Source organism: Schistocerca americana, unplaced genomic scaffold (genome assembly GCF_021461395.2).
Source record: "Schistocerca americana isolate TAMUIC-IGC-003095 unplaced genomic scaffold, iqSchAmer2.1 HiC_scaffold_36, whole genome shotgun sequence".
Taxonomy (NCBI): domain Eukaryota; kingdom Metazoa; phylum Arthropoda; class Insecta; order Orthoptera; family Acrididae; genus Schistocerca; species Schistocerca americana.
Window position 1 is genome coordinate 496,525 of NW_025726082.1, and position 72,089 is coordinate 568,613.

The following is a 72,089-nucleotide window of genomic DNA, read 5'->3' on the forward strand; positions in this document are numbered from 1 at the left end:
ATGTTTTTTCACAACCTCAACATTGAGATAATAGCCTATTAGGTACATAAGCCACACAAATATTTGTAATTTTTAATTGTATTGTCACAAAGAATAATTATTTCCACATCAGGTAAGTATGTGAAATATATGATATCCTATAAATATGGTTAACAACAATGAAAAGAAACTTCTGAGCATTCGAGTTTTGTTTACGCCCTTAAAAATTACACTAGAGGCACACTCATGGCTGGTAACTTTGTACACAGAGACGGAGGTGGAAACTCTGTAGGAGACAGAGGTGTGGTTGAGCTGACCTTACTTCTAGGTTGTAGCAACCTGCAAGTCAGTATGACTTGAGCTTTCTGACTGAAAGCAACATCATTACAAAATGAAACCACAATCAAGAATCAGCCTGACTGATTTTCCTTCGTTTGTGGTAGAGTCATCATGCCACATTTTAAGTTAAAAATAGCTCCTTTTGAGAGAAATATTATCCTGCATATTTTAGAGTTAAATCTGGTGATGAGGACAAGTCCTATGCACCACATTTATGCTACAAAATGAATATTGAAAGTCTTTGGAGATGGAGTAAAAGACAGCTGAAGAAGAGATCATACTCCCTAGTGTTTTTCTGCATGACAGATTTAAAGGGTAAGTTAATGTCTTTCTTTCTCATGAACTTCATACATCTCTTTATTAGTGGTTTTAAATTTATTAGACTAAGTACTTGAATTAATTCAACTGAATAAGTGTATCTGCTTTTACTTTTAGGATAAACCAAAAAAAACTAAATCAAAAAACAAAGAGTGCAAAATCTCCAGACATGCCATCTGCCTTGAGACCAGTGCCTCATGGTCCGGGATTTCCAGTTCCATTACCATGTGGCAAGCAGAGTGACTTTTCAGGTGGATCAATGTAATCACCATAATTATAAATGCAGAGCTCATGTGGAGTTTAAGCAACAATGGATCACCCCATGTACCATTCAAAAATGCAACAGGGATGGCAGGAAATGACAGTGGTTTGACTGATTGACTGACTAATTGATTGACTGGATCATCAATGGAACGATATTAACTGTATGGTTGCCATCAAATTTTTGTGCAATCTGTCTTATTAAAATAAAAGTGCCTCTTACAGTAGTTATAGCTCAAATACTAACTCGTACTTTTCTAAGCATGTTATAAATTATTAGACAGTACAATGTCAATGAACATTTAGTTATTTTAAATAATTATTTAGAGTCTAATTATTACCATTTGTTAAATATTTTTTAGCCATTGGCTAAAGGTGTGGAAACTGCTCATGTCTTTTATTTCTTGTGGCAGTCTATCATAAATTTTTTTTTCCATGGTATAGTCCACTATTTTGAGACTTTGACTTGTTTCTTCAGTTTAGATGTAACAGTGACTGGATTTGTTTCCATAGTTATGTATTGTGTTGTTTTTGCTGTTCAAATTAAAATATTTTGTTATATAAATTATGTTGTGAGAGATGTATTCACTTGGAACAGTCAGAATTTCTAGCTTTTTGAATAAATCTTTACAGTGTGCCCTGTTACTACTATTAATTACTATTTGTTTAGCACTTTTCTGTATATTGAAACTAGTGTGTTAGTATGTATGTTGCCAACACTTACTGTATTCCGCAAAACATTACCCAAAATAGGTCATTTTGAGCCTTGAGATATGCACAATGGTGCAAAGATTTGCAAGGTATAACATGCTGATGGTAGCCTCTTTGCCAAAATTCTCATATGTTCTTTTCATTTCAACTAACAGTCTACATTCATCCCCAAGAATTATTATTTACTTTCAGTTTAATATCACTGGGTTTTTCTTTTAGTCAGAAGTTTATACAGTTTGTCTTTTTCACTTTTAAAATAACAGTTGCCCTAGTGTCAGTGCTAGTTGAGGGAAAGGAAAATTTTATCAAAATTAAATGAAGGCGTGGTTGGGCAATGAAATCTGGGGCTGCTGGCAGAGTGTGGTAACAGTCAACAGCCAGCAGTCCAGGCAACATAAAAATGGCACTCGTGGGCACAGAGCTGTGACAGTGGTGTTGCATGCATTATTTTTTTGTGTGGAACAACAACAAGGCAGGAAACTTCGATGTATGAGGCAGGCCACTGTGCCAGAGCCAGGTGGCCAATTTGTAAGTGGCGGGTGTGTGGGAATTCATCCCTGCCATAGTTTCTGTCTCTCTCTGCAACTACGACAGAAGCAAGGAGAAAACCAGCATAAATAGACACGCAATTTTAGCTAGAGAGAGTGTGGCAGGTCAGTAGAGTGTCAGGACGGACCTATGCTAATCTACACTTATAGGGACAACTCTGGCAGCAATGTTATATGTAATCTACATAAACGTGTACTTTTTTTTCTACGTACTTGTTCAGGCTGTATTCCGCCTCCGGGGACACAACACAAGGGTGGGACGGAAAGGCAGTGTGGAACTTGGAGATCGCATTGTGTGCCTGAAAGAGGGCAGTGACAGCGGTCTGCAGCATCCAGGAGGGGCTCAGTTCCACTCCCATCTACGGGCCACGTTCACTTCCCACCTGGCATACCAGGGTCCGGGAGAGGCGTGCACTGTTGGAAGTGCAACAGCGCTAGGGACGGCGGGGGTGTTGCCATCTGGCAAGCACAACTAGTGGCAAGTTGCAGCACCGCATCCAGGGGGGGAGTGGTTTCGAGACCGCTCCTGTTCTGGGAGCAGTGGTTGCCCGAGGGCCATGGGTGACCAGTACATCCACCTTGGTCCCATGGTCGGACAGAGTAGGCCAAATGGGGCGGAGGGTGGTGAGGACCAGGGACTGTAGCAGTATCCGGAATAGTGGGCAGCTACACGGCACACGACACGACGCCTCAGTGAACAGCGACCAGGCATACCAGGAATTACTGAGCCGGCTTGACTCGTGGAACAGAGCTGTGGGCAGCACACCAACATTACGCTGCACCCATGGAATACTGTAAATTAGCTGAATAAAGAAATTATTCCAAATACTGCTGTATCACTTTGCACTGCCCCTCAATGTTCTTGAACTTGCTCGGTCTCCTGACAAAATATGGCGCAGTGGGTCCCGGCTTCAGCTTGGCCATCTGGAGTCCTGGGTTCAACCCCCAAACTCGCAACATAACTCTATTTTTTAATGACCAGTTGTGAATGTCTCTGAGAGCTTCATTCGATTTTTATGTTAACTGTGTTGAATTTCTGTCAGTGATCACTATGACGCTGTCATTAACAAACAGTCTTTTTTCTCTTACCTGACACCTTGTGGGAATCATTTAGATTTATAAGGAGGAGGATTGGGTCCAGTGCAACTCCCTGGGTGATACTTACACAGATCAACCAGCAAAATATGATCACCTACATAACAGCTGATATGTCCCCTTTGGCACAGATAACAGTAGCGATGAATTGTGACGTGGAAGTAATGAGGTGTCAGTAGGACACTGGAGGGGGTTGGCACCACATCTGACACACAATTCTACATCTACATCTACATATATACTCTGTTAACCACCAAGTGGTGTGTGGCAGCGGGTACTATTCCTGCCAAAGACATTCCCCCCCTCCCCTCCCCTCCTCACTGTTCCACTCACAGATCGTGCAAAGGAAAAACTACTGTCTGAACACCTCAGTACCCTAATTCCAATAAATTCCAGGAGGGAAGTGATTAGCACTGACGCTACATTCAATCACATACCAGATATGTTTGATTGGGTTCATATCTGGCGAGTTGGGGGCCAGCACATTAACTGGAAGTCGCTGCTGTTTCCCTTGAACCACTCCATCACACTACAGGCCTTCTGACATAGTGCATTATCTTGTTGAAAAATGTCACTGTTATCAGGAAACATGACCTTCATGAATGAGTGGGTGTGAACTGCAACCAGTGTATGACACTTGTTGGCTATATTGGTGCTTTAGATATGCTCCACTGGACCCTTGGAGGTCCACATGAATGTTTCCCAGAGCATAACAGAGCTGCTGCCAGCTTGTCTACATCCCACATCACATGTGCTGTTCCCCTACAAGATAATGAATTCGCACCCACCCATTGGTATGATGAAGAAGGTATCAGGAATCATCAGACCACACAATTCACCTAAGTCCAGTGCTGATGGTCACTTGCCCATTTCAGAAGTAGCTGCCAATGTCATGGTATCAACACAGGCACATGCATAGGTCATCAGATGTTGAGGCCAATTATTAGGAGTGTTTGGTTCACTGCATGTTCAGACACACTTGTACCCTGCCCAGCCAACTGTGTGCTTAACCAGTTTGCCCAGCCTATGACATTCAACATTTGTAATGAGGGGTGGCCACCCAACGCTATGATGTCTAGACATGGTTTTACCTTGATTTCATCATGTGTCGAGGACACTCACAACACTCCTCGAATACTCAGCAAATCATGCAGTTTCCGAAATGCTTGTGCTAGTCTTCCAGGCCATCAGAATATGCCCTCACTCAGACTCAGATAGATTGCACGCCTTTTCCTTTCTACACACAGACAGCATACTCACTGTTCCTAAAAGCACAATGGGTGTGTCATATTACCAGTCATTGTTCACCAGGTGATGCTGCTATCATGTGGATGGATTTATATCGATAGTAGGTCAGTGGTCATCATATTCTGGGTGACCAGTGTACGTTAATATATTTTTTATCTGATAAATGTTTTACTGCTAGTCTTTTAGAAATATGTGAGATTTTAACATCTTGCACCCACTTTTCCAAGTATGACTTAAACCACTTCTTTGCCATACCCTTATTCCTAATAGGTCTAATTTGTGTAATAAAATTCTATGGCCAACTGTGTCAAATGCCTTCTATAGATAAAAAAAATTGCATGTTGCATACTTGCCTTTGTCTAGTGCTTCGGGTACTATTTTAGTAAACAGTGTTTTAGCTGACTATGTGCCTCTTCTGGGCCTGAAAGTGAATTTTTCATTGCAGAAACTGCTGTATTTATTTCGGTACTCCATTAGTCTGTTTTCCTATATGGTTTCTATTGTCATGGAAAAACAAGGTAACAAAAAAAATTTGTCTGCAGTTTTCTACTTTTTCTGCCTCACCATTTTCTTCTATTGGTGCTACTTTTGCTTTTTTCAGGTATACAGGAAAGCTGACAGGTCTGAAATAATAATTATTATTGTTAATGGGGTTTTTATATTGTTTAAACAGTTTATAGGGACACTGACTTGAATCTCATTGAACCCCTGCATTTTTTATTGTTTCATTGGTGTGTTACCTGTGCAACATCTTTCTCTGTAGTTGGAAAGAGCACCAATGAATGTGGTGGCTAGTTCTGGTGGTGTAGGACATATGTGTCTGGAAATTTCTCTTGCAATTTCATAGTAATGGCATTTGTATTCATTCGCAAAGAGTACTAGTTCCTTTGAGTTGCTGATTTGAATATATTTGCTTTTAATCTGTGTTTCCAAGTGTTTCTGTTCAACATTTGGTGTCTCCTGTTTATTTATGTACCACATTCCTTTGCTTTTGTTATTTGCTTTCAGTAATGTTTACTGCTTGTAAGTTGCAGATAGCAATAACTTTCTGTAGGTTCTCCTGTAATTTTTGTAAAATTCTGAAAAATCTGTATCAGTCTAGCTGTTTTTTTATGGATGTGAGAGACCTTAGAGTATCAGAGGACTTTTTGATATCTCTTGTCACACGCAAATTTTTTGAAGCTCCAGTGGAATTCTATGTTTTGGGGAATGATTCCTCAAATATTAGTTTAAAAGGTGTCTTGATCTTATTAAACATTTTGTTTACATTTGTTTCAGCATACACTTTCTCTTACCCTTTGAGTTGTAACTCGGATGATAACTGACATAGGTTTGCTTCTGAAAAGATCATTTCTTATTCAGTCAAGTTAGCAGACTTTCCTACACAAATATTTTCTTTCAGAATCTGGCATGAATGATCTGATATTCCTAGATTTTGAACAAGTAACTGACAGTGCTTGATTTCTATCTGTGTTGCTATATGGTCTGTTATTGATGAAGATTGTTTGGTCACAATCATTGGACACTTTATGAGTGTTGTTATGCCGGGGATGCAGAGAATATTCAACTATGTACTACTAACATCGTCTGATTTCATTGTGTTGATATTTAAAAATTCCACATGTGAGACTGTTCGTTTTTGGACTAGATACCTTGTCTAAGCTCAGAGTTTCGACAAAAAATTATCCGTATTACCACTGGGGCATTTATACAAACAAAATACAATAATTTTTTCTGGAATTCTGTTTTCTGTTATTTCAGTCATTGATAATTCAAAACATTTGTCTTTACTTAATGCTAGAAGGTCTTTTCTAATTTTAAATGTACAGCTTTCTTCAAATTAATACAGGAATCCCCACCTTTTATGGAAATTCTACTACAGCAACAGGCCAGGTCATACGACGTTAATGGAAAATATATAGTTTCATTTTCCTTACACCAGTGTTCAGTGATAAATACAATGGCACACCCTGGTGTTTGCAATTCTAATGCTAGTTGCTGCACTTTATTATTTATGGATTGTATACTTTCATGAAATACTTTTAAACATACAGGTGGGCGTGCAGTGACAGCATCTTCATCCTCAGCATCATCTGGTAAAGATGGATTTGGCAGCTCTGTGTTGGTCTTGACTGTGTACAATGATTTGCATGTCTTTCTTTCTGATGGCAGTGCAACAGTGTCACAGCTCTCATTTCTATAATGAAAACTTCCCGAAAACACTTTAATTCTGTGGCTGAGTAATGATCTGCCTTCTATTCAGATGCATGCCATATGCTGTAAAATAATTTCTTTCAAATCATCTATGCTGAGAAAAGAAGCATCTGGACTCGACTGGCAAATATGTCTTTAGATCATGTTGGCCTTTTAGATCTCCTCATTAATAACAGAAGATTTCACAAGGTCATACTTGCATGGCATATCTATCACAATTGCCCTATGAACATCTATTTTAGTTAAAATATATCCCAGAGCTGTGCTTACATTCATTTTTGTACACATCATTTGCACCACCTAGAATCATGAGACATTGATTTTGTAACACACAACTCTTATTTCTGAGGTCCTTCAAGGTTTCCTGAAGTTCAACTCCTAGTTTCATAACACTGATAATATTTACAGTCTGATGTTAGCTAAGCATTCATGCAGTCCCTCTGCCATGACTGTGAGCAAGCAGAACTGTCTTATTATTTTTTGTCTTTTTCATATCATTGTTAAATAGTTTGTTGACCTTTCTTTTACAACAGTCAGGTTCTACTAATGTGCGCTGACCTTGCTGTTAATTTGAGCTTATTGTTATTAGTGATCCAAATTGGTATGCATTATCCGTTTTGCAGGCCTAAGCAGTTTTATGTTTGTAGACTAAATGTAAATTCCAGACTCTGTTTCCTAAAGGAAGCCTCAGTGTTTCTGAAACAGGTTTAGATTTTGTATGTTTGGATTCAATGCATGTTTAGATATGTTTTCCAGCAGCATGACATGTACTTTGGATGTTTTTCAAGTATTCCTGCAATTCTTCTGGCACTTTTAACTTCACAGTTTGTGTCTTCTGGCACTTTAAGTTCACAGTTTGTGTTACACATTCTGGTTGAGGCAAAATGATCACACTGCAATATCACATTTATCCAACAATTTTAGGCTAGTGACTTTCAATTAAAATGTCTCCCCAGTGTGAGAATATACATAATGAATGTATGAATGCAGATCTTTAATAATCTTCAACTTTACATAATACATAAAAAGTATGTAAGAAAACCTCAAAGCCCATTGTTGATTTTAATTGATTCAATTACGGGTTTTTGGTGAAACATTGTATATTGTATTAAACTAACAAAATAATTTTTAGCCTTATGCCACAAACTTCTTTATTACATACAGCCATGGTTTCATGTTATAAGCCTATTTTCTAGTGTATAATTGACCCCAAAGATAAAAATCAGGCACACACAAACATAACTTTTCGATCTGTTGTTTCCTGTCTGAAACTGTAAATGTTATCTCTGTTGACAGTTTTGACAAAATTACATAAAGATTTACAAAATTCTTCAGGACAGGATTAACAATAAGTATGGCTAAACTTACAGAGGAGTAGAGCTACATACAGGATTGGAAATTTCTTTTATTCTTCTATGTAGGGGTTGCACTATTATCTAAAATGGGTGAACAGTTGCACTGAGTTTGTTCATAGAAAGATAAATATGGGGATACCCACATTTGTTTCTAAACTTCTAAGATTTCTATCTGAGTGAGATTTTCACCCTTCCTCTCTGTGTATAGACTTCTACATCTATTACGTATTCCTGATTTTCATTTTCCATAACAGAACACTGTCTCAGAATCTGGCAGAAAACCCAAAGGCATTCTGGTCATACATAAAGCACACCAGTGGCAAGACGCAATCAATACCTTCACTGTGCGATAACAATGGTGAAGTCACTGATGACAGTGCCACTAAAGAAGAATTATTAAACATGGTTTTCTGAAACTCCGTCACATATATCCCTGGTGTAGCAAAGCAGCTTAAATCACTTAATAAAGGCAAAGCCTCCAGTCCAGATTGTGTAGCAGTCAGGATCCTTACAAAGTATGCTGATGCAATAGCGCCACATTTAGCAATTATATACAACCATTCGCTCACAGAAAGTTCCGTACCTAAAGACTGGAAAATTACTCAAGTCACACCAATACCCAAAGAGGGAAACAGAAGTAGTCCACTGCATTATGGGCCCATATCACTAATGTCGATTTGCAGTAGGATTTTGGGACATATACTGTATTCGAACATTATGAATTACCTTGAGTAAAATGATTTATTGGCACATAGTCAGCACGGATTCAGGAAACATCATTCTTGTGAAACACAACTAGCTTGTTATACTCATGAAGGTGTGAGTGCTATGGACAGGGGATGTCAAATTGATTCAGTATATTTAGGTATCCAGAAGGCTTTCAACACCATTCCTCACAAGCGTCTTCTGACCAAACTGCATGCCTATGGAATATAGCCTCAGTTGTGCAATTGGATTCATGATTTCCTGTCAGAAAGGTCACAGTTCATAGTAACACAAGGAAAGTCGTTGAGTAAAACAGAAGTAATATCTGGCATTCCCCAAGGAAGCGTTATAGGTCCTCTATTGTTCCTGATCTATATTAATGACATAGGCGACAATCTGAGTGGCCCTCTTAAATTATTTGCAGATGATGCTGTCATTTATCATCTTGTAAAGTCATCATATGACCAAAGCAAATTGCAAAATGATTTAGATAAGATACCTGTGTGGTGCGAAAATTGGCAGTTGACCCCGAATAAAGAAAAGTGTGATGTTATTCACATGAGTACTAAAAGAAATCTGCTAAATTTTGATTATGTGATAAGTCACACAAATCTGAATGCTGTAAATTCAACTAAATACTTAGGGATTACAGTTACAAGTAACCTACATTGAAACGATCACATAGACAATTTGTGACGAGAGCAAATCAAAGACTCTGATTCATTGGCAGAACTGTTAGAAGGTATAACAGATCTACTAGAGAGATTGCTTACACCACACTTGTCCACCCTATTTTGGAGTACTACTGTGCATTGTGGGATCCGGATCAGGTTGGACTGATGGATGCCATCAGAAAAGTTCAAAGAAGTGTGGGTAATTTTGTATTATCACAAAATAGGGAAGATAGTGCCACAAACATGATACTTGAATTGGAGTGGATATCATTAAAACAAAGGCGTTTTTCGTTGTGATGGGGTCTTATAAAACTTCAATCACCAGTTTTCTCCTCCAATTGTGAAAACATTCTGTTGGCACCTACCTACATAGGGAGAAATGAACATCGTCATAAAATAAGAGAAATCAGTGCTTGCTCAGAAAAATTGAAGTGCTCATTTTTCCTGTGCACCATTCATGAGTGGGACAGTAGAGACAGCTTGAAGGTGGTTCACTGAACCCTCTGCTAGATACTTAATTGTAAATAGTGGAGTAATCACGTGGATGTAGAAGTATGCAGTCTTCACCGCATTATCAGTTTACTGTTCAGACTTAACTATCAAGATTCTGGGAGCATACATTCCGAATTTTTCAGGTAAACATTACTTCATACAAAATATTACTTCTAGAAGTGGTAAAGACAAGAATATCTGACAAATTACAACCCACGAGGAGGGTTGTCAACAATTTTTTTTGTATGTACCATTTGCAATTTTATCTGCAGTAAATGATGACAGTATTGAGACTAGATATATGGAAAGCAATGGGCAAAGGGAGGTTGGGGAGGGGGTAAGAACATTTTTCATGTCTCTCAAAGAGGATGTGGACTGCTAATGCAGCGCAGTGTGTAGCACTGTTTTAAAAATGGCCGTGGGTTTTCTTTAGCACCTCTCAACTTTTTAGTTTTTGGTGACGTACGACATTTTTGAACAACTAATTCCTTATTTCACTGTTTAATAACATGCGTGCGAAAACGTTAAAGTTGAGTGTGACAAGTTTTCTAATATCTCCTTCTCACATGAGAGCAGTACTTTCAATTTGAGAAACTGTCCCACACCTTGTTTATAGACTTCAGGAATGATCCAACAAAATGTAAAAGTTTATTATTTGGGTCAGTTTCGTCTCTGAAAGAACATTAAATCATTAAACAACGAGTAGTGTCTGTGCAACACTTTGGGTGTTTCTGAAACGCGCCATTATGTTTACAGACATGCACATCAATGTCTTTAATCGAGAAACAAATCGAACATCTAGCCTGTGGTTGTTTTCGGTATTCAAGTTTGTTTCTGTTGTGGCCTCACCAGCATTTATCTCGCAGGCGGCTTGAGTGGAATTTTATCATGATGTTCGAGGACACACCTTTCCGCTACAGGTACGACTTCACATCCCCTAACGTTGTTTGCAAAATTTGTTCTCATATTTGTGGAGTTCTTCATGGGTGACGAACTGTAAGTAACTCGTTTGAATTCTGTTGGTGTAAGAAATGTATGTTACTCATACTGGGCCGGCGTGATGAGGGTAGTGACACATCCTCTCAAAGGGATAACAAGCTCTATGACCCTTTAGCTGCCATTCAAGAGGAGCAGGCCATATGTTGGCCCAAGATACGACCGTCTTATTTCCTTGTAATCCGCTAATCATCCACAACAATACAAATGTAATCTTGCGCTGCACATGCACACATGCCTAGCACTATATAAAAATGTTAAACAATAGAAATGTTACGCTGAGAGAAAAGTGATTTGGTTTTAGTGATTCTGTGTTTCGTGCTGAGACCTGACTAGGTGTATTGCGCAACACCAAAATGTGGCAGTCTCACCAAATCTGCTGTTTATCGAAATCATCTCAGGCAACCTTCCTGAATAATCAGAATTTTCAGTAACCACTCAGTTGGTGTTGATTCCTTCAGAGAGAGGGAACTTTTTATTTTCTATTACATCTTCAAATCATGAAGACAATCAAGCTCTTTTAGGAACAACACAGTTCTAATAATTCTAATCATCATACCCCCATCTAGACTTAGACTAAATGCGAATTTCCTAATACGGTTCAGCTGAATACGGAATTAATTGATGGCGAGATGGAGTTCAAAGCCATACTTTAGCCTACCTGTCCTATTGCTCCCTCTATAATGACTTCAGTGTCGAATGCCACTCTAACCGCAACGCAAATTAATTCTTATACGGAAGGTCCCGAAAGAATTCAGGCTTCTCAGTAACTAAAATCAGTTAATCAGGTTATTCCTTTATTTTACCTTCTCCTTCCTTTATTAATTCAAGGCTGAACACGACAATGACAGCTGAATCATATCGTCTTCCTCCGTGCTACTGCAGACAACTAACGTACGTAAGGTGCAGCACCTATTCGCAGCTGTATGTTCTATATTTCGAAGGCGGCTCTCAGTTAGGAGCAGATATTGGGTTTAGTACTTCTCTGATGGTGACAAGTCGTCAAAAAATTATAGCAGCGGACCTGAGCACATGTAACACTTTCGTAATCTCACTGACATAATGTCAGGACACGTGGACCACACACTTGTACACGGCTGATACTTAACACTCTCTCTGTAGCCTCATTGCAACAGGAAACACGTCTGTAATTGTGAGGTGTAGTACCTACAATTAACTAAGTAGACACAAATAAAATGAAACTGCTCATATTATTATTTGTGGTGGTATGATAGTATGCCACAACTTTTCGAAACTAAACCATATCCTTACGCAGTTTCATCACCGATCATAGCAGGTACTGTGCGGCAGCCGTGTTCCCGCTCGATGCTAGACGGTGTAGTGCTCGAGATCTGTCATGACAGGAATGAGACTACTGCAGCGAATTTGCATATTCGTCAGATATGCTCATTTTGGTAGCCTTATTCAAAGCAAATCCCATTTGAGTCCAGTAAAACTCATTTTATCACTGGTTAACAGGCTGCAAGAACACACATGTAGCAAAGTCCTCATCTTAGCCATCGTGTAGCTAAATTATTATGTAAACTGTAACAGCGAAAGCACGCAGATCGAGATCGAAAAACTGTGGTACACCAACACGGCATGACAAAGAGTTCCTTAGTAATGCGAGCAGTCTCAGTTCTTTTGTGTAGAGATCGTTTACACTCGGATACATTGCCTGGCTGGACACAAAGGGCGTTTATTTGCATGTCTGGTAACATCTTGTGACCCAGTGAACGTCATCATAGCAGTCCACACAGCTGTATGTGACTGGTGAAGTCTGAAACGTTTCTAGGCACCCATATGGCTTTTATTATAAAAATATGGTATTACATTTTGGACGATATATACTAATACAGAAAATAGTACTCAGTTTCGTTATTAAGCCCATGTAGAGTGAATAAGTGAATCGGAGCTTCATCGATTAGTCTTCTTCCAGTGGCAATTCTCCTTTTTCTTCGGCCAATAATCTGGAATGAAAAAGAAATACAGAGGTAGATAGTTTTATGATTTTTTTTTACATGTTACTATATGGCAAGTTGGATAGCCTCCAACTACCCCTACTGATATTAATGTCACATCTGTTATTCGACATTGTCAGTCAATAATATGCCAGAAATCACAAAACCAACACCAAATGCTGACATCAGTTTCATCAGGCATCCAAAACGTTAGCCAGCACTGAATTTATACCCTGTAGTGACTCCAAATTACTAGCAATTATAATTTCAAGCTTTATTCCCTTATTTAAAATTCTAGTTTTTGATATATAGAAAATATCTGTGTAATGTCAGTTTCTCAATGTGTTTCCAAAATGTAATAATAACATATATGCATATCAGTAACTTCTGGAGTTTTGGCAACTTTACATAAGTAATCAGTATTGTTGAATAGCTATTAGGAATCATGGAAATAACTGACTATTGTTCCTGTATAGCTTCTATTGACTACTTTGCTGACGATCATAAAGATTCTTCACACTTTCTGAATTTGATTTTCAAGACCAGTCATTCCACTCTGTTAACTGACCTACTCTGAAAGCAAATATACAAATAAAAACAAAGTCATTAACATAGATTTTAATGAAGTTCAAAAACTGGAAGTGCAGTTACTGGTAACAGTGAAAACATATTTACAGTTTTTAAACAGGAGTGATACAAGAACTATAGGTACATTTACACACCAGATATAATATGGTATATTGTAAAATTAAGTAACAGAATTTAGAACCAAAATAAATTATGGGAATACGGAAATGTGGTTTTGCATCATATTTACAAAAAGAAGACCATTAGTTCAAAAAATAGTCTACTGCCTTATCATAAATGCAGTGCTGATAGGCATAAATTGAAGAATTTAATCAGTACACAAATGAGGGAAGATGTCTAGAACTTAAATTTAGACTAAATTGTAATATTTGTGGAGTCTATTACCTTATGACTTCCAGTTTATATTTTACCATTTCTTAATTTACTAAGTATTTTTTGTGAATATATATTTCTTTAAAGGTTTTTAAAGGTGACAGCCATTGATAATATTTGTAAACTGTCCACAATATTCAGCCTTCAAACTCCTTGTTATATGTGTTGTTGGTTACACAAAAACATATAGAAATAATAACAAATGTTTGGGTCTGGATTTAAAGTTGTATGGTGAAAATAATAATAAACAATGTAGCTCTGTTTTTTAGAACATTTTCTGTTAATTATATGCAAACTTATCTTCGTAGGTATCCTTGTAGTATGTCAGCATACCGATATATAAATGAAAAAAGTATGTTTATTTCAAGATTTTGTCTTACAACTGGGAAATTTTGTGCACATCCACAGGGATGGATTATATATTTTGTTATCTCAGTGAACGTTCCATCAGATTCTCATTTATTACAATGTGAATAAGACACAGCTGAGAGCCACCATGTAGCAGGTATTTTCTTCATAGTAACTGAAGTTCTATGCAACCAATTCTCCTGCTGTCCACAACAGTGGTAACTTGTGGACTATGTGTTGGTTTTCTTTATACTGAATGTCTGATACTTACTGGAGTGCTCAGGTTCACAATGTAAGACCAACTGCTGTTCATCTGTGTAAGGCAGACTTTACTACTGAAACTCTTAGCAATTTAACTATGTCAGCTGAAAAGCATTCTATACTATGGTGTGTTTTGGATTATGGGAGATTTTTCAAGTGCTGAATCATGACATCAGTTTGTGTAAAGTTGCTGGTACCAATAGACCACAGAAGCCAATTATTACAAGCCCAAAATACTACCATTGATGCTGAGGTGAGACAGATCAAGAACTTATAAAATTACTTAAAATATCTTCACCATAATTTGAACACAATTCCTCCTGAACCTAAAGTTATTGCCAGTGAAATTAATATCGGTTCAGAATTTTCAGAGGTGCAAACTAAGAATAGGAAATAATTTCATGTTGCAACCCAGAATGAAGTGGCAGATGTCAATTCAGAAGATTTATTAAAGTTTTTTTTTTCCATTGGCAACTTCAAAGCCTGATATGAAACTGTGTAGATTTTAGATGAAACATTTGGGTATTTATGGAAACACACAAAGATGACACATGATAGGTCACTGAGATATGCATGTAGTTTATCAATGAATACCATAATAATGTGAGAACAGATTTAATAAATATTTGAAAGTGGTTAATGGTTCAGCTGTTGAAGACAATACTCTTGATCCATTATTCCTCTTGAATAAGATGTATGGCTTAAAATTTCACCTTAATTCAGACTATAGGTGTAGTTATGCACATCGTTTATTCTCTCCCAGGGACTGTAGCTGAAACAAATAAGTTATTCAGCATTGTGGCTCATGATAAGGTGTGTCTTACATGTAGAAGGCATGAGCAACATTTCATAGATTTAGGACCTTGCATCTGAATGTAATTTGGCAAGACAACCAGTCTCTGGTGCAGTGAATCAGAAATTTGCTGAACAAAAGGCTTGCAATCTGCCACTGGCAATGTTACAGACAAGTATGTTGTAATATAGAGAAAACTACATGACTCATTGTGGTTTGCATGTGAGTGCACTATCGACTGTTTACTGAAATGTGTGGCACAGCACACATTTCATCACTGCGCAGATAGTATAATATTGGTCTCTTGTCTTAAAGGGAAATGAAAATAAATAAATTCAATTAAGAAAATAGAATGAAATGAAGTGTATACTCATTGTACAATAATTCATTAATGAGGAGCATCTGAAGATGCACTTTTAAGTTATAAATTCAAGTTTTCTAAGCTGGAATGTAGGTCTCGGCCAGGCTATCAGTCAGTTCCCTAGCTGTGGAAGTCTTGAGTTGTGAATAAATATCTGCATCACTACTTTTCAAACTAATATTTGTTCCTAGTCTTTCAGTCTCCTACATCTCGAAAGGATCATGGTGTTGGTATCATTTATGATATATTTAACCTTGCATGCTTCATCCACATGGTGTGTTAGTTCTTTCAAAGCTGCAATGGGAAACTGGATTCATATTTTATGACTGTTTTCTATTTTACTACATTCCAAGTGATTTTCATTGCACTAAAGCATTACATAAAGTGTATCATATTAACTATTTCTAGTTTCCTGACATAATAGAGAGAATGCAATTAAACAGTTTTCTTAAAAAGGCAGTGTACAGTAATGCAGCATTTTGAACTTGTACTGGGGTGAAGGAAGCCATTTGTTGCAATAAAAGCATTGGAAGGACTTCATCCCAAAATGAGTGTGGCATTTAGAGCGTGATCTTGGCTGTGGAACATCATGCACATATGATACAAACTGTTTTCTTTCTAAAAAATTATTATGATTAAATATGATGAACATTGCAGCTGTATTTGTGAATGTTATTTATATGTGTAGCTACCACAGTTTATCCTAATTCTGACTGAAAATGTGTGTAGAAATCAGAAATGTGAATGCAAACAATGTGCTTGGAAAAAATTAAGCCAGAAAATGTAACTTTCATTGTCAATTCCGTCTTTCTGCACCCACATAGAAATCAGTGTTACATATTTTAATACCTGACACTAAGGAAACAAATTTTCCAGAAGATGTTCTGCATCTTATAATAACAAACTAACTTCAGTAGTTCATTGTTTCCGTGGTAAGAATAAGAGCTGCAGAAAAAGCATCTAAAATCTAATTGATGTGCACTTGCTTTTGTACAGAGAAGAAGCATCCGCAGACACTGTATTATTCATAAGTAATTTTAATGTTCATGTCCACTACGACATCAGAAAGGAAAACTTACTTGGTACACCTTTGTATAAACATTCTGCTCTGCTTCAGAAAACTTGATGAGATTACTTCAAGCCAGCTGCTTTCAAAATACAAAGCAATGACGTGTCACAGTCTGCATAAGTGCCTAATCCACAAAGAGTCTGTAATGCAGGATAACACCACATCAAACGTGCAGTCAAACATAGTACTGTAAATAGTGGCTCGATGGTACACATGTGTATACTACCATGCACTCTAATTCAGCCTACTGCATAATGAATCACTGTTACCTCACCCTAACTACATTGGCAGTATCTCATGCAATATATTTTTAGTCTTTAATAAGAAATTATATTTATTCTATATTTCATCCCAATAAGTATTTTTGTGAATCACCATTAAGTGAATCATGTCAAAACTTCTTTCAAATAGTATTGAAATTGGACTGGTATATTTGGAGATGGGGTCCAACCACACGTCCTGTGCCAGGCCACAACCAAGCTCTCAGCAGCTCTGTATAAGGGTCCATGAAATTACCACGATGAAAAAAGTCTGAGCTTATAAAACATTTCTTCTCACACACCATTCCCAAATGCAACAGGGAAAGGTAGAAATGACAGTGGTGCCATAAGTGCACTTTAATACACACTGTAAGGTGGTTTTCTCTGTACTTATGTTCCTCTTTAAAGTTAATTATTATTATTACCATCAAACAAGTAAATCTGAAAACCACAAAAACCATTGTTATTGGAATGATAATTATGTCCTGTCAAAATTCTGAAAATGTAACTCCAAGAATGTTCAAGCACAGTTTTATTTTCTCCAACAAGTTTCCTTAATGTGATAAAGACAATGTGGTCTGAAAATTAGAGCTCATACTGAGAATAATCAACACTTGACACCATACTAAACGTTCAAGATTGTATATGGAACAAAATTAATTGGGGCTGGAATCAGGGATACTCTCAACCACAAGCCATTAAGCTTGTTTGTGGAGAATACGTACATGTTTTCAGTGTCCTTTAACAGCAGAAACCATAAACAAGACAATCAGATAGTCTAAATTTCAAGTATTTATTTGCCATACATAACTAGCTGTCCCAGTCGTGTGCACATAACTTCCAAGGAAGGGTGGAGTAATTTTAATGTCCTCCAAGTACTTGGTTGATAAAATGAGAGCTTAATTAACCATCATAATTTTCATGTGACATTTGCAAATGCAGCAAGGATGATTGCAGATGATAGTGGTACCAGAATTACTCTCTACTACACGCTGTAAGGTACTATCCTGAGTACTCATGCAGCTCTTTAATGTTAAGAAACATCATTAACAATGTAGGAAGTAGATCTGACAACCTCAAAGTTCATTACAAATTGAACAAATCTCATTTACTGGAAAACTTCTGACAATGTACTGTCCACTATTGGTCATGCAAAATAATACTTCCTCCTACATGTTGCTCATTAGAAGTGATGCAGACAAGATTATGTGAGTAATTAGACCCTATAAGGATGATTTTCAACTATTCTCCTCCCCAGTATTAGCTGTGATTTTATTTAAAATAAATGGAATTCATTGTAGAAGCAGAAAATATCACCACTGCATGCCATTAAGCTGGTATGCAGAATACAAACACATATCTATGATGTTCTTGAACAGAAGTAACCATAAACTAGACAATCTGACAAATTTTAAGTCAATTATCTATTTACTATATAGGGCTAACTGTCCAAATTTTGAGAACATACCTTCTAATGAAGCTTGGGAAGATTACTACATCCTTCAATATATCTCTCTACAAAAATTCCATGTAGAAGAAAACAGGGATGGGAGGTAAGGGAGTGGTACCAGAAGCATGCCCTACTACACAATGTAACGTGGTTTCCTCAGTATACACATATATTTGTAATGTGTGTTGACATTATTAACTATACATAAAGTAGATGCAACAACATCAGTAGTCCATTTTAATTAAATCAAAATGCTTCACAGACATTTCAAGACTCCTGGAGTTTAAATATTACTTCCCACTACAAGTTGCTATTAGAAGCCACAGAGACAAGAGAGGGCTCTTGGTTCATCAATCACTTACAGGGATGTTTTAGCAATTGTGAATGTTTTGTTGGAAGAACTACTGTTGACTAAACATCTCATGAGCACTGATTATTTTGTCATTGTAGCTTCATGGACCTAAATATTGGAGGATGCAATAATTCATTCAAATATTTTTATAATATATATTCTGATTATCTGGACAGTTGGAACTGTATGGAAAATATATACTTGATTTTGAGACAGTTTTAACTGCTTTACTTCTGGTAGAGAACATTGAAATCATACATCTACACTTCACATGCAAGTACAATGCTGTGATGATAACGGGCTTTGAGGTTATTACAGTTACTTGCAACATGATTAATAATGTTGATCAGCATGAAAGAGCTACATTGGTCATGTTCCAATGCCGTGTAACTAGGCACATTGTAACTATGGCCCTACATAGAGAGAACAGATATGGTGTAGTTCTGAAATTAACTGTCAGAAATATGCAATGACATGAAGAAACATGATATTTTTATAGAAAGCATTAATTATACCGATTTCATTATGATTCATTATATTTTCCTGGGCTCTACAAATTCTGGGATGTGGTTCTTAGTAGTGTGTGTGCAGCACTAATGAGATTGAGGGGAAGGATGGAAGGCAAATTCTATGATACCCAAGTCTCATGGGGGTCCTTATGTCTCAACAATTTGCGTCCCAGGATTCTCAGTTGGAAAATGTCAGAGTGCTACTATAAAATAAATTTTGTATCATGCAATAAATACACAAAATATGGAAATTTTATCAAGCACCAGTGTAGCCAATGTACCACTTGCTTTCCATTTTCGTTTTTCACTTTTATGTATCCTACAGACAAAACTCATGAAATTCTGTTTCAAGTTTAATATTGGATGCACAATATTTTCTTTAGCTGTCATGTACTAAGACTACATTGGAATACAGTAGAACCACTCTGAAACACAAGAACCCGTAAGGAGGAATGTCAACAAGTGTCTTCATACCATTCATGATTCTATCTCAAATAAATGGAGATAGCTGCAGAACCAAAAGTTCTCTCCAGTATCTAACATAAGCTGGCATGTGGTATATAGATAAAGTTTTCAATGTTCTTTAACTCATTAGGGGACACATATTTTGTAGCATCTCAGAGAAGATAATTTTTTCACTATGCTTTTAGAATTGTGATCAACTGCATATATTTATTTCTTGATAATTTTGTTATTGTGATCTAGGACCAAGAACTATGGTGGTACATATATCATCATGGCACATTTGTGAGGTATTAAAACTGTGGTGGTAAATTGATTTCACACTTCCCTTTGTGAGCTGTTATGTGTTGCCATTACACATAAAAAGTAATGAACATTGTATTCTGTTTTTATTTTATGTTTTCTTTTCCTCGATTTAAAAAATATTTGTTACTGGTATTAACGTTTACCTACTACAATGTGAAACAGTCCTTGAAACTTTATCACTCAGTAACGATATGAGCTGATACAGATCACAATAAAGTATATTGCAGAAGTGAAGCAATGTGTTCTGACAACAGTAGTGATCCCACAACAAACAGAAAGTGGTTGTTGCAGTAGTTTTCATACACCTGGTGCAGTGTGCTACCACATATATGCCAGGCATAGACAGAGATGCTGAGATACATTCCCAAAAACTTTGGGATACCCCAAGTTGGTGGTAAGTATGCAGCCCATGGACCATAAAAGTTGTTAAGAAATATGTTTAGTGTGAAGCACATCCACCATGGCCCATGAAAGGGTTAAAATACATGACTGTAAACAAGGAGATCAGACTGTCTTAAAGTCAAATAATTATGAGGGGTGTTCAGTAAGTAATGCAACATTTAAGTTTTCTAAAAGGCAGTTGATTTTATTGGCGATTCCATACTCTTCCCCACTCTTTTGGCTACAAAATCCTATTTTTCAACATCATCTCCATTCAATGTGATGGTCTTATGCCACTAACTGGAGAGCTTGTATGCTGGTATGGTACCACTTTGCTGGTCTTCATTGGAGCCAATGACATGCTGCATCAATATACTCCACATCACCCATGTACTGCTTCCTGCAGAATGCATCCTTCATTGAGCCAAAGGGAAGGGAGTAGGAAGGTGTGAGAACTGGGCTGCATGGTGGATGAGGGAGTTTTGTTGTTGTGGTCTTCAGTCCAGAGACTGGTTTGATGCAGTTCTCCATGCTACCCTATCCTGTGCAAGCTTCTTCATCTCCCAGTACCTACTGCAACATACATCCTTCTGAATCTATTTAGTGTATTCATCTCTTGGTCTCCCTCTATGATTTTTACCCTCCATGCTTCCCTCCATATACTAAATTGGTGATCACTTGATGTCTCAGAATATGACCTACCAACCAATTCCTTCTTCTAGTCAAGTTGTACCACAAATTTCTCTTCTCTCCAATTCTATTCAATACCTCCTCACTAGTTTTGTGATCTATCAATCTACTCTTCAGCATTTTTCTGTAGCACCACATTTCGAAAGCTTCTATTTTCTTCTTGTCTAAACTATTTATCATCCATGTTTCACTTCCATACATGGATGGCTACACTCCTTACAAATACTTTCTGCAAAGACTCCTGACACTTAAATCTATACTTGATGTCAACAAATTTCTCTTCTTCAGAAACGCTTTCCTTGCCATTGCCAGCCTACACTTTATATCTTCTCTCCTTCGACCATCATCAGTTATGTTGCTCCCCAAATATCAAAACTCCTTTACTACTTTAAGCATCTTATTTCCTAATATAATTCCCGTAGCATCACCCGATTTAATTCGACTACATTCCACTATCCTTGTTTTGCTTTTATTGATGTTCATCTTATATCCACCTTTCAAGACACTGCCCATTCCATTCAGCTGCTCTTCCAGGTCCTTTGCTGTCTCTGACAGAATTACAATGACATCGGCGAACGTCAAAGTTTTTATTTCTTCTCCATGGATTTTAATTCCTACTCTGAATTTTTCTTTTGTTTCCTTTACTGCTTGCTCAATATACAGCTTGAATAACATCAGGGAGAGGCTATAACCCTGTCTCACCCCCTTCCCAACCACTGCTTCCCTTTCATGCCCCTCGACTCTTATAACTGCCATCTGGTTTCTGTACAAATTGTAAATGGTCTTTCGCTTGCGGTATATTACCTCTGCTACCCTCAGAATTTGAAATAGAGTATTCCAGTCAACATTGTCAAAAGCTTTCTCTAAGTCTACCAATGCTAGAAACATAGGTTTGCCTTTCCTTAATCTATTTTCTAAGATAAGACATAGGGTCAGTATTGCCTCACGTGTTCCAACATTTCTACAGAATCCAAACTGATCTTCCCCAAGGCTTCTACCAGTTATTCCATTCATCTGTAAATAATTCATGTTAGTATTTTGCAGCCACGGCTTATTAAACTGATAGTTTGGTAATTTCACATCTCTCAACCCCTGCTTTCTTTGACATTGGAATTATTATATTCTTCTTGAAGTCTGAGGTATTTCGCCTGTCTCATACATCTTGCTCACCAGATGGTAGAGTTTTATCATGACTGGCTCTCCCAAGGCTGTTAGTAGTTCTTATGGAATGTTGTCTACTCCCAGGGCCTTGTTTCGACTTAGGTCTATCAGTGCTCTGTCAAACTCTTCACGCAGTATTGTATCTCCCATTTCATCTTCATCTACATTCTCTTACATTTCTATAATATTGTCCTCAAGGACATTACCCTTGTATGGACCCTCTATATACTCCATCTACCCTTCTGCCGTCCCTTATTTGCTTAGAACTGCATTTCTGTCTAAGCTCTTGATATTCATGCAAGTGGTTCTCTTTTCTCCAAAGGTCTCTTCAATTTTCCTGTAGGCAGTATCTATCTTACCCCTAGTGATTAACACCTCCATAGCCTTATATTTGTCCTCTAGCCATCCCTGATTAGCCATTTTGCACTTCCTGTCAGTCTCATTTCTGAGACGTTTGTATTCCTTTTTGCCTGCTTCATTTGCAACATTTTTGTATTTTCTCCTTTCATCAATTAAATTCAATATTTCTTCTGTTACCCAAGGATTTCTATTAGCCCTCGTCTTTTTACCTACTTGATCCTCTGCTGCCTTCACTATTTCTTCTCTCAAAGCTACGCATTCTTCTTAGCTACTGTATTTCTTTCCCCCATTTTTGTCAATTGTTCCCTGATGTTCTCCCTGAAATTTTCGACAACCTCTGGTTCTGTCAATTTACCCAGGTCCCATCTCCTTAAATTCCCACCTTTTTGCAGTTTCTTTAGTTTTAATCTAAAGTTAATAACCAATAGATTGTGGTCAGAGACCACAACTGCCCCTGGAAATGTCTTACAATTGAAAACCTGGTTCCTAAATCTCTGTCTTACCATTATATAATCTATCTGAAACCTGTCAGAATCTCCAGGCTTCTTCCATGTATACAACCTTCTTTTATGATTCTTGATCCAAGTGTTAGTTATGATTAAGTTATGCTCTGTGCAAAATTATACCAGGTGGCTTCCTCTTTCATTCCTTACCCCCATCCCATATTCACCTACTACTTTTTCTTCTCTTCCCTTTCCTACTATCAAGTTCCAGTCACCCATGACTATTAAATTTTCGTCCCCTTCACTATCTGAGTAATTTCTTTTATCTCATCATACATTTCATCAATCACTTCGTCACCTGTGGAGCTAGTCAGCATATAAACTTGTACTACTGTGGTAAGCATGGGCTTCATATATATCTTGGCCACAATGATGCGTTCACTATGCTGTTTGTAGTAGCTTACCCGCATTCCTATTTTCTTATGCATTATTAAGCCTACTCCTGCATTACCCCTATTTGATTTTGTATTTATAACCCTGTATTCACCTGACCAGAAGCCTTGTTCCTCCTGTCACCAAACTTCACTAATTCCCACTATATCTAACTTTAACCTATCCATTTCCTTTTTAAAATTTTCTAACCTACCTGCCCGATTTAGGGATCTGACATTCCACACTCCGGCTCGTAGAACACCAGTTTTCTTTCTCCTGGTAACAACCCAATAAAGGTTTATGACCTCCTCCAGGTGTGCAGACTTGTGTGAGGCTTTGTATTGTCACGTAGGTTCATTGGCATTTTAGTGGTGACAAACACACTGAAGTTGTTTCCTCATTTTCCAGAGGTTAGCACAATATACTTCAGAGTTGATCATTGTATCATAAGGGAGGATATCAAACAGAATAACCCCTTTAGAGCCCCAGAACACTGTCACCATGAGTTTACCAGCTGAGGGAGCTGCTTTGAACTTTTTCTTCTGAGGAGAGGTGGTGTGGTGCCACTCCTTGGATTTCAGTTTTGTTTCTGGTTTGAAGTGACAAACCCGTTTCCTCACCTGTCATGATGTTTGACAAAAAATTGTCATTATCCAGCCTCTACTGGATAACTACGTCAGCACTATCAACAGAGACTTACAGATGTGTAGCAAGATGTTTGATTGTAATCCATTGATCACCTCAAATAAGTGTGTCCAGTAGTTTCATTACTTCAGGAGTCAAAGCTGTGGACAGCCAGATGGCACATGCGACATCAGACAGGTTTGCACAGCCTTGTTATGATGGTGACAGATGCCTTGCCCAATGAATGACAATGCTTTTTACCATTGCCAGATCTCTCTAGACATTCTGCAAGTTCCTACAAATATCCATGATGCACTGTTTTTCAGCCAGAAGAAACTCAATTACACCTCTCCGCTTGGAATACACCTATGTCACAGATTCCAATTTAAAGGCTATGTCTGGTGCCACAACCTATCAGAAATTAATGAAACTATAATAGCAGAAACAACATTATTTTATTATGTCCCACAGCAAATTCTACAGTTTTTCAACTGAAATTGGTCAGCAAAAAAAGTGTTGCATTACTTATTGATTGCCCCTCAAATGTAGTACTGTACATGACCAACTGTTCAAACTATAAAAGACTATGTTCCTGAATAAATTTGCAAATTATAACATCCGCCAATACTTGGATCCAAAAAATTACCGTTAGAGCTCGTAGAGAGTCTAATCAAGACTGTTTCTTCACAAACATTCTTTGTAAAAGCAACAGGGATGGGAGGAAACTAGTGGTTTACAAAAGATCCCTCTATTACATGTTGTAGGTAGGTCTGCTGAGAGTTCACATTAATCTTTAAAATTTATAAATATTATTCCCCTTAACAAGTAAATCTGACAACTACAAAATGCTTCTCAATTCACTGATAATGATTCTCTGTTATAATTCTGAGTACATACATTCCAAGACTGGTCAGGCAAACTATTACTTTCTCCTACTAATTGCTCCTAAAAGAGATGAAATTAAAACCAAGTAAGAAATTAGTGCTCATAAGGAGAACTTTCAACATATCTCATCACATTGTATCTGGAACAAAAAGGAATGGGAATTGAATCAAAAGTGCTCTCCACTACATGGAATTATTCTTATATGAGGAGTAAAGACGTACGCTTTCAGTGTTGGTTTTTTTTTTTTTTTTTTAGCAGTGCTAAATGAAGAGTTCAGCCAACCTAAAGTCATTTGTCATTTATCAATAAACTGTACATGACTGACTGACCAAGTTATTAGAGCATTCCTTCCAAGAAAGACTGGGCAAATCATTATATCCTTCAGTACGTGGGTCCATAAAATTCCCATGATGTAAAAATCAGGGCTGATAAGCAGTTTAACTGGCAGTGTTACTTTCCACACACTATTCACAAATTTAACAGGGATGGGAGGAAAGGATAGTGGTACTTGAAGTACCCTATGTTACACATGTTAACATAGTTTCCTTATTATCCATGTTCATCTTTGATCTTTAGAAACATTATTATCATCAAATAAATAAATCAATGACCATAAAATACATTAACAACGTACTGGAAATGGAAACATCTCCCACACCATGGTACAACTCTGAAGCTGAGAAATAATTAGTCTTACACACAGGCATGCACAAAAAAGGATGTGCTCTAAAGAAAATAACATTATGTACCAATGGGGACACCTGTTCCACGTGTTTAAATAGAACATTCTTCCACAGTATGGCTGCTGAGGCAAACAGTGTTTCTCACACTGAAGTATGTCCAAAAGGCTACCCGTGGCTTAGAGTTTTATCTTTATAAAAAGATTTTTCACACATGTGAACAACTTCATTTCTTAGCAAATACCTGGTCCTGTCGACATCATGGAGAATGAGGGCAGGTAACGAGAATTAAGCTCACGCCTGTCTGTGCTGAAACTCAGCCTTTAGTTCTATCATGATTATGATGCTACTTCCTGTTCCTTTAAGTAAACTCTTGCAGCGAATACTGTCTGCAATTATGGTGCACCATAAGAATGAAACTACATTTAATGAAGGTATCAGCATATAATATCATGTACCAAGTTGCATGGTAGTCTTGGGGAAAACTGCCATGTAACACATAGTTGATGTCAGACAAATTTTAATGTAAGCCAGGGTGCTGAATGACAATTCTGCTTCAGCTATAGTCACTGGAAGATTGTAAAAGATGATCATAACTGCACATATATTGGAAAATAAACTTAAAATTTTAAGGTCATGCATATTATTCAAGCAATCGAAAGACTGTAAAGTAATGTATTCCCACTTTAAAATATGAATTGTTTTCAAATATTTAATTTTGTCTTCTAAATCAATTGTGACACCATTAAGGTATTCATTGATAAATAACTTCCATGCCTCAGGAACCTGATCATCAATCATCATTGAGTATATCCATAAAAACCCAAATGTTTCACAAAAAAATGTCACTCTTTCTCATCAGGTTTTCAATGATGTGAAAACATTTATCTTGAACAAGTCTTCTGAATTCACATCTGTCACTTCACTCCTGGTTTCACCATGAAATGATTTCCTCTTCTTAGTGGTCAGGTCTGGAAATTCTATATTCATTGCACTGGCAACAGTTTTCAATTCAGGGAGAATAGTTTTCCTGTTTTCATGTAGATATTTTAAGTAATTTAATAAGCACTCAGAGTGTCTTACCTCAACATCAATAGTAGTATTTTGAGCTTGTAATAGTTTGCTTCTGTAGTCAATTGGTACCTACTCATCTGACCAAACTGATGCTATGATTACACACTTGAAAGACCTCACATAATCCAAAACATACTTTAAAACAGAATATGTTTCAGCAGAAACATTAAATTTACCAAGAGTTTCAACAGCAATGACAATCTTATCCATGTGAAGCACAATTGGCCTTGCAGCATTAACCCATCACACCAAAAGGTATCAGACATGCATTCTAAAAGGTTTCAGACATGGAACAAAATGAATTTCCACCACACTGTTTCGGGATTTCCTACTGCTGTGGATTGCAACTGAGCAGGTTGTGAGGAAACTGAATTACCCAGAAAAAAGTTCCTGCCTCATGACTGGCATCTGTTGCATGTGTTCCACATAAGGCTATGAGAGGCACACACAAAAAAGTTTCAAAGAGGATTCAACTGAAGGAAATATGTCTGCACTCCTTTACAAGACCCTCTCTACATCTCTGCCTACATTCATACATTACAAGTTGCTGTATGGTGTGTGGCAGTGTGTACCTTGTACCACTACTAGTCATTTCCTTTCCTGTTCACTCACGAACAGAGTAAAAAAAACTGTCTTTATGCCTCCATAAGAGACTTAATTTCTCTTATCTTCATGGACCTTATGTGGAATGTTTTTAACTGGCAGTAGACTTGTTCCGCATTCAGTTTCAAATGCCAGTTATCCAAATTGCTCAGCTGTGTTTTGTGAAAAGAACATCATCTTCCTTCCAGAGATTTCCACTTCAGTTCACAAGGCATTCCATAATAGTTGCATTTTGATTGAAGCCACTTTTAACAAATCTAGTGGCTCCACACTGAACTGCTTTGATGTCTTCCTTTAACCCAATCTGGTGGGGATCGAAAGCACTCAAGTCATACTAAAGAATGGGTTGACTGGTGTTCTGTAGATGGTCTCCTGTACAGAAGAACCACACTTTCCTAAACTTCTTTTAATAAACCAAAGTCAACAATTTGCCTTCCCTGCTATCATGTTCATGCTGTTTTATGTTGCTTTACTATATCATGCATAGATATTTAATAGACATGACTGGGGAAAAAAAGTACACAACTAACACTGTATTCAAACATTGCAGGATCATTTTACCTGTTAACCTGCAATAACTTACATTTTTGTACATTTAGAGCAAGTTGTCATTCATCATGCCAACTACAAATTTTGAGTAAGCTCTATTACTTAAGAAATCTTCAGGCCAGTCACCAATCACGTATGTGAGAACCCATTCTCTATGATTTGTTAAAAGTCTGCAGTGGGACAACATGTCAAACACTGTCTGGAAATCTAGGAATGGGAAACCGCCTGTTGCCCTTCATCTATGCTTCACATAACCTTATCATAACCTTGCCCATGGTAGTCACTGATTGTAATTCAGTATTTTATGAGCCAAATTGTCAGTAGTGTCGAAATCATCAAAAACAGCTGAACCATTATCATCAGCAGCAGATGTACCGCCATCCCCAGCAGGTTCAAAATCAAGTCCAGAATCTGTGACTAGTTCATCAATCAGAAGAACAGAGGCAAGAACAGTGGTACAAAATGCCACTCAGATATCATCAACAGAAGAAAAATCAACACCATCGGAGCATCATTTATCAGCTTCATACGCAGCTTCAGCGTCCACAGTAACGTCAGTGCCAACTGTAGTTCAAGATTTAAACGAAAATACAGTTTCAGCAAAAGTTCCAGTATCAATTGGAACACCACTTACAAAACCAGACTCAGCATCAAATCTGGCAGCGTCTCCAACATCCACTGAATCATCAGCTTCAGAAACACCTCCAGCATCCACTGAAACAGCAGCTACAACTACAGATACAACAAGTATGGTGACACGTCCAGGGGTAAGAAATACAAGGAGCAGGAAACGTGTAATTCTTAAGGATTTTTGGTACCCAGCCTCAGCAAGGAACAGCCAGTAACATTGGGAAACATGAGTACAAACTCCTCTCAATCTAATGTCAATAATTTAAAAATAATGAGCCTTAACATACAATGCATTAAAAATAAAATATTAGAACTTGAGATTACAGCCAGTGAAGCTAGTATAGATTGTATTTGCATTCAAGAACATTGGTGCATGAGTTATGAACTAGAAAATATTTGCATTTCTCCATACAAATTAGTAAGCCATTTTTGCAGGAAGGAAACAAGACATGGTGGTGTTTGCATTTATGTAAAACCTGGAGTAAAGGTTAAAAATATGACTGTAACTGAATCCTTGAATGAAGAAAAACATTTTGAGGCTGCAGCAATACAGTTGAATATGCAAAAGAGTAAATTAATAATAATGTCCTGAAATTTTTAGAAATAAGTTAGAGGCATTGCTCAAAATATTACATCATAAAAAATGAAGATTTTAATGTCAACTTATTGACTGAAGGTGCATCCAAAGATCAGTTCCTGAATGTTTTACATAGCTTCAATTTGTATCCACATATAACTAACCCTACAAGAATAACAAACTCTTCAAAAAGTCTCATAGATAATATCTTCACAAATATAGATGCCACAGATATAGATGTAATAAATGTTGACCTAGGAATATCTGATCACAATGCACTTATCCTTAAATTTTCCATAGCCCCTGTGACCAAAAATAGTTCATACCAAATGTACAAAAGAACCTTCTCCACAAATAGTTGCAGTCACTTCATAAATACACTGACTAACCAATCATGGGCAGAAGTACTGTTACAAACTAGCACAAACACTGCATATAATGTTTTTTCTTCCCTGTTTATGTTGAATTTTGAAATGTGTTTTCCTAAGAAACTTGTCAAAACAAACACATTTGGGCATACGCATGCTAACTCCTGGATCACAACAGGTATTAGAAATTCCTCCAGGACCATGAAAATGCTTAACTATAGACTGAAAAGTTGGACTGACCCCAAGTTTAAAGAATATGTAACAAATTACAAAAAAATATATAGAAAAGTAATTACAAAAGCAAAATTACTAAGCAATGATAAATTAATAAGAAAATCAGGCAATAAATCAAAAACTATTTCGGAAATTGTGAAAAGGGAAACAGGTAAGGGCCTCAAGGATCAGGAAATAGTACTAAAAATAGTGAAAATATTGAATTAAAAGATGAAACTCTGGCAAATTACATTAATAATTACTTTTTAAGTGTACCAGTGTCATTAAGTAAAAACTTTACCAAACATGAGAAATTAACAGCCCCAAAAGTAGACAGTAGTATGTTGTTAACTCCCACAAATGATAATGAAATATTAAAGGTGATAAAGAGTCTAAAATCAAAAATGTCTGCAGGTGTGGATGAAGTGCCTGTGTCAATAATAAAAAAAGTTGCCAAACAAATTATAAAGCCCCTGGTACATATTGCCAATTTGTCTTTCAGTGAAGGTGTTTTTCCTGAGAGGTTGAAAATCTCTAAGGTTAGACCTCTGTTTAAAAAAGGAGATCCATACAAGGTAGAAAATTATAGACCAATATCCCTTCTCCAATCATTTTCAAAAATTCTAGAGAAATTAATGAAAACCAGACTCATAAATTACTTAGATGCTCACAAATTTCTAAACTGCAATCAACATGGCTTTCGCTCGGGCCACAGCACAGAATCAGCTATCCATGCCTATACCAAAGAGATTGTCAGGAGTCTCGACACTAAAAAATGTGTAGTAGGAATTAACTTAGATTCATCTAAAGCTTTTGATACAGTAAATCACAAAATTCTGTTAAACAAGATGGAGGCAATAGGTGTAAGGGGAGTTGTGAAGCAGTGGTTTGAATCTTACCTTCAAGATAGAACTCAGGTAGTAGAAATCATCGCAGAACATAAAAATCAGAAAATCAAGTGGGTCTCAGATGCAAAGAAATTGGAAATAGGTGTCCCACAGGGCAGTGTTCTTGGTCCCTTATTATTCTTGCTTTATATAAATGACATAAAAAATCCTAATATTTCTACCAAAATAATGTTGTTTGCAGATGACACTAGCATAATTATAAGTGATGATAAAAAATCATTAACTACCACATCTGATATAGTCCTGAAATATATTCAACATTGGTTTAATGCTAATGAGTTAACACTTAATCTAAGTAAAACAAATTATATACAGTATGGCAAAGCAACTCAAGATATGGACCTCCAGTTAAATCTAATGGATAAGAAGATAGGGAGTGTACAATCCATAAAGTTTTTGGGAATGTACATTGATCAAAACTTAAGCTGGAAAGACCATCTCAAGTACTTATCCCAAAGGCTCAATTCGGCATGTTTTGCATTGAGGATATTATCTAGAGTATGCAGCACAGACTGTACTAGACTAGTGTATTTTGCTTACTTTCAGTCCATCGTGTCTTACGGCATAGTGTTCTGGGGTAAAACTAAATCAAGCTTAACAGATATCTTCAAATTTCAGAAAAGAGCTATACGAATCATAACACATAACTCTCCAAGAACTCATTGTAGGCCCCTTTTCAAAGAACTGCAAATACTCACAATACCATCACTGTATATTTTTAAAAGCATTCTGTGTACAAGAGCACATATGAAAAATCTAGGTACAAATGAGGACTGCCATAATTATAATACTAGAACTTGTAAGAATTTGTATGTAGAAAGGGTAAGGACAACACAAACCCAAAAGCATGTAAGTTATTTTGGAATAAAAGTCTACAATGCTCTGCCAGTGTACATGAAGGCAATAATAGATGAAGTAAAATTTAAGATTGAGCTTAAAAATTACCGTTTAATCAAAACTTTCTATGACGTAGATGAGTACTTTGATTGTGTGTAAATTTATTGCCAAAAATTTTAATTTATATGTCTAAATTTGTACTTCTAAAAAATGCCTTGAAAGTTATATTTCATTATTATGTCTGTAGTACTTGTACTAGTATGATAACTTTGTTGTGACAATTCCTACATCATGTAAATCTACATCTACATCTACATTGATACTCCGCAAGCCACCCAACGGTGTGTGGCGGAGGGCACTTTACGTGCCACTGTCATTACCTCCCTTTCCTGTTCAGGAAGATATACAGGAAGATAATAAAATGAAATGAAATGAGTATCGATCAAATTAAACATGGAAGAGTATCTCCAATGCTTTGATTTCACTCAATAAATTCCAGAAACAATTCGTTTATTTTATATTCTTCAGTTTACTTATTGAAGCAAATATAGCACAGGATGATTGTTGTCTCTTCAACATAATTTGAATCAGGAGTTCCATCAACAATAATGGAATAGTGCTTTTCATTTTCTCTCTATTTCAGGTTGGCAGTCCTGACATAATGGGCACAAGTAGACGTGTATTCTGAGTATCACTTGACAGATAATGCCTTGTAAACATGTTCCAACTTCTTGGCCTTGTCTGACATTGCTAAGGTGTTTTGTAAGAACTGGATCAAGTTGACTCAAAGAGTTCTAATATTTCAAGGATATTTCCATTATTTGGATCTTCAATTTTGCGAGATGATGCTCTGAAAATCAAACCTCTTTGACTCAGAAATGGTGACACATCAAGTATCACGTGAGTTCCCATGTCAGTTGGCTGTCCTACAGACATAGAAAAGAAGAACATTACCTCTCTACTTCTGAGCATCAGCGTGGCCAATGTACCTCTATCACATCATTTCATTTCATCACCTTTACAGTTTTTCTAGGACAATTGTGTATATTGAGATATTTTATTTTGTGCTTGCTCTCAAATGCAAAATGTTTTCTGTATGTTTTAAGTAAAATCACCATGTGATGGATTGAGAAACCATTTATGTTTGAACAATGTGGGCAGATCTACCAAATTATAATGAAGTTTCATGGCTGTTGTCATGTTCATTTGTTGGTAATACATTTTGGCAGGATTCCCAAGAGCATTTAAAGAAAGCACATTTTGACACTATCCTGATATGATTTTAGTCCATGATGTCTAAAGAAAATATTGTTGTGCATTCAACATTTAATATGAAATAGAATTGTATGTTGCTGACATGTGAGAACCAGAAAAGTGAAAAATTGAAATGCAAAGTAAAAGTTAAATGGCTATGCTGGTGCTGGAGTAAGGTTCTTTTATTTATTATACTATACAAAATTTATTTCACAATAGCGGTCTGACATATACGAATTGAGAACCCAGGGGAACACAATCCCTTAAGACACATGGGCACCCATGACGCTTGGGCCCCATAAATTATGCCCCCCCCAACCGTCCATGTCATTACGGCTGCTTATAGTAAGAACTGTCACCAACCAGCTGCAAAGTCTAAGGGAACATGACGAATAATTGTGACTTCAGTATAGTTATTGCCTTTGTATAAAAGTGTCATTTCTGTTCATCTCATTGCATATTTCGGTCAATTAATATCAGTATTATATTGTAGAACTTCTCTATAGAGAAGGTTACAGTAACAATGACACGTGTTACTATGCTGTGGCATATCATGTGAAATTAACTTTTGCACACTAGTGTATTTACCATGCATGAATAACTGTTCAAACTATGAGAGCTTAAATTCCTAGAATTCCTCTCCAAAATATTACATCCTCCCGAATGTGGGTCCTCCAGACGACCACAATAAAAAAATTAGAGCTTGTAAGGAGTTTAATCAGTAGAGGTTCTTCCAATGCACCACTTACAGATGGAAGAGGAATCAGAGGAACTTACGGTGGTACCAGAAATACCCTTTACTACAAAATTTAAGGTGGTGTGCAGGGCACCCCTGTAGCTCTGTAACGTTCATCAGCATTACTAATCATGAAGCAAATACATCTGATAACATCAAAGCCTGTTATATACACATTGTTAGGCTGGCATGTGAACTGTAGATATATGTTTTCAATGTTCTTTAACAGAAGTAAATAGTTAAATGACTAACTGCCCAAATTACGAGAGCATACATTCAAAAAAGAAATCAGCTATTTAATAACCATACATGAATAACTGTCCAAGTTATGAGAGTACACATTCCAAAAATATTTGGGCAAATTATTACATCCTCTAATATGTAAGTCAATGAAGTTATTACCGTAATGAAGTAATCAGAGTTCAGGCGGAGTTTATTCAACTGTGGTTCTTCCAACATGCAGACACATCAAGAATAGGATGGTAATGTTGACAGAATTTCGCTCTAATACACACTGCAAGGTTATTTGCAGAGTACTCTTGTAGATCTATAAGGTTCAGGGAGATTATTAAACATCAAGCATGTTGCTTTAAGGGGAGTTGGAATGCCCTATCTCGCCAATGTTAAATTTGCTAACTTTGTGTACCTTTTTCTTTGGAACTATTATCTTCAGAACTTTGAAATTCTGGCAGAGGTTTTCAGCATATATTGTGAGCCCACTGAACTAGAACCAATGTTTTCTTTTTGTTGGTATAGTATTTATGAATTTTTTACCATTAAGCCATTTTTTATTGGAAAAAGTATAACATAAACTTCCCTAGTTCAGAGAATAAGCCAGTTCTTGTCATGATTCTAGTTCAGTGGCCTCTTTGAACTGTTTTGCAGCATTTCTGAAAATTTGAATGTTGTTGGTTGAGTGGTTTATGAGATAAAGGTACATGTAACACTAAAAATGTCAAATGCCAGAAAATGCGATTAAAGTAATTTATTATGAAAATTCACAAATACCTTTTATTCTATTATCAAAAGTGTCCAGCAGAGTAATCAGGGTCATCTTCTAGTTCTTCTTCTTCACCTAGAAGCTTTCTTCTCCTTGCTGCCCTTGCTTTTTTTGTATTAAATTCAGCTGCATACTGAGCCTTCCTTACTCGCACGCTGTCCAGAAGCTGAAGACCTCTGATGGTGTTGATACCAGGAGCAATGCCGAGCCTTGCCATGACCTTTAGCCTACCCATATGACCATCATTGAATGAAATAACAGCATCACTGACTCCCCATTTCAATGTTTTTATCCCAACAAATACATTCTTAGGTACACGAGTCCAAATGAGGTTGTTGAACGACTCGTTTTGATTCTGGGTACAACCATGAAGACATTTTCGCAGAAGATCAGGATGCCCCAAGTCTCTATATATTGGTTTAATTACTTCCATAACAGCCAATGGAATATAATTTTTATGGTGATAAGGATCCCCAGTAGCTTGAGATTTTCTATAATTGCACCATGACTGAGGACCATCTGGACAAGCAAAATGTTGAGGATTATCATCAGTTGATGATCGATGTAAATATGTGGCCCATACAGCTTGTCTCATTTCCTGCAAATTATTTGCATTATTTCTTATTGCCATACCATAGTATTGTTGTAATTCATTTATAATTTTATCTGACAGGCGACCTCTAATGGTTTTACCATCTGACAAAATTTTGTCCTTCAGATTCTGTTTCAGTTTCCTTAGACGAGTGCCCATTCGTTTCTGAACATGACCGACACATTCTAGTTTAGTTATTGTCTTATTGACATATGGCATGGATTCTGTAACACTTTTGTATGCCTTGGAGTCCCCATCTCCAAGGAATTTTGTGTAAAATACTCCCCGTTCTTTTTCTGATCTGCTAAACATTTTCACAGCAGCGGCAGCCTCCATGCCTCCACTCGTACCTTCATAATTCTTGCTACATATGTGAGCTGCTTCTATCTTACCAGATGCACAATGGTAACAATGTTTAGTGAGCACTTCATAGTCCAAAACTTTACCGCTGTCCACACTAGTAACAGTAGCAACAGCATTTTTGGATGTGTGACCCCTTTTCTGCCAGGTTCCATCAAAAGCAACAGGGATATCTGGGTTTCCTTCATTTATATATTTTGCTTCACTGGCAGCAGCTTTCATTGATAAATCTGCTACAGACTGAACAGCATCTCCTATCACTTCAGTGTAATTGTCAATTTTAGCAGGTGGAGGTGGAAGATTCATTATGGCACAAAATGTTTGAGCAGCAGTATGTCCTTTACCAATTGCTCTCATTGCATACATTAGCCTGATATTACTCTCAAACAAATTGCTACTGCATGTTTTAGAGCTCCAAAAACAGGTCTCATTTTCACAACTGGCACAAACTATAGCAATTTTGCAGGAAAGTCCTATAGATTTTGTTATGTTCATATCAAAAGAACCTCCACAAAGATTACAACACAAACATTTCTTCATAAACTCAGTAAAAACAGGAAAGTCGACTAAAACATATTGTTCATTAGAAGCTTCATCTGTAATTTCACTTGCACAGTTTGATAACTTCTTTTTTGATGCACTGGTGGGCGTGTCTCCTTCACACATCTCAGCTGTACAAACGTCAGAACTTTCACCAGCATCAACAGGTGCTGAAGCAGAATCACTTGAACAAACGTTATTTGTAAATCTATTACCGCGAAACTTTCGCTTTTTAAATAATGATGCACTCCTAGGCATCGTAGAAACTACGCACTCACCACTGAAAGTCAAAACAAGACAGATAACAAACTCCAAATGAGCGACAAACTAAACTCGAGGCTCAAAACAAACACTCACAGATCAAAAACTGAACAATAAACACAGCTAGTCGTAAAAACAATGGTACCTATGGAAGGATCAAAGATTCTACAACTGAAGAGTGAAATCCACAGCCTTCTATATGTAATGTTTTCGGAAATGCGAAGATTTAAATGTGTACAAATCACAAGATGGGTAACTTTGCTGGGCGCACATGTAATTTTGAAAAATTAAATAAAAATACTTCCAATTGGAATTTCTTAACAAATTTTGCACCATTTTAAGCAGAAAATTTCAAATTAAGTTATAAGGTTAAAAACTGAAAATGTGAATTTTTTCCATTTTCCGGCATTCCAACTCCCCTTAACAACCTCAAAATTCCAGAATGAGATTTTCACTCTGCGGCGGAGTGTCGAATGATATGAAACTTCCTGTCAGATTAAAACTGTGTGCCGGACAGAAACTCCAACTCAGGGGTCTCGGTCCAACACACAGTTTTAATCTGCCAGGAAGTTTCAATGTCAAAATTTATTATCACTTAAATGATCATGAATGACTGACAAAATTCTGAGAACATAGATTTCAAGGTTGGGCAGCCTAAATATTACTTACAAATAAACTATTACTTTCTGCAAATGCAACAGGGATGCTAGAATATGATGTTGATCCACATAGATCTTTAATGTTCATCAACATTGTTAGACATGAAGCAAGTAGATATAGTAACCTTAAAGCTCATTATGCTGTTCTTCAATTCAAAACTTTTCTTCTGAGGGCATGGCTACTTTTCTTGATCTTCTATAACTAGTGCAAAGCAAATTAAAAAATGTTACTCACTTAGCTCAGTCAGGTTATGTTTTTCCTCAACCTCAACATTGAGATAGTAGCCTATTAGGTACATAAGCTACTCAAATATTTTTTATTTTTAGTTGTATTGTTACAAAGAATAATTATTTTCCCCTCAGGTAAGTATGTGAAATATATGATATCCTAGAAATGTGTTTAACAACAGTGAAAAGATACTTCTAAGCATTTGAGTTTTCTTTACACCCTTAAAAATGACACTAGCGGTACAGTCATGACTGGTAACTTTGTACACAGAGATGGAGGTGGAAACTCTGTGGGAGACAGAGGTGTGGTTGAGCTGACTTTGCTTCTAGGTTGTAGCAACCTGCAAGTCAGTATGACTTGAGCTTTCTGAGTGAAACAACATCATTACAAAATGAAACCACAATCAAGAATCATCCTGACTGACTTTCCTACATTTGTGGTAGAGTCATCGTTCCACATATGACTTTAAAAATAGCTCCATTTGAGAGAAAAATTATCATGCATATTTTAGAGTTAAATCTGGTGATGAGGACAAGTCCTATGCACCAGATTTATGTTGCAAAATGGATATTGAAAGTCTTTGGAGATGGCGTAAAAGACAGCAGAAGAAGAGATAATACTCCCAAGTGTTTTTCTGCATGATGGATTTAAGGGGTAAGCTAATGACTTTCATTCTCATGAACTTAATACATCTCATTATTAGTGGTTTTAAATTTGTTAGAATAAGTACTTGAATTAATTTAATTGCATAAGTGTGTCTGCTTTTACTTTTAGGATAAACCAAAAAAACTAAATCAAAAAACAAAGAGTGCAAAATCTCCAGACATGCCATCTGCCTTGAGACCAGTGCCTCATGGTCCAGGATTTCCAGTTCCATCACCATCTGGTAAGAAGAGTGACTTTTCAGGTGGATCAATGTAATCACCATGATTATAAATGCAGAGCTCATGTGGAGTTTAATCAACAACGGATCACTCCATACACCATTCAAAAATGCAACAGGGATGGCAGGAAATGACAGTGGTTTGACTGATTGACTGACTAATTGATTGACTGGATCATCAATGGAACGATATTAACTGTATGGTAGCCATCAGATGTTTGTGCAATATGTGTTACTAAAATAAAAATGCCTCTTACAGTAGTTATAGCTCTAATACTTACTCCTAATTTTCTAAGCATGTTATAAATTGTTAGACAGTACAATGTCAATGAACATTTAGTTACTATCCATAGTTATTTTAAATAATTATTTAGAGTCTAAGAATTATCATTTGTTAAATATTTTGTAGCCATTGGCTAAAGGTGTGGAAACCATTCACATCTTTTATTTCTTGTGGCAGTCTATCATAAAAAAATTTTCCATGGTATAATCAACTATTTTGAGACTTTGACTTGTTTCTTCAGTTTAGATGTAACAGTGACTGGATTTGTTTCCATGGTTATGTATTGTGCAGTTTTTGCTGTTCAAATTAAAATATTTTCTTATATACATTATGTTGTTAGAGATGTATTCACTTGGAACAGTCAGAATTTCTAGCGTTTTGAATAAACTACTATTCATTACAATTTGTTTAGCACTTTTCCGTATATTGAAACTAGTATGCATGTTCCCAACACTTACTGTATTCCTCAAAACATTATCCCATTTCTGAGGATAGAATATATATATGAATCTAGGGCCGCTGGCAGAGTGTGGTAACAGTCAACAGCCAGCAGTGCAGGCAGCATAAAAATGGCACTCGTGGGCACAGAGCTGTGATGGTGGTGTTGCATGCATGATATTTTTTTGTGTGAAACAACAACGAGGAAGGAAACTGCAGTGTTGCTGTAAGTTAATTGCGATGTATGAGGCAGGTCACTGGGTCAGAGCCAGGCGGCCAATTTGTAAGTGGTGGCCGTGTGTCAAATGTCTTCAATAGGTAAAAAAAAATGCATGTTGCATTCTTGCCTTTGTCTAGTGCTTTGGGTACTCTTTTAGTAAACAGTGTTTTAGCCGACTATGTGCCTCTTCTGAGCCTGAAAATGATTTATTCATTGCAGGAACTGCTGTATTTATTTTAGTACGCAATTAGTCTGTTTTCCTATATGGTTTCTACTGTCGTGGGAAAACAAGGTAACTAAAAAAATTGGTCTGTGGTTTTCTACTTTTTCTGCATCACCATTTTCTTCTATTGGTATGCATTATCCATTTTGCAGGCCTAAGCAGTTTTATGTTTGTAGACTAAATGTAAATTCCAGACTCAGTTTCCTAAAGGAAGCTTCAGTGTTTCTGAAACAGATTTAGATTATGTATGTTTGGATTCACAGTATGTTTAGATACGTTTTCCAGCAGCATGACATGTACTTTGGATGTTTATCAAGTATTCCTGCAATTCTTCTGGCACTTTAACTTCACTGTTTGTGTCTTCTGGCACTTAAAGTTCACAGTTTGTGTTACACGTTCTGGTTGAGGCAAAATGACCACACTGCAATATCATATTTATCCAACAATTGTAGGCAAGTGACTTTCAATTAAAATGTCTCTCCAGTGTGAGAATATACATAATGAATGTATGAATGCAGGAGGTAGACACAGAGTTAATGAGAAATGGATGTTTCTTTCTGACCACAAAGCATACTTGGATTGCCTAATGGTAGGGTGACTTGGCATGGTAAATGGGAAATCAAGCCTCAAGTCCTGGTTCAGCACAAATTTTCAGTGTCATCATTCCATTACAAAGCTGATGGTTGTTGATATTCATAACTGCAAATTCCTTTCATTGTTTTGAAGTTTTATCAACAGAAGTAACCATAAATAAGGGTACTACTCAGCCTCCAAGTTCAGTGTCTATTTTCTGTACACAACTGAGATTCCAAAGTACAAGGACAAACTTTGTGAGAATAATTGAGCATAATTACTACATCCTACAATGTGTGAGTCCACATAATTATTTTGATGAAAACCCAAAGGTCATAAGGATTTTAATGGAGAGTGATTCCTCTCTAGCATCATTCACATATGCAGCATGGATTGGAGAAAACAACAGTGATACTAGACGTACATGGTAGCTCACTCACCATGATGGTTTGCAAGTACTCATGTAGATCTTTAATGATCTTCAACTTTAAATAATACATAAAAAGTATGTAAGACAACCTAAAAGGCCATTGTTGATTTCAATTGATTCAATTTTCTGGTGAAATATTATATATTGTATTAAATAAACAAAATAATTTTTAGCCTTATGCTACAAATTTCTTTATTATGTACAGCCTAGGTTTCGTGTTATAAGCTCATTTTCTAGTATATAATTGATCCCAAAGATAAAAATCAGGCACAAACTTACATAACTTTTCAACCTGTTGTGTCCTGTCTTAAATTCTAAATATTATCTCTGTTGACAGTTTTGACAAAATTACACAAAGATTTACAAAATTCTTCAGGACAGGATTAACAAAAACTATGGTTAAACTTACAGAGGAGTAGAGCTACATACAGGATTGCAAATTTCTTTCATTCTTTTATGTAGGGGTTGTACTATTATCTAAAATGGGTGAACAGTTGCACTGAGTTTGTTCATACAATGATAAATATGGGGATACCCAGATTTGTTTCTTAATTTCTAAAATTTCTATCTGAGTGAGATTTGCACCCTTTCCCCCTGTGCATAGACTTCTACATCTATTACATATTCCTGGTTTTCATTTCCCATAACGGAACACTGTCTCGGAATCTGGCAGAAAACCCAAAGACATTTTGGTCATACATAAAGCACACCAGTGGCAAGAGACAATCAATACCTTCACTGTGCGATAACAATGGTGCAGTCACTGATGACAGTGCCACTAAAGAAGAATTATTAAACATGGTTTTCTTAAACTCCTTCACCAAAGATGATGAAGTAAATATTCCTGAATTCCAATCAAGAACAACTGCGAAGATGAGAAACGTAGAAGTAGATATCCCTGGTGTAGCAAAGCAGCTTAAATCACTTAATAAAAGCAAAGCCTCCAATCCAGATTGTATAGCAGTCATGTTCCTTTCAGAGTATGCGGATGCAATAGCCCCACATTTAGCAATTATATACAACCACTCACTCACAGACAGTTCTGTACCTAAAGACTGGAAAATTGCTCAAGTCACACCAATATTACGGGCCCATATCACTAATGTCGATTTGCAGTAGGATTTTGGGACATATACTGTATTCGAACATTATGAATTACCTTGAGTAAAATGATTTATTGGCACATAGTCAGCACGGATTCAGGAAACATCATTCTTGTGAAACACAACTAGCTTGTTATACTCATGAAGGTGTGAGTGCTATGGACAGGGGATGTCAAATTGATTCAATATTTTTACATTTCAAGAAGGCTTTCAACACCATTCCTCACATGCGTCTTCTGACCAAACTGCATGCCTATGGAAGATAGACTCAGTTGTGCAATTGGAATCATGATTTCCAGTCAGAAAGGTCACAGTTCATAGTAATAGAAGGAAAGTCATTGAGTAAAACAGAAGTAATATCTGATGTTCCCCAAGGAAGTGTTATAGGTCCTCTATTGTTCCTGATCTATATTAATGGCATAGGAGACAATCTGAGTGACCCCCTTAGATTATTTGCGGATTATGCTGTCATTTACCATCTTGTAAAGTAATCAGATGACCAAAGCAAGTTGCAAAATGATTTACATCAGATACCTGTGTGGTGCGAAAAAGTGGCAGTTGACCCCGAATAAAAAAAAGTGTGACGTTATTCACATGAGTACTAAAAGAAATCTGCTAAATTTTGATTATGTGATAAGTCACACAAATTCTGAATGCTGTAAATTCAACTAAACACTTACGGATTACAATTACAAGTAACCTAAATTGGAATGATCACATAGACAATTTGTGAGGAGAGCAAACCAAAGACTCTGATTCATTGGCAGAACAGTTAGAAGGTGTAACAGATCTACTAAAGAGATTACTTACACTACACTTGTCCACCCTATTCTGGAGTACTGCTGTGTATTGTGGGATCCGCATCAGTATGGATTGACAGATGCCATCAGAAACGTTCAAGAAGTGTGGGTAATTTTGTATTATCACAAAATAGGGGAGATAGTGCCACAGACATGATACTTGAATTGGAGTGGATATCATTAAAACAAAGGCATTTTTTGTTGTGACGGGATCTTATAAAAGTTCAATCACCAGTTTCCTCCTCCAATTGCGAAAACATTCTGTTAGCACCTACCTACATAGGGAGAAATGAACATCATCATAAAATAAGAGAAATCAGGACTTGCACAGAAAAATTTAAGTGCTCATTTTTCCTGTGCGCCATTCGTGAGTGGGACAGTAGAGACAACTTGAAGATGGTTCACTGAACCCTCTAATCAAGTAGATGTAGAAGTATGCAGTCTTCACCACATTATCAGTTTACTGATCAGACTTGACTATCAAGATTCTGAGAGCATACATTAGGAATTTGGCAGGTAAAACATTACTCCATCGGAAACATTACTTCTAGAAGTGGTAACGACAAGAATATCTGACAAATTACAACCCACAAGGAGGGTTGTCCACAATTGTTTTTGTATGTACCATTTGCAATTTCATCTGCAGTAAATGATGACAGTTGTAGAAACAGAAGTTCTCTGCAATACACATCATTGGGTTGGCATGTGGAGTATAGCCATATGTTTTCAATATTCTTTTAACAGAACTAACCATAAGCAAGGAGCTCAGACTATCTCAATGTCAACTATCTATTCCCCGTACACGTGTAACTGCCCAAATTACAAGAGAATAATTTCCAGCAATAATTGCATAATGGAGTATAGATACATGTTTTACATGTCCTTAAAGAAAAGTAACTGTAAACATGGAGATCAGTGTGTCTCAGTTTCAACTATCCATCCCATGTACATGTTTGACTGCCCAAACTACAAGAGAATACTGTCCAGCAATAGTTGTATAAATTATTGCAGTCTTTAATATGTGGGTCAATGAAATTATCATGACCTAGATATGCAAGGAAATAATAGTATTGCCAGAAGTACCCTGTCTTACACACTGTGAGGCTGTTTTTCAGAGTACTGCAGTAGGTCATTAATGTATGTCAACATTATTATCCACATAGGAGGTAAATTTGACAATCTCAGAGTTCATCATTAATTAAATGAAAATTAATATCTGGCAATATTCTGTGAACATCCATTTCAAGACAGTTCAGTCTAAGAATTACTTCATCCTACACACTGCTCTTAGAAGATATACAGACAAGAGCATCTGACAAATCAGAGCCCACAAGGGGGACTGTTAACAATTGTCTTCCTTTGTCCCATTTGTGATATAATCTGGCACAAATAGAAATGGATGTAGGACCCAGGCTTCTCCCCACTGCACAGCATTAAGTGAAGTATAGAGAAATGTTTTTAAATTTCCTTAAGAGAAGTAACTATAACAATTATATCACACAGTCTCAAAGTCAAGTATTTGATTAGATACATGACTGTCAGAATCATTACATTTTCTCCAAGAATACTTGGCAAATTTTACATCCTCCAGTACATTGGCCTATTAAATGACCATGCTGTAATAATCAGAGCACATAAAGGGTTTAACTGACAGTGTTCCTTCATGTACACCCTCTGCAGATGCAAAAGGATGGGAGTAAAATAGTGGTTACTGAAGCACACACCATGACATACTGTGAGGTGGGTTTCCTGAGTAACGTTGATCTTTGATATCCATAAGCAACAAGTAAATCTGGTGAATACTCATTATCCATTTGCCAAAAAGCATTTCCTGTCAAAATTCAGAGAACATACAATCCAAGATTGGTCAGGAAAACTATTTCTTCTGTTGTGGTTGGCAGGAGAGCCAACACCATGTTACTAGAGGAAGCCGAAAGGCACGCGTTTTAGCTCACGCAGGCTGGCGTGAGGTCTGGAACAGGGCAAGGAAATTAGAAATTAGAAAAAATGGACATAGCTGGTGAAATACTTAACTTTAATCCATTAATGGTGAACGTCGCTCTGGACGGTGCATTATTCAAAGTATCAATAGTAACTGGAAATGGCGCCTTGCTAGGTCATAGCAAATGACGTAGCAGAAAGCTATGCTAACTATCGCCTTGGCAAATGAGAGTGTATTTTGTCAGTGAACCATCGCTAGTAAAGTTGGTTGTACAACTGGGCGAGTGCTAGGAAGTCTCTCTAGACCTTCCGTGTGGTGGCGCTCGGTCTGCAATCACTGATAGTGGCGACACGCGGGTCCGATGTATACTAACAGACCGCGGCCGATTTAAAGGCTACCACCTAGCAAGTGTGGTGTCTGACGGTGACACCACATCTTCTTCATAGCATTTGCTCCTAAAAGTAATAAAGATTAAAGCATATGAAAAATTAGAGTTCATAATGAGCATCATCAACAAGCTGGCGCTATTTATCATTCGTGGTGGATTTGAAATGGAAGAGACTGGGAAATAAAACAGAAATACTCTCTTATCACACAGCAGTGAGCTGGCTTGTGGAGTATACATTAATGATTTCAATGTCCTTTGATGTAAGAAACCAATATGACTCACTGCAAAATTCTGAGAACATATTTTCTAAGGTTTGGCTGGCTAATTATTACTTCCTCCTATAAAATGCTCTTATAACTTACAGCATGGAGAAAATTTGACAACTTAGAGGCCATAAGAAGATTGTGAACTGTACTTTTCCTGTGTATTACTTGCGATTTTATCTGGAATAAATGTAAATGACTGTAGAAGCAGAAGACATCTCCACTGTACAGCATAAAGCTGGTATATGGAATATAAACACATGTCCTCAAAGTTCCTTAACAGAAGTACCTATAATTTAAAAGCTCTGACATGCCCAAAGCCAAGTACCTACTTACCTGGTATAACTCACTGTCCAGATTATGAGAGCATACCTTCCGAGGAAGTTAGGGTAAATAGGTACATTGTCTAGTACCTGCCACCATGAAAGTGTCATGATGAACAAAACGTAGCTCATAATGATTTTAATAGAAAATGGCCTTCTAGGTCTGTTCAGATGGAGTTTAGTTTATTATGGTTCTTTCCAAGCACCATTCGTAGATGTCAAGGATGGGAGGAAATGATAGTGATATCAAAAGGACCCCCTGTCACTCACTTTAAGACGGCTTCTTCAGTACACATGCAGATCTGTAATTTTCATAAACATTATTAACCCCATATGAAGTAGATCTGACCAACTCAAAGTCCATTTTCAATTAAATTAAAATGATTTACAGACAAAATTCTGAGAACATACATTCCAACACTGGTTGGGTTAACTATTACGAGGGTGGTTTGAAAAGTTCTCTGACCAGAATAGAAAAAAATACTTACATCACTGGAACGTTTTTTATTTTTCAATGTACTCTCCTTGTAGATTAATTCACTTGGCCCACAAAGTTCCTCTGCCTTTATCCCACAGGATTGCCAAATGATTGTCAACTTCAGTTATCAGTTCTTCGTTTGAAGTGATTTTTCATCCACCAAGAAATATTTTCAGTTTTGGGAAGAGATGGAAGTCTGACACAGCCATATTAGGTGAATAAGGTGGGTGTGGCAACCATTCATACATTAGTTCGTGTAATTTTTCCAAGGTGATGGCACATGGGTGTGCATGAAGAGTTGCTACATCCAGCTTGCAGACAATTTTTTCATTTCCAATTCTTCAGTTAAAATGTAATATACCCTTTCAGGTGACATCTGGCAAGCATGAGCAATGTCATGCAATTTCAATTGGCAATCGTCTATGACCATTTTGTGCACTTGTGCAATAACTTCTGGAGTAGTGGCACATCTTGGCAGACCACTGCACAGATCATCATCTAAGCTCTCTTGACCAAAGTTAAGTCCATTTGCCCACTTCAAAACAGATGAATATGAAGGGACAGAGGCCCCCAGTGTATTCTGGAAATCAGCATGAATACACTTTGCTTTCATACCTTTCTCTACAAATTACTTAATCACTGCTCAAATCTCGATTTTTTCCATCTTTGCAAATCACTATGCGGGAACAATAACAGAGCCATGACACCACCACAACTTCCAAGAGCATTGGTGTTGCATGTTTTTGCAGGCAACAGTCCAATGAATATCATGTGAACAACCAGTTGCGACAGTGCTGACCTCTCGTGGTGATTCCAAACACTTCTCAAACCACCCTCGAACTTTATAATATACATTGCTATTAGAAGTGACAGAGACAAGATTGTCTGAAACATTAGAGTCGGTAAGGATAATTGTCAACAAGTGACTTCATCTATTACTCATGAATTTATCTGGAATACATGGAAATGGTTGAGGAACCTGGACATCTCTCCACCACACTGCACTGAGCTGTGATATATATATATATATATATATATATATATATATATATATATATATATATATATATATATATATAAGCTTTCGCAACAAACTGTTGCCTCATCAGGAAAGAGGGAAGGAGAGGGAAGGACGAAAGGAAATGGGTTTTAAGGGAGAGGGTAAGGAGTCATTCCAATCCCGGGAGAGGAAAGACTTACCCTAGGAGGAGAAAAGGGCGGGTATACACTCGCACACACGTATATGTGTGGATGGATATGTGTGTGTGTGTGAGTGTATACCCGTCCTGTTTTCCCCCTAGGGTAAGTCTTTCCGCTCCCGGGATTGGAATGACTCCTTACCCTCTCCCTTAAAACCCATTTCCTTTCGTCTTTCCCTCTCCTTCCCTCTTTCCTGATGAGGCAACAGTTTGTTGTGAAAGCTTGAATTTTGTGTGTAAGTTTGTGTTTGTTTGTGTGTCTGTCGACCTGCCAGCACTTTCATTTGGTAAGTCACATCATCTTTGTTTTTAGATATATTTTTCCTACGTGGAATGTTTCCCTCTATTATAATTATATGAGAGCAAATTATTAAATTCTCAAATTTTTGGGTCCACGGAGTTACCATGATGAAACAATAAAAGCTGATGAAGATTTAAATATATGTTAGTACATCACACCATTGATAAATGCAACAGGGATGAGGGAAAACTGTAGTGTTGCCAGACATACCTTCTACTATACATTGTAAGATGATTTGCTGAATACCCATGTAGATCTCTAAAGTTCATCAAGAGTGTTAAACATCAAACAAGTAGACCTGACAACCTCAAAATCCATTCTCAGTTAAATGAACATGAACTATTGACAAGATTATGAGAACATACATTCCAAGATTGGGCAGGGTAAATATTATTTCCTCATACACATTGCTACATTTGGCATGTAGCATTCGTGATTTATCTGGTATAAATACAAACCAAACAACATTATGTGGGCATGTTGTGTATAGATGTATGATTTCAATATCCTTTAACACAAGTATCGATAACCAAGGAGACCTTCTTTAAAACAAGTAACCAGAAACAAGAAGACCCAAAGATGAGTATCTATTTTCCATACAGCACCAACTACCTAAATTATAGGAGCATACATTCCAGGAATAGGTCTGCACAATATTACATCCTCTATTATGTGGGTCCAAAAAATCTGCATCATAAAAAAGATTTAGATGTTGTATAGAGGTAAATCGACACTGGTTCTTCACATGCACCATTAACAAATGCAACAGGGATGAGAGGAGATTATAGTGGTACAAGAACTGCTCTGCAGTACACATTGTAGATTATTTGTGGTTTAGTCTTGGAGAAAATTCATGCTCATCAATGTTAACAACCATAGGGCAAGTAAATGATACAACCTCACAGTCCAATGTGAATTTATTGTGCATGATATACTCTCAGAATCCCAAGAGCACACATTAAAAAATTCGTTAGTTAAATTATCAACTCTGCCAGCACATTCTTCCAAGACATGGTGAAAAGAAGTACTTCTGACAAGTTACAGCTCTTAAAAGGACTATCAACAGTACTTCACCCATATACCACTAGTGTTTGAATGTGGAAAGAATGGAAATGATTGTAGAACAAAATGTATTCTGCCCTGATCAGTACTGACATTGTATATGGAGGATAGATACATTTTTGCAATGTTCTTTAACCAGTTAGAGTAAACAATGACTTCTGGCAGCATACATTCCAAGAATGGTTGGGCATATTGTTACATCCTCCAATACTTAGGTCAATGTAACGAACTTGATGAAAAAATCACAACTCACAAGGAAATCATGTAACCCACCTTTGAAAATTCTGCAATTATTAACAGTACTCTCCCTGCATTAATGTGATATTATCGATTTTTGTGTACCAATTTAGAATCCTGGCAAGAGAACTGCTTCTATCATGTTTATAATACAAGAAAAAATGTAAAGTTTATTCTCTCTGCTTGTCATTTAACTTATATGCTCAGACTCCCCACTATATAAGGATGAAATTATAACTAATTAAAATCCAAGAACATTTTGAGTATGAATCTAGACTCATTGAAAAGAAACCTACATGGTGATCTGTTTCAGTGATGATACTACTCAGTTCAACATTCCATGAACAATAAACTGAATATCTGTGCAGGATGTAGTTTATAAACTGTCTTGTTATCTGAACACGTGCAGGTATCTTTTCACAAATAAGTTGCATTAATTTTTAAACAGAAAGTTTTCTTTTCAACTGTAGCTTCGTATCAATGAAATTTCGTTAACAATATTTTGATGTGTCTCCAGTATTCTAATCAAATAATTAGTGTATGTATGATACGAGACAAATAATTCACAATTCAACAAATTAATTCAGTTCGACAATGGTTATTTCCACACACCATTCACAAACACAACAGGGATGAGAGGAATGTTACAAAAAATACAACCTACTGCATAATGAAGGCATTTTTCAAAGCCCAGATGTAGATCTTTTCTGATGATCAACATTGCAAAACATGAAGCAGGTAGATCTGATAACCTCAGAGCCCATTGTCAATTAAATGAATATGATTCACAAATTATATTCAGAGAAATTACATTCTAGTGGCCATCAACATAATTAAACATGAAGCAAGAAGCTCTACTAACCTCAATGTCCACTCGCAATTAAAGTGGCTCTGTTCATTACATAATTCTGAGGCCATACATAACAAGAACATTTGCACAAATGACCCTTTTTTTTTTTTGAGCATTTCTTCTAGAGTATAAGGAGGACTGTCATCAACTGTATTCCCATTGACCATTCATCTTTCTATTTGAAATAAAAGGTGGATGTGTTACCAGACATTCTCTCTACAACACAGCTTCATGCTAGAATGTGAATTATAGATGTATGTTTTCAATGTCCTTTAACAGAAGTAACGGTCAATGAGATTAGTCAGTCTCAAATTAAATTATCAATACTGCTGGGCAAAACACAGGATGAAAGTAACCTTTGCATGATGCATCATGGACAAATAACATAGCTCAATGAAACTAGGACCATATGTAGAAGGAACTGCTCTAGTATAGTATGGAAAGTAACTGATAGAAAATCACAATGGCAAAAACAGAAATGATACCTTTGTTCAAAGACAATAATTACACTGAAGGTTTTGTTATTCTTGCTGATGTGTTCAACATTAAAAAGTCTGAGATGTTGTTCTTAATATGGTGTGTATTCACCACAGACAGCAATATCAGTTTTCTCCCATGCTAGCCAGAAGGTTTATTTCTTTATTTATTTAGTTCTTTGATCATCTGTAGTAAAAGATGACATGGAACTAACTCTAAGGAGTTGTTGTGGTAGAATGTTCGAGACCTTCTCCAATGTACTGGACAACTTGTGGATGGCCGCTGGTGCATGTGAATGTACTGCAATTTATATTCACCAACGCATCCCAATGTGGTATATGGGGTTATGTGGGGGGATTGAGTAGGCCAGTCCACTTGTTGAATATCCTATCATTGCAAGAGCTCCTCCAGCTGCACTATTTGATGGAGTCTTGCAACCTCATCCATAAAAATGAAATCAGGGCCATGTGCACCCCTGAAAATACACATGTGGGGAAAAAGTAAAGTGTCCCAATGATGCTGACCAGTGAGTATAAAGTTTTCAAAGAAGTGATGTACCCACATATTGTGAGAGGTTGGAATGTATAACACACCCATAATCATTGACAAATGTGATTGTTTTACTGTTCTATGTGCTGTGCTGTGGGACTGTATTTTGCTGCATGGGTGTACTGACCTCCAACTCATTGGACATATTACTCTCACCAATTAATGGTAATTGCAACACTGTATTATTTCCCAGTGTGCTTTTCACAGCAGTTCATTTGGCCACGACTCCATTTCAATTAGTACATGTGGGATGTGTTGGGTATACATACTGCAGCCTCTCCAAATTAGTCGATGACCATTCAATGGCTGTCAAGCATGCTGGTGGGGGAATGGAATGGTGTACCACAAGAGCCCTTTACGAACCTGGTGAACAGCATGGCGTGATATTGCAGGGATTTTAATGTCATTTGGGATGATCAAATATCCTATTAAGAATCATGTCCAGGATAACATCATGAATAATGGTGATTTCACTGCAATTACTGTCTTTGAATAAAAGTACCATCTATTGGTCTCATTATGTATTTCTATCTATAAAGATCAGCACTATACTTTAGCAGTTCTCTCAATGTATGGTCTGAGTTAGAACGAGCTATATTACATAGCAGTGACACATCATGTGAAACTAAATCTTGTACTTAAGTTTAGCACACCAGTTTATTTACCACACACAATTGATTGTCCAAATTATAAGAGCATACAATCCAAGAATAGCCAGGCAAGTTATTACATCCTTCAATACATGGTTCCACTAAATGATAATGAATGAAAAATTAGAGCTTACGAGCAGTATTTCTTTGCATATACCATTCACAAATGCAGCAAGGATGAGAGAATATGACATTGGTACTAGAAGTAGACCAGTTAACAATGGGTCATTCCACATACCATTCCTACATGCAACAAGGATGGGAGGAAATAACAGTGTATACTAACCACATATGAAGTATGTCCAACAACCCCAAAGTCAATTATCAGTTTAATGATAATGATTCATTGACAAAATTCTGAGGACATACATTCCAAGGTTGGTCAGGCTAATTATTACTTCTATCTAAACATTGTTCTTATAAGTGATGCACACAAGTTCAACAAACAAGAGCCATTGATCATAATTATCTTCCCATCTACCATTAGCCTGGCATGTGGTGTAGAGATATATTTACTCAATGTCCTTTAAGAGAAATAGCCATAAACCAGATCAGACAGTCTCAAAAGTCAAATGACTAATTGTCCAAATCACAAAAGGATACATTCTGTGAACAGTTTCAGAGATTATTACATCTTCCAATACATGGGCCCACATAAGTACAATGTTGAAAAAAATCAGAGCTCAGAAGAAGCTTAATCGACAGCACTACTTCCCATGCATCATTAGGAAATGGAACAGGGAATGGAGGAAAAGCTAATTCTAGTTGAACTATACTCTAACTTACACTGTGAGTTGGTTGCCAAGTACACACACAGATGTTTAATTTTTATAAATATTATTACCATGAAAGAAGTAAATCTAACATCCACAAAATCCACCATCAATTTACTGAAAATGAACTTTTGTCAAAATTTCAAAACCAAATGTACAGAGTTTTGTCAGGCTATCTATTACTTCTTTTCACACTTTGCTCCTAAAACTGATAAAGAGCAGAACATCTGACAACTAAAAGCTCATAAGGAAGATCATTGACACTCACCATCATATTTACCAATTTTGATTAAACCCTAAACAAAAGAAAATGATTACTGAAACACAGAAGTTCTCTCCATCATAGAGTGTTAAGGTGGTGTCTGGAGTATAGATACAGGATTTCAATGGTCAACAGAAGTAACAATCAAAGAGATAGATCCAACAGTCTCAAAGTCAAGTATCTATTTACCATAAGCAATTAAATTTCCAAATTGCAAGAGAATATGTTTCAAGAATATATGGGCAAATTATTACATCATCAAATACATGGGACCACTAAAGGAGGATGATGAGAAAAACTAAGATCATAAGGACTTCAAATGATGCTAGATTATCACATGCACCATTCACAATTACAACAGGGATGGGAGGAAATAATCCTGGCACCAGACATACAATGTAAGTTATCTTGCATAATACTCTTGTATATTTTTAATATTCATCAACATCAACATTATTAATCACATGACAAATACATGTGACAATCTGAACATCTATTACCAATTTGCTGATCATGATTAATTCTCAGAATTCCAAGACTATACATTCAGAAGTTCTTCGTGTTATTACATCCAAATAAACATTTTTCCTAGATGCAAAAATGACATCTGACAAATTCGTGCTTATTAGGAGGATTAGTGTCAGTTGTCTTCTCATGTACCTGGAATGTCACTGGAATAAAAGGAAATGGTTGCTGTACCAGAAGTACCGTGTACCGCATAGCATTAATGAGATATTTGGAGAATACAATATTGATCAACAAAATAAACCATCAAAAAAGGTGAACTGACAATCTCAAAGTATCTACTTACCATGCATTCCTAAATGTACATATATAAATGTATGTATTGAATGTCCAGCAACAGAATTAACCTTAAAACAAGCAGATCTGTTATTGTCAGAGTGAAGTATCTGTTTACCACACAGCTAAGTGACAGATTCTGAGAGCATATATGCCAAGGAAATGACTAGTAGTTACACAAGGTGCCCTCCCCCATGCACCATATGGTGGCTTGCAGAGTATCAATGTAGATGTAGATATACATGCAGAACAATTGGGCAACAGTCCACAAAATGACCATGATAAGGAAAACAGAGCCCACAAGGAGTTTAGCAGTTAGTGACTCTCCCATCCATCACTTGCAAATGGACCAGGGAAGGGAGGAAATTACAATGCTACTTCAAGTGCTCTCCATCCACACCATATAATATAGGTTTTGGTATAAAGATTCAGATTTTCTGTTATGATTAACAGATTTATTATCAAACGAGAAGAATGCCAAAGTCTATGTTAGGCACCAATGTGGTGTATGAGTCTTATTTTTGAAATTCCTAGAGTGTACATTCCAGGGACATCAGACTAATACACTATTTACTCACATATAGTGCACCCAAGGTGATCAACATGAAATGATTAGTGTAATTAGAACTTGTATGCAGGTTTATCAATAGTAGTTCTTCCTGGGCACCATTCGTAGCATTCGCAGCATGGAACATGGGTGGGATAAAACTATAATGGTTCTTGAAATGCAACCTACCACACACTACAAAGTGATTTGAAGAGTATAGTATAGCTATACAACATTCATGAAATAGAGTTTGCCATCCAGGAAAGATAATAGTGATGTCAAAGCAAAATATCAATTTTAACTTCCAACTGTGCCCATAATCATAATAATGCACATTGTGAATGTCAATTAGTATATCTCAGGTGTAGTTCAAATAGTGTTAGGCAACTAGTTTGTGTTTCTAATGGTATTAGAATATTATGCTGAAGAATGTGGGAACTGTACATAATATGAGTTGCACATACAACAGAGCTGCTGAAATTCGTCACAAAGAATCTTACTAATAATAAGAAAGGATAGTATTGCCAAGTGGGAAGTATAGTTTACACTGAGAAAATAGAGAACAACTACAGCAAAACTAGAGTCTTTCAGTTAGTTGTGGAAGTAATATTAGGGGAGTATATTGGTACTCAGAATACTACTGCAGACAAACTCTTTTCCAGAGATGCAGGGGAACCACAATGAGATCAGAACCAAAGGTATTACAGAAATTAGTTATGCCAGTGACACATATTTGACACATTGGCCTTGTCAACAATAAATGACACATTCTGAGCACGTTGTACTTGGTATGAGAAACTGATTAATTGGCGTTCAGTTCTAGAGAGAAACCTGAAAATAGAAACCATGGCTAAGTAAGTTAAAAAACATATGAATGAAGCCACTATTCACATGCGAAGCTAGTGATTTACAAACTGCTTACACAGACATATACTGGAATGGACACCAGAACACATGGCGTCTACTTTGAGATAACAGGAGGGGAGGTAAAGCATTAGTGCAGCTTTGTAGTCTACAAATACTGAAACCAGACAAGAGTACACATAATGACCAGAAGATGCACCAACTACATGAGCTTGAAGTCCTCACCACACAACTGCTGCCATCAAGCATTTCATGAATGCAGCCTTGACGGAGACTGCCATATTTTAGTAACGCAATTCTGTGTTGCATTTATAGTGGCAGTAATGAGGTCTGCCTTAAGGTGGTAACACCAAAGCTACAACTCATTCATTCACAGACTGCTATTTAATTCCAAGGAGCTAAAATTCTGTGAAAAGTACTTATTTCATAAACCAAATTGTATGTCACACTCTTAACAATTACCACTGATTTCTCTTCTTGAAACGAATTAACTGACTTTTAACTTTATGAAACACTGTTTATGTTGTGTGTGCAGCAACTGCTGTTGGGAAATAAATGAACACTTAGCATTAGATTACTACATTAACATATAACTTCTTTGAAGAATGTGTAAATAAATTCCTGTCTTACATTATGGATGAACCTAATGACACAGAACTGGATAAAGGCAGACTTGCTGAGTATTTGCCCCTCCCTCCTAATTCAGATTCTCAGCACTCTCTTGTGTACTTCCCTTTTGTCTGATCGGATAATCTGACATTCAAGTACATGTCAACCTGCTTGAAACACTTGTGAATGCAGACAGCCACTGTACTATGTTGGGTAATGAGCAACGGAAATTAAAAAGCTTTGAATATAAGCCTGAAATTCGTAAGCAAACCCTCGTACTTCTCTTTACATGATGTTATGTATAAACATTTATGTTCATTAAGTCTTATATTTTTTGACAAGCATAAATTAAAATAAACACTGAATCATAATTTTCTACTGAAAATAACATTATCTTATTTTCAAATATGGCTAACATGAAATAAATTATAATGTGAAACAGACATGTGAAATGACTAATATACACCAGCAATGCTCCAGAATGAATTTTTGCCCTGCAGAAGTGTGTCCACTAAAATAAAACTTTGTCACAGATTAAAACCAGATTAATGTGCCAGGAAGTTTAATCAATAATACCGATGCATTTCACATGCTCATATCTCCACAGAATGAAGAATGAAGAAATTAGTGGGCGTTAGCAGTAAGCAGAGGAGGTATAGAATACCCACAAAAAATACCTTTTCAGTTGACCAGCAGATCTTTCTGTAGATACTGCCTAGCCTATTGAATTTTTATGTACCAGAATCTAATAGGTGACTACAGTGAAGCATGCCAGTCACAATAATTGTTAGCAAAAAGCAAAATTTACTCACAATGACTCTCAGAGTTATACGTTACCATATGAGTTTGTTTCTGTAAACATAATTCATTCCACCAAGTATGGAAACATATGAATTTTTGATAGACTATATTTCTTTCTCCCAAATCTTTCTGGTGACAAAGTTTCAGTCTCAGTTTTATGATGACTCAGGACACCAGGATTTGTCTTGGTTTTTTTGGTGAGGATAAATTGTGAGCAGCTGTTTTTCACTAGTGTAGTTGGTTGCTGTAGCACTGTTTGTGGGGAAACACTATCTGCTTGAAGGTATTTAGCTGAACAAATCCCCTTGACAGTACTTTAGCATAAAGGTTGCAGTCTCATGACATAGCACATTTGTTGTCTACATTTTGACATTAATCTCTATTCTGTGGTTTATCTTATCTGGCATAATGTGTGTTTGGACTTAAGCTTCTTGCAACTCACATGGAAAACAAGTCTTACGACATCTTAATTTGTAATCTATGTTCTTAGTTAGTTTAGTGATTTGTCTCATGGACAAACTTCAAAGCAGGTACATGTAGCATGATGGTGGAGAGTTTATTGATGCACCATGACATATTTTAGCATAAACAGCAACAGAGAGATGTATTATTGCTCCAATAAGAATATAATAGTTCAAAACACATTTACTAGCATATTTTCCACAATTTTAACTTATGTTTTTGCCTCAGTGACAGAGCTATACCAGTGGAGTTTCCACTTGGTTTTTAACCATGTGTACTTTGTGCCACTGTTAGACAGAAACATGGCTGCCATAGAGGCATTGGACATTTCTCTCTAAAGACAACTCACTGAGTTTTGTATCTACTGGCAGAACTAGGTACCTGTGGCCTCACGTCATGAGTTCTGATGACCAGAAGGCTCAGGATTTAATGTTGAGTTGGTGAAAACACACTCCACTCAATCAAGGAAATCACTATCACGTCTGCTGCAGTGGACACACACACCTTCACACGACTGGTAGGCATGGAGTGCTTTTCTCCTCACTTTTTGTGTTCAGGTCTGGTTCACAGAAACTGTAGTGAAGTAAACTGTTAAAAAAGTCAACATAAAAAACCAATAAATCACAGTGAATTATTATATAGCTCTAGCTGACTCATCTGCTTGTGTCTTTATCAAGGTGGGTGATGCTGCTTATAGAAAGCATGTGAATCTAGAAATCTCCTCTCACTTCAAAGAAGTCACACGCAAAACTTATTTTAGATTATTACTGTACACATGAAGTGTATCATTCACTTAAAAGAGTTTCTTCATATCTATTTATTTTCCCCCATGCTGCAGCACATTTTATTACAACCAAAATGAAATAAAGGCTGAGTCATACCCCAAAACAGTATGATTTTCATTCAATAAATAACACTACATAATACTTTTCTCGGCCAAATTCAGTTGCAAATGCTGAATTTGTTATGGGTATCATGAAATAGTAACACTTCAGCCCTATAGTTTCAAAAAGTTCTGATAGGTGGTAGCATTCCAAGCAGAGAGTGGTCATTGAGTTTCTTTTCATGGACAATCAGAGCATTGCATAAGCATTTGCAGAATGTCCATAGAGACTAGGTAGTGAATAAAAGCATGGTGAGTCATTAGGCAAGGTGTCTTGTCATCACAACTAGGTTGCACAACAAACCTGTCCAACTTCCCATGTGCCGATTCACCACACATAGCTGTGGCTACTGCATTGTTGGTGCATGTGGAGACTGTCATTCAATGCAATCAATGACTCCCAATTAAACACCTCACTGCTCAACTGAATGAACTTCATTGAAGTGTTCTCCCTCATGTACCCTACTCCTCAAATTTTGCACCTTCTGACTTCCATCTGTGTGGCCCAGTGAAGGATGCAGTCCACAGAAAGAGCACCTGGATTATGAAGTGGTTATTGATGCAGCAACACACTGACTCCGACATTAACCAATAAAGTGGTTCCTTGCAAGCATACAGGCTCTCACAGTATGATGGCATAAGGCTTCAAAATGAATGTAGATTATCTTGAGAAATATGGACTTGTAGCCAAATGAATGGGGAATCATATGGTGCACTGGAATCCTGAATTAAACCAACCTGCTATCAGAAAACACACCCCTTTGTAAATAAAAGATTTATAGATAAGGGCCCACTTGCAGTATAGATGTTTATAGAGAACATCTTATGACAGCCTTCATAAGATGTGCACAACACTGCCTTTGATTGACAAAGTAATGCTTGTTCCACAACCAATCATAACTTTTTCTTATTTTTCCTACCAATTTAAATATCACAAGGACTTTGGCATTTTAGCTACTGCTTTTTAATACACACTGGCACTCAAGAAAACTGAAACAACTGAAAAAATAGCAGTTCAGAAAGAAATATGATGGCCATAAGTAGAAAATTGGAACAAGAAATAAACTCCATTAAAACTGTATTTCAGTCAGTCACTGATGGAAAATTGGTTATTCTTCAGGTTTTACTATCCATCTTAATGAATACTGAACAAATGAACATCACTCGACACAAATTTTTCACATTTCTATCAACTGGACAATTCCAATAAGCTTCCAGTAAAAATAAAAACTGGTTGTAAAAAAATTTACATTTTCAAATTAAAGTTGGAAGACTTCCTTTAGGCATTCTCCTTTTATTTTCTAAAAACATTAGCAGCAGTAATTTACAGATGTTGTTGTGTTGTAGTTCTTATATGTAAAATCCTTAAATTTTTCTCATTTTTAGTCCATGATCAAGTAGCTTTAGCTCAGATGATTCCACAAATGCTAAGAAAATAAGTAAAAGAGTAAACATGAGTCTTAGACTTCCAAAACATTACACAGTGTAACATATTTAAAGATTTCCATCAAAAGATATTCTTGTCTTATGTATGTTAGAAGAAGTTCCTCCAATGACTGAACTATAATACTTTCTTACTTTTACAAGCCATACATGAAAAGAATTTGAGTCTTAATTTTACATTGGGAATGTAGAGTTTTTCCTCAAGAATCTGCTTCAAGTGTAGACCATTACAGCAATCTGGAGGCATCTTCTTAGTAGAATGTTGAATCTTTTTTCTCCTTCAGAAAGTGGTATTACATGTATGGCACCTCAATAAACTTAATATTCAGTGGAATCAGTTGGTCCAAGGTACCATACATCATAATAAATGGTCATAATAGCTGCAAGAAATGTCCCACTAATATTAAGCAATACAGCGTTTGTCTGACATTATGTACCAGTTAGAGATCTCATACAAGTCCTCTAAAACAGTTGGATAGCAAAATGACTAGTGAAGTCTCAAAAGTCTCAAAGTAATTGTATTGATCCCTATGTACCACTACATGAAAACACATGACTGAAAATTAATCATGAGTAGGTCCCTCCGTCATTTAAAAGAGAGGGAAATGGTGGCTATAGCATACATCTGTTTTAAATTGCTTGGTGACACTGGTTTTATGAGGTTTGACCATGGTCTAAAGAATGTTGTTGTGCCTAATGTTTCATCTACTACTAATAAACACAAGATCAGAAGCTATAAATATGTAGTTAGTTGATTTTATAATGCAAACTTGTTTTGTCAGACAAATTTTTCAAAAATTAACTAAATATATCTTTATATCATCTGAAAATATCTCCCACAGTAAGTAACAAGTCACTGGACACAGAAAGACGCTTTATTCCACAGCTTAATGTCCATAAAACCAACACCACCATGGGTAGGCTATGGATACAGGCTGTGAAAGTGTGGATTGTATAATCTAGTTTTATGTCATGTAAGTTTTCTGCAAATTGTATTCTTGCCAGGCATCTGATGGCAGACATCACTATACCATGAAAGCCATCATATAAACTTTTGAGAACCAGTATCCAGCGAATGATCTGGGGACATATATACACCTCCAATAAATTACTCCAGCAGGGATGTCGAAGCAAGATTACACTAATAACAGCACAAAAAGAGACACTTAAGTACACATTCTTCCTGATCTTTACACACAAATGGAACATGGGAAAATGTTAATAGGTGGTACAATAGGAAGTAGCCTCTGGCATGCACTTCACAATGGTTTGCTGAGTACGAATGTCAATGCAGATTTAAGTGAATGGGCTACAGCCAAGAATGTATTGTATCCCTATATTTGAACAATGTGTAACAGTATTTAGGATGTATAACTACATTTTCACTGAAAATTCCCAATGTTACTACTGAAGAAAAGCACATAAGAAGAGTAGGAGTAATATTTGACAATAGTTTCAGCCATATACTATGGCAAACAAGTCACTTACTTCCTAAAAAGAAATCAAAGGATGAGCAGAATATGTTTACTATTTACCACTGAATGGTTTCTGTTCCACATGAAGACTGTAATTATAGTTACAAAACCAGACATTACTTTTGAGCAACATTGTGAACTACTAAGTCATAATCACATTATGAACAGAAACATTCATAAAAGTTAATTTAAAACTGAATGTCAGCAACAAATTCTTGTACACAAAAGTTATACTTGCCATTACAGTTATCATAGATATGAGCCTTCCACTGGCCATACACAAAAAGATGAGCAAAATATAGTATCTATTCCTCTGAATAGCATACCAGGAGTAATCAATATAATTAGAGACCAAGTTAATACATTCAGATCCATGGACATTTTATCAAATCTCTCTAGTATATGCTGGGATGAAATAATTTGCTTCTGAACCCCAGTGTGGTACTATATGTGAACAAATGAGAGGAAGTGAAATACAAAACTACTCAAAATGCTGTTTCTAAGACAGGCCTCTAGGTAAAATAATTATGTTCCTTTGATACTGTAATGGCTATAGAAATTAGAAAGAATTAAAATGAATGCATTAAACAGATGGTCCAGATATACTTCACAAAATTTACTTTTTGCCATCATGTCACAGTTTATGGCCAGATAAAGTGACATCTTACACAATATTTGTTGTTGATTTTCCATCATCGCCATTAGTAGAAAAATCTCTGTCACATAATGTCTTCGAAGAAACAGAATTCAAGTTCTTCATTATTGTTTCCCATACCAGATCTGAAAAGAAAGATGACCATAGCAACACTTTTGGTGCCAAAACAGAATCATGTTATTAGTGAAGGGTTACTTATGTATACTTTCATATGTTTCGTATGTTTCATCAACAGTTACAAAGAAAAGAAAAGAAGAAAAGGCATTAAGTCACCAACGGGGACAATAAAAAAGGATACTAGAAATATATTAGTTTTCTGACAAAGTCCTTCTTCAGACGTTTCACAAGGGCAACCCATGCATGCATGCATGGACACTGTCTGGCTGCTAAGGCCCAGAGACAGTGGCCATGTGTGTATAATACCTGTGTGTTTTCTACATCTCAAGAAGGACTTTGTTCAAAAGATGAAATATGTCTAGTATTTCCTTTTCCTTGTGTCTGCCTGCTGTTTGTGCTGAATAGGAGCCTATCCCTTCTGTAGTGTTATTATTCCAACCCAGTCTTTTACTAACTGAAAAAAGAAAGAAAGTATATTGAGATAGATTATGTCCTGCTATTAATTTTTTTTTTTGGTCATCAGTCTACTGACTGGTTTGATGCAGCTCGCCACGAATTCCTTTCCTGTGCTAACCCCTTCATCTCAGAGTAGCACTTGCAACCTACGTCCTCAATTATTTGCTTGACGTATTCCAATCTTTGTCTTCCTCTACAGATTTTGCCCTCTACAGCTCCCTCTAGTAGCATGGAAGTCATTCCCCCATGTCTTAGCAGATGTCCTATCATCCTGTCCCTTCTCCTTATCAGTGTTTTCCGCATATTCCTTTCCTCTCTGATTCTGCGTAGAACCTCCTCATTCCTTACCTTATCAGTCCACCTAATTTTCAACATGTATCTATAGCACCACATCTCAAATGCTTCGATTCTCTTCTGTTCCAGTTTTCCCACAGCCCATGTTTCACTACCATACAATGCTGTACTCCAGACGTATATCCTCAGAAATTTCTTCCTCAAATTAAGGCCGGTATTTGATATTAGTAGACTTCTCTTGGCCAGAAATGCCTTTTTTGCAATAGTGAGTCTGCTTTTGATGTGCTCTTTGCTCCGTCCGTCATTGGTTATTTTACTGCCTAGGTAGCAGAATTCCTTAACTTCATTGACTTCGTGACCATCAATCCTGATGTTAAGTTTCTCACTGTTCTCATTTCTACTACTTCTCATTACCTTTGTCTTTCTCCGATTTACTCTCAAACCATACTGTGTACTCATTAGACTCTTCATTCCGTTCAGCAGATCATTTAATTCTTCTTCACTTTCACTCAGGATAGCAATGTCATCAGCGAATCGTATCATTGATATCCTTTCACCTGGTATATTAATTCCACTCATGAACCTTTCTTTTATTTCCATAATTGCTTCCTCGATGTACAGATTGAAGAGTAGGGGCGAAAGGCTACAGCCTTGTCTTACACCCTTCTTAATACGAGCACTTCGTTCTTGATCATCCACTCTTATTATTCCCTCTTGGTTGTTGTACATATTGTATATGACCCGTCTCTCCCTATAGCTTACCCCTACTTTTTTCAGAATCTCGAACAGCTTGCACCATTTTATATTGTCGAACACTTTTTCCAGGTCAACAGATCCTATGAAAGTGTCTTGATTTTTCTTTAGCCTTGCTTCCATTATTAGCCGTAACGCCAGAATTGCCTCTCTCGTCCCTTTACTTTTCCTAAAGACAAACTGATCATCACCTAGCGCATTCTCAATTTTCTTTTCCATTCTTCTGTATATTATTCTTGTAAGCAGCTTCGATGCATGAGCTGTTAAGCTGATTGTGCGATAATTCTCACACTTGTCAGCTCTTGCCGTCTTCGGAATTGTATGGATGATGCTTTTCTGAAAGTCAGATGGTATATCACCAGACTCATATATTCTACACACCAATGTGAATAGTCATTTTGTTGCCACTTCCCCCAATGATTTTAGAAATTCTGATGGAATGTTATCTATCCCTTCTGCCTTATTTGACCGTAAGTCCTCCAAAGCTCTTTTAAATAGCGATTCTAATACTGGATCCCCTATCTCTTCTAAATCGACTCCTGTTTCTTCTTCTATCACATCAGACAAATCTTCACCCTCATAGAGGCTTTCAATGTATTCTTTCCACCTATCTGCTCTCTCCTCTGCATTTAACAGTGGAATTCCCATTGCACTCTTAATGTTACCACCATTGCTTTTAATGGCACCATATGTTGTTTTGACTTTCCTGCATGCTGAGTCTGTCCTTCCAACAATCATATCTTTTTCGATGTCTTCACATTTTTCCTGCAGCCGTTTCGTCTTAGCTTCCCTGCACTTCCTATTTATTTCATTCCTCAGCGACTTGTATTTCTGTATTCCTGATTTTCCCGGAGCATGCTTGTACTTCCTCCTTTCATCAATCAACTGAAGTATTTCTTCTGTTGCCCATGGTTTCTTCGCATCTACCTTCTTTGTACCTATGTTTTCCCTCCCAACTTCTGTGATGGCCCTTTTTAGAGATATCCATTCCTCTTCAACTGTACTGCCTACTGCGCTATTCCTTATTGCTGTATCTATAGCATTAGAGAACTTCAAACGTATCTCGTCATTCCTTAGTGCTTCCATATCCCACTTCTTTGCGTATTGATTCTTCTTGACTAATGTCTTGAACTTCAGCCTACTCTTCATCACTACTATTGTGATCTGAGTCTATATCTGCTCCTGGGTACGCCTTACAATCCAGTATCTGATTTCGGAATCTCTGTCTGACCATGATGTAATCTAATTGAAATCTTCCTGTATCTCCTGGCCTTTTCCCCTCCTCTTGTGATTCTTGAACAGGGTATTCACTATTACTAGCTGAAACTTGTTACAGAACTCAATTAGTCTTTCTCCTCTTTCATTCCCTGTCCCAAGCCCATATTCTCCTGTAACCTTTACTTCTACTGCTATTAATAACACATGCCAATTTATTTTGTTATTATACAGATTAATGTGGTGTATGCAGCACTAATAAGCTGAAATTGAGCCTCTGAATATTGCGAGATGTAACAATGTCAATTATTTCTGTGAGTGCTTGAGATTTAATTACTAAGATAATACAACTCATCACTTATACTTGCAAAATGTGATGGAATCACATTTGAGGTTTTTTATGGTGGTAGTTGCACTTATGTTCTAGCTATAGTGTAAAATGTTTGTTTGTTAGCTATTCCATTGATTTCCCTGAACACAAAAATCACTGTGTGTATCAAGTAAGGTCACTTGTCATTTTCACCACAGGAACAGTTTTTATAATTATCATAGTAGAGTCTACAAGCCAGTGTAGTATAGTTATGCACACTGCCTGCCAAAACTACTGATTTACCCAGAAGACATGGTCAGATGCCAAAGGAACTTGGTAAACATACACATCATCAGTTAGTACGTTAAAGAACTGGAGTTGCTAAATTTTCTACAGAATGTGGAAAGGCCACCAGCGTGCATTAGGGTTGTTACCATGCCTGGTTGGGTATAAGGTGGTCAGAAACAGCAAAACATGTTGAGCAATTGTTGTGAAGGACACAGAGATGCCACGTACTGTGATCAGCTGCACTTTGAGCACATAACAGAATTTGAAAGAGGACTCACTGGAGTTCTCCATTTGGCTACTTGGTAAAATTATGCAGTATCCAGATTTGTGAGGAATGTAGATGTAACAATGCCTCATGCTGAAATGTATGGGAACGTGAAGGCAGCAGGTATACTTGTCCTTAAGGTCCTGGTCAACCGTGTCTGATCACGAGAGCAATGGAACGCCTGTATTGGGCACCAAGCACATTGTGACCCCTTCACATCTGTTCCTGCCATATATGCACTCATTACACAATTTGTCAGGAATTTGTCACGCTGCAACCATTGGTCAGAGACTAGCAGCAGCCAAATTACAAAGTTAGTGTTCCATGCATAGGCTGTCATCAACACCACAAAACTAATGGCTGCATTTAGAGTTGTGCCATGACAGGCAACCATGGACTGCTGAGGTAAGGGACCATATTGTATTCAGTGATGAAACATGGTTCTGCACTACATCCAATGCCCTTTGTTGATCGGTTTGGTGGCAAACTAAAGGGAGGTCTAACACTTGCAATATTTTGCAGAGGCACAACAATGTTACTCCACATGTCATGGTGTAGGGAGCCTTGAGTTGTGACTTCAGATCATTGCTTGTAGTGCTGAGGTAACTCTGATTACAAAAGAGAACGTCACTGAAATCCTTTCTTACCTGTCATGTGCAGCTTTGCTTCCCAAGTGCCCACTTGTGTCAGTGGGGCCTTAAACCAGCCCTGGCGATGTCGTACTCATAAGTAGGGTCACTGCCAAGTTCTTTATAAATTTTATTCAATTACATAATCAGTGAAATAACATCACATACCCTCTCAACACATGAAATTTCATTTCATTCCCTCTTCGCCCTGTGATTCCTCACTTTTTCTCAGACAGTGTGATTATATTACACATGTTGCCCAACTATAGAGTTCATTTAATTTTGATTGGCACTCTCCCTTAACTCCCACAAAGTAGCAGTTTCAAATGTGTGTCAATGTCTGTGTGAGGATAGGCTATTATACTGTCTAGTGGCCCAGATGGTGTTGCTGCTTCCCACAGGTGGTGCAGTGCAGCAGCACTTTTCCTGTCTTGCGAGTGCACTGGTGGACATAGACATGACAACATCAAAGTACACAAGCATTGTCAGTAATAGACAGCATGGTTTCTATGAAAGGAAGGAGTGACTGCTTCGGACATTCACAATGAGGCTTGGAGCCATATGTGGGGAAATGGCACCAAATCACAGATCTGTATATCAATGGGTATCAGAGTTTAGAGGTGGAAGAGGCTCTTCTAAAATTCACATAAGCGCTGGGCATTCAGCAACTGCACAGAAACCAGCAATGCCCAGCGTGTCAATGGCATGATATTGGGCACAGGCAAGTCAATTTAGATGAACCAGAGAAGGCAACAGGTCTATCACAGAGAACTCTGCACACCATCATTCATAATGATTTGAAGATGAAGAAGGTGTTTGCATAATGGATGCCCCATGCACTCACCACTGTGCAGAAACAGAAATGTGTGGAGATATGCCAACAGCTGGTGCAAAAATATGTTGCAAGTCCAGCAGAGTTCCTTTAGCATCTGGTCACCATCAACGAATAATGGTTCTTCCATGAGACTCCAGATAAGAAAGCCAGTCTATGGATTGAAAGCACACTAAAGGCTCTCATCCCAAGAAGTCACAGCTGGGTCTATTCATGCAGAAACAAATGGCAACTGTTCTGTCATCAGGAAAGGATAGTACAGGTGGATTGGTTCTCTCCCAATATGACCCTCAACAGAGATCAGTACTGCAGTTCACTGCACCAACACTGCAATATGCAGACAGATGCCAATCACCAAGCTATTACCAAATTGCTGGACTTACCGTTTACTGTGTTGCGACACCACCCATATTAGCGATATCTGGCTCCTAGTGACTACAACCTATTCGACGAACTGAAAGAGGTCCTGTGGTGTAAGAAGTTCTCCACCAATAACGAACTTCAAAGAGATCCTCTCATGGCACAAGGATACCCGCAAAAATAGGTTTGCTATGTAAATACGGAAGAAGCCATAACAATGGTCAAAGTGCACAGACATTTGTGGGGTGTACCAGCTGTATAATTTGTATTTGTTTGTTCAGTAAATTGTTCCTGCTGACATAAAAACATTGTAGTAGCAACTATTTTTTAACACTCGAAGTATTTGTGGTGCAACCTCCACACTAACAGATGAGGATGTAAGAAATAATACGGTGCACATACTTTACTGATATCACTACAAAGCAGCTGTATGGTAAAATTTTCTGTATGGCGAGTTCACAATGTGACAATGGTTTCACTACCTTTAAGGATGCAAGTGCTATAATGTTGCTTCATTTAAATTATTTCGTTATTATGCCCCATTATGTGTGAGGTGACTGTATTTTAAGAGATTTTGGAACTACTAACTCACAGTTTCTTCATCTTTTTCATGACTTTATCCCCTACACAGCTATTTTATATTTTCATTGTGCTTTTAACATACTTATGTCTCTGATTTCTCCTACTATGAAACCTCCAGCTTGATTCTAACAGTCTTTATAATAACACTATAACCTCCATTAATTCTTAAGTCATAACATGACATTTCTGTGATGTACCGTAGATCGTGAGGTGGGGTCTCTGGGACCCCTAAGTTTAAATCAAGGTTTAAGAAGCATCATTAGAAAATTTTAATTTAAGTTAACGGTATACAAGATTTATTTTTAAATTTATTTAAGTATTTTTTAAAGTTTCTTTCTTATTTTATTACACTAAATGAAGCCTACAGTACAGTATTATACTTTGTCTCAAATAAAAATGAACTGTTAGAGAACTGAATTTTACATTATGTAAAATTATAGTATCTCTGTAGCAAGTAAATTTTCACATAAAACTAAATTATAGCCTGCTGCATCTGCAACACATCCCAAGAGTGTCTTGATGATATCCTTAATTTATTACCTCCCATCTGAAAGTAGGGTATGTAATTTCATCAGATTTGTGAATCATAGCATATTTATCAGTTCATGTTTATATTTCACTTAATTTATTTTACTATAGAATGACCTACTTCTTTTCTTGTTAAATTTAAACAGATAGGTGAAATAAATATCTTAATTAACATCAAAGATCACACAGAATAGAACTAGAGTGCACACTGTAGAAAATGGCCTATTATGCCATTTTACTCTGATACTTATTATGTTCTTGTAGCCTGACACTCCTTCCTTGATGCATTCAAGAAACATTCAACTACTGTGTTCTCTGGCAGAACCTTCTACCTCTCAAAACATAACTTATACTTTTCTCAAACATGTAATTACTACAACACTAATCAATGTGAATAAAAGTAAAAAGTGGGAGCTTACTTATAAGTTTTTCGTTCACAGTAGCAATGCGAAAGCTGGCAGCTCATCACAATAGACAGAGGAAGTGGGTTGCCTATCAACCTTTTTACACTGCTTAGTGCAGGTGTCACCACTCATCTGGTTTTGTCCATAGCCTTGCTATGTCATTTTACCTGGGTATGTCATTATTGCCTGACTTCGCCCAATACAAACTGTTAATGGGAGATATTAAAAGATGTTGAAATGTGGGAGTACATATATGTTAAACAAATGTTTTCTATTGTTCTCACAGACATGCAACATTTTTATGTGTTTGCATAGTTAGTGACGCTTCAGATCACAGAATAAAATGCTTGAAAATTTTGTCTAGAGTAGCAGCAGTAAGAAAGATCTCTTGTATAATATTGTTACAGTCCAGGTTGTAACCAGCAATTCTTATCTGTGAACAATTATGTCTTGAGATCCTTTGATCTTCTATTGCCTAGAAACACATCATCCCATGTCCCAATTATGATGGTAAATAGCAGTTGTTACTTGAAAATCAGCACTGCAATATCCATGTTTCAGCAAATAACAATGGGGCCCAGGAAACATTCGCTCTCCTTGAAATACCATTCCAGATGATTCAGTGAAGACATCATTTACTTGAGTTTCATCACGTCATGCAACTGCTTAGGCTCCCACCAATATGAAACCTTCCGGAACCCTAAGAACACATGAACGATGTTGTAAGCATTCCCACACAATATACCAAGCTCCAGAGAAGTGGCCGTGATGTGCACATGCTGATCTGGTTTTACCATTGCAGCCACATGGGAAATATTGTCATTAGCCAGCGAGAAACATGGTCTCCTCAACTGTTCAGTGTCATGCAAGACTTCATGGTCTCTGTCAAATCCCAAACACCACCACCTCACAGTTCTCGAAGCAAGAGAGTTTTCCACATATGTGGGCTGCATTTGCCTATAGATGTTGATGGGCATTCATCCCTTGCTCCATATAAAATGTATTGCACTTCATTGCTCTCATACCCTCAACATGTGAACCACAACCACCATTTTTAACAAGTGATGGCAGTAGCAGGTGTGAGACCTACATGCGGATAAGACCAGCACAAACTAAGAAAGGCCCAATGCTGCAAATATATGTGTGACTTTACACTTACAACCATAATTTAGCTAAAAAGATATGGGTCAAAGACACTCTGATTTGCCTTTGCATAGTGTCATCGTAATATAGATTCACAGACACAAGCACTATCAACTTCCTTTATTGGTTATTAGAAAAAATCTGATGCATTTTCAGATATATATTCCAGGACTGTAAGTGTTGACCTTGTTGATTCACATTTATTGTAACAATAGCCTGAATTCCAAGCTTATCCTATTTCATTTACACAAATTAAAAATGCTTATCACTCCCATTCCCTCATTGCAGAGTCCCCATGGATAAATATAAAACGCACCCAATTTTTTATTTTATCTTGTTATATGCAATGCAATTTGGTGCAATAGCTTGTCTTTGTTATTTTTGAATGTATGAAATATTGGGGTATGTGTGTGAGAAACACTGAGTAAATTATGTATCTTGAGATACTATATTCCTAAGATAAAGTGCTATTAAAATGGAGAGACAGCTTATGTAAAGTCTACTATGTAAGGTAACCATCCACATTGCTGTGTGGTCAGAGTAACTGAGAACCACTCTTGTGGCTTGAGTTTCATTCCTCATACTTACCAAGGAGCTTTTCTAGGTGTGGGGCTGGAAGGAAGTGCAGTGAGCCTCATCGTGCCAATTGAGGAGATATATATTTATATAGGCAAAATAATGACTACACTAGAAAACAAGCAGTATGGTAGGGGAGAGTTCCTTAAGCTTGGAAATGGTCTTGGTTGTGTCATCATCACCATATTAGTTGACAACCTGTAGAACATGGTTATTAGAGGATCTTTGTCTGAATTCATAACATGATGTGTGAGCAACAAATACCTTAATATAAGTGGCAGGTCATTTAAATCAAAACTTAATAATGTAAAACATGGTGAGCCTCAAAGTTCCATGGTAGTATATAGTGTTGTCTTAATGTATACAAGCAGTATATTGTACTGTTCTTGTGACACTGTATTGTATGATGTCAGTAGATCAATTGTGTGGCAACTCAAAGCTTGACAGTACGGCTATGACGTTCAACAAATATGTAACTGCTTTTTGGTTGTGCCTGTCAGCAACTCAATGTGTGATCTTTACGGTAAGCAGTAATTTATTTTTTTTGTAATATTATTGATACTCCAACCTGTATTTACCATTATTTAATATGTTGCCCTCATTACCTGTGCATAGATGATGTAACTGAAGTTGGGTAACACACACAAGACAGTACAACCTCATCATAACTGTATAGATTTTTGAGATGAAATTTAATCAGTATTGAGATTCATCATCCTAAAACATGCCCTGTTTTACACAAATCTCCATATGTTAGTTAACAGCATGACAAATTAGAATTTAATATGTTAGTGCATTACTGTGAATATATTAATTGGAATCAAATGGAAAAAGGTTTGGCAGCATTCCAACTATGAGGAATTTCATAAGTCCAAACAGTTCTAAGTGAAACAAGTAAAATAGGGTATGGCATTAAAATGAAATATAAAATCAAGCAGCTACATGCTGTTCAGCTTCTTACTCATGATATTTACCAATGAATTAAATTTCATTAGTATCCTCATAAATTTGTGCTCTTCAAGAATGGAAATATCTCATGTTTTCCAATAAATTCAGTTTCAGAATATTTTTAGCTTATTGGTTGTCTTTCTAATATTTGTTCTTAATCTGATTTAGTTCCTGGTTTTTGCCATGCAGTAGAGTAGTAATGTAGTACATAGATTAGAAATTCTTCCAGTCCTTTCTGAAGATGCCTAAATAAGGCAAAACGCGTCATTGAAAAATAAAAAAACTAAAATTGCAAGCAAGACTGTTTTTAACCAATACTAGTACATAAATTATTGAATGAGGTGTTGATGAAATACTATAAGTTAGAACACATTTCAGACTGAACAGTATATTTATTCTTAGGTACATGACCATGTTCTTCTTTGGAATAATTTTTTACATTTAGAAAGACCTTACTTTTCTGTAGTAGCTTTTTTAATATCAGAGAAAGACTGCATCATGCACAAAGTGTTTTCATTACTTTAAAATGGAATCATGAAGTATATTAAACTTCTACTACAGGGCTAGTATATTAAACTTCTACTACAGGGCTGGCAATAGTGTGGAAATTGTTCCAGGCTACAACACTTTTCTCTACTGATAAGTTAATAGAAAGTTGTCTATTGAGTTGAAAGAAAATAATGCTCTTATGGTTTTGCATAGACAGTGGTGTTTCAGATAACTGAGAAAGATGACTGAATAGGTACCTAGATTTCATTATGAAACATTGTCATTGTGTATGTGGAGACCACGAGTACATAATAGTGTTTCTGAATGAGCTTCGACCTACTGCTGTCCTCTGAGGCAACTGTAACTATACTGGTAGACATTAAACTTTTGATTGTGGAACCAACTGTGGTCAGCATCATCTAAAAGGTGAATAATAAATCTGCTTATGCTATCTGAAGTGTTATCTGGGTCTAAATAGTCTAAGAAAAGAACATATGTGCTAATGTTAAATAATAATGAGTGTCCTGTGCTCATTGCCTTCTAGTAATAGACATCTAAACATCATCTCAGTAATTTTAGTAGATTTGAGATGAAAATACATATAACTATGCATGCTAGTGTTCTTTTTGTTTGTTAGGTCAGAACAACAGTAACATTAGTGACAATACTCATTGCAGAAATGTCCACAGTAAGTTACAACTATTCTATCATTTATGTGTGTATTGCTATGATACTGCAAAAGGAAAACATTTCTGTATATCATAAAGATCCTTTCTTCTCATATTACTAGGTAATGCTATTACTTCATGCAGAAGCCATAGATTGCCTAATATTATCCATTAACATAATTATAACAGTTCAGTAATATTAGACTTAACTACAGCAATAATGCAGTCTTTGTAATACAGTGAATAATGCATTATAAAATTACATTTAATATTTGCCTCATATTTATCCAGCTTTATTGAATGTTAACTTTATGCAGCAGTAGATAGATATATGGAAGAAAGAGTATGACAAATATAGGTAAACCACTTACATTAGTCTCCTTCTCCATACTTTTGTGTCTTCATTGGAAGAAACTCTTCCTGAAAAGGTAAGTCTTTTAGTAAGAGATGTTCATTTTGTACAACATTGATTTTAATATCTTGGAGACACATACCAATAATGTTTCCTATATATATATATATATATATATATATATATATATATCTTGATCTCAATTCTTATAAGACAGACATATTTTTCATGATAGTTAAGAGTTCACAGGCACTAAAATTATCCTCTTCTGTCCCCAGATATTTGAAGAAATTTGCTACTTTCATAAGTGTATTCTCGATACTGGTGAGTGGGAACATGGTTGCTTTGTACTTGGTATAACAAAAGCATGGATTCAAACATGCCCCATTCTCACTGTACTGTTTACAAATTCACTTTGTCACCATTCTCTTATTGCATATTCATCAGGATTAAATAAATCTGCAGCCTATTTTTACACATTACATTAATTAGGAATGGTGTGATAATTTGTCTTTGACATTTGTGCATAGATAAAATATTGACACATGTATATCAAACCC